General features: G+C 39.9%; 2 protein-coding genes across 3 annotated transcripts; both read left to right on the top strand.

Annotated features, from left to right (window-relative positions):
• Positions 1 to 19,865: 19,865 nt before the first annotated feature.
• LOC121403162 (natural cytotoxicity triggering receptor 3-like) lies at positions 19,866 to 31,953 on the top strand. Its single transcript, XM_041591063.1, has 5 exons — positions 19,866 to 19,921; positions 20,156 to 20,503; positions 21,702 to 21,815; positions 27,371 to 27,513; positions 31,909 to 31,953. The coding sequence occupies exons 1-5, from the start codon at positions 19,879 to 19,881 to the stop codon at positions 31,951 to 31,953; spliced, it is 693 nt and encodes a 230-aa protein (XP_041446997.1). The 5' UTR covers positions 19,866 to 19,878.
• Positions 31,954 to 52,133: 20,180 nt separating this feature from the next.
• On the top strand, positions 52,134 to 59,981 carry LOC108714582 (natural cytotoxicity triggering receptor 3). 2 transcript variants are annotated; one of them, XM_018258939.1, is made up of 2 exons: positions 52,134 to 52,651; positions 59,482 to 59,981. In XM_018258939.1, the coding sequence occupies exons 1-2, from the start codon at positions 52,285 to 52,287 to the stop codon at positions 59,523 to 59,525; spliced, it is 411 nt and encodes a 136-aa protein (XP_018114428.1). In that variant the 5' UTR covers positions 52,134 to 52,284; the 3' UTR covers positions 59,526 to 59,981. The 2 variants fall into 2 exon arrangements, 1 of the variants encoding a protein (XP_018114428.1); XR_001935382.1 differs by lacking the exon at positions 52,134 to 52,651 and adding an exon at positions 57,041 to 57,224.
• The last annotated feature ends 12,108 nt before the right edge of the window (positions 59,982 to 72,089 follow it).

Genomic DNA, 72,089 nt, shown 5'->3' with positions numbered 1-72,089 from the left:
TCATTTTGTAGGCAAAAATAATATATGGTGTTGCTTTTACATGGTGCCCAAAATGTATATTATCTATAAAAATCGCCACTTTATTGGAGCTCCCTGTAGACATTCACTGGTCCCTGTCCTTGTTTCAAATGAGGCATGGGCGTGTCCTAACGGTCCCTGCCAGAAGCACCGTAGGAGGGGGACAGCCAATCACAGCACTGCAGTCAAACAAGCACAGACAGGCTTCAGCTCCTTATTAGGTCCTGCTAGCTGCTGATTGGTTCCTGTCCTACAGTACAGTGATGTGAGAGCTGCCGGCTCCCCTGCACAGCCTGGGAATTCAGGGAGCAAGAAGTGGAAGAAAAGGGAGGGATTCAGGCCCGGACTGGCAATCTGGGGGTTCTGGCAAATGCCAGAGGGGCTGCTGTACGGCTCCATAGAAAGTTAACATATAGTGGGTGTCACGGACATGGTACTTCCAACCGCACGTGACTTTAGGTGTGGCTATCAGGGGTCACTCACTCAGGCTCTCACCCACCTTGCACACAGGTTAGACTAACACGAAAGCACCCCAAACACCAACCAACACCCACAAAACTCATTCGCTGCCACCATCTATCATTCACAGGCGATAGAAACCTAATGTGACTATTCCCCTGTTCTCTCTAACAATTAATAATAATTCACAATACACCAATGCATTAAACACTCTCTCTCACTATAGTCAGTTAGTTCCTACTGATTCAACAAGTACTTCAGTATGCAGAGGGTTAAGGCTCACAGTTACACTCTTTCAGGCTAGGTTCGTTTAGAGCACCAAAGACAATCTTATTAAATTCTCTTTAATATTATAAAAGGTATAACAGTGCAATATGCAAAAAGATGTTACAAAAAGAGACATACATTCAATAATACAATTACAAACAGTTGTAAAATAAAAGGGAAAACATGGAAAACCTATACTTAACTCCAAAGATATAGAATTCCTGGTCCTGGAGGCAAGGGGAAACAAACGGGATAACTTCCAATCGCAATTGGTCCTCCAAAGTAAATCCAAAGTTTAGTCTGACTATTTATTAGTGATTTCAGGGCATCAGGTAACTGCACACTCCCCCTCCCTCAGGAATGTAAGGGGGCGTGGCCTAGCAGGACACAGATTGAGTTTTTATGAGCTCCTGTGAGTAAGAACTGGACCAAGAATATAAAGACCATAACTCTCCATTGGAACATAGGAGAGAGATGATATTATATTCATTGGTTATTAATTCTCCCAGGGATTCCATAGATACTAAACATCAATACTGTGTGACCTGCCCCTGCCAAGTAATTCACATCTAATATACAGAGTACTAAACCTAGTCATGTTTGGACTCGTTGGAAAGATGAAATTGCTTTGAACCCATCACCAGTTTTTTATACTGTTGGGACAACAGGTATGGGTTCTGTAAGGATAAATATATTTATGTATACATTATATGTGACCTTCACTTCAGCTTTGAGGGTCTTGCTGGGAACTTCAAGTTCTCACTCCTTGGGTTTCCCCCTCCCCATGGAATGACTCTTATCAGCCAGGGCATGGAGGAGGCCATTACAGCTCTGACCATAGTAAAAAGAGGCCTGTTATGTGTCTGATTTAGATGTTGGCAGAAATATTTCTCATGATACCTTGGCTTGTTTTATTAACTATTACAGGCCTGTATCATGACAGTGGGCTGGTAGGGGGCTGTTTGGGCTTGTAGTAGGCTGTTTGGGCCTCTGTGTACTTGGAATGACAGGGCCTGTTTTAACTCCCAGTCCAGTCCCTGGAGTGATTATTATCAATGGTCGAGGTGAATTTTCGAATTCAAAAAATTCAAATTTCAAGCATTTTTTATGTACTTCGACTAGGGAATAGTCCGAAACTCGATTCGAATTTGCAAAAAATTAGAAAATTCGAATATCGAAATTTATCATGTACTGTCTCTTTAAAAATTCGACTTCGACCATTCACCATCTAAAACCTGCCGAATTACTGTTTTAGCCTATGGGGGACTTAGAAGCTATTTTGAGAAAATTGGTGGACTTTGAAAAAAAATTTTGGTGAAAAACTTTGAATTGAATTCGATTGAATGCGTTATTCCTTTGATTCGAACTATTCAAATTCGGGTGAAAACTGACCTATTCGACCAAAAGAAACCTTTGACTTAATTTCGGTTGGTCTTTTTGAATTCGAATTTCGACGTTATACACAATTCCAAATTCAACCTTTTGATAAATCTGCCCTATAATGTCTCCTTTAGAGACAAAAAGGAAACAATAAAAATAATTTACAAATGTGGATTATGTGGATAAATGGAGTCTATTGGAGACAACCTTTTTGTAATTTGGAGCTTTCTGGATAATGGGTTTCTGGATAACTGATCCCATAACTGTACCTGTAATGCTTCCCTTTACAATATTTTAGTATGATGACATATGGTGCAAGCACATGAAAAGACTACCCATGACAAAAATAACACTTTTATTAACAATTTTGGTGTTTTCTCTCTTAGCTGTTACAGAACAGATTGCTTCACAGATTCACTCAATGGCCTACATTGTAGTAGGGGCTCTGGCTGTGACTTCTGCAATCTTAGTTGGCGCTTGTCTGTGGTATTTGAGGGTCAATAAACATGGTAAGCATAGAATTTGCTTCATATGCCTTACTCAAATGCATGGCAATAAATGTTTAATAAAGCACAAAATGTATTACTATCATCCCCATTCCTCTATAAATCCTGATTGTGAGTAAGCCAAGCCCAAAAGACCTAAAAGTTGGGTTAATAATGAAATAACTACTTAAAACCACCACGATGTTGAGAGAACAGAAGATAATTCATAAAAATAGATGCCAAGGAATTGAGGAATCAATAATAAATAGTTGGTACCACCCCCCCCCCCCTTCAATATCACCTAGTGATGAAATACCCTAAATTACCCCTGTAAGTATCATGTTGTGGGTGAGAGAGCTACTGAAATTCTATCACAAAACAGTTTATGGTTTGTCATGCAAAATAACCTAAAAGCTTTGATTCTAATTCCCTCCCAAAAAGTTGAAATTGAGCACTGAAACTAAAATAATGAAAAATACCAAAATATTCTTTAATTATTACTGATATGATGATATCAGCCCTGCACCTGTTTATATAACTAGGACTGGAAAGTGCGAGGGACATGTGCATTTGGATCATACTGTATCTGCCTTTCTACTTAACCTGTGTGTTAGTTCAGTTCTTACAGAATTCTCCTGTCGTGTATCAAGAAGTTAACCACGCATACTGATATCCTTTGTGGTAAATGGCTGAATTAGCCCTTTAGGGAACACACCACCATTATGGAGAATGGTAGACTTAGAGAATAATAAAGGGAAAGTCCAGTTGATCTGATAGATGAATACAGTAACAGTTTTATTCACAGTACAATACTCTAGCACAGCTAGTTGGTCACACATGTTCCTATAATAATATTGTAATTAAAACAGTACCAGGTTGCTTGACCCCCTCCTGCTGTCTACCTTCCTACTATTCTTCCTTCAGGTCAGGTGCCCCTGTGGCTCCCTGGTATTAGTCACATGACATGACAGCTTGTTTTAGGGGTGCCCTGCATGTGACAAAAGGACCTATCTAGTACTCGCTCCCTATACACTGTACCCCTAACTGGCGAGGTACTACCAGGGTGCTGCCCCTTCTTTACTCCTCATTGGACCTCAGATGCTCAGCTAGCTCTCCTGTCAAGATCGTTCACCGCCTCCATTGAGCTCCACAAATCTGACGTAACACTAGCTTACCTAAGTACTTAGCGCTTGTCTTGGTACCTCCCTGAAGTGATAGACCTCAGGCTTCCTGGCATCATTCATTCTTATATTCTTTACAGTGAGGAAGTGCCCACTGCATTCTTCCTTATATAGGCTTGCTAGTGAAATCCCCTCTTAAAGAGGGGAACATGCGCTAGAACTCTTTCAAGGGGATTTTCTACCCTATAGTGCCATCTAGTGACAGCAAAGTCAAGTTTACATGTATGTAAGCAGTACCGGTATGGGACCTGTTATCCAGGAAGCTCGGGACCTGGGGTTTTCTGGATAATGAATCTTTCTGTAATTTGGATCTTCATACTTTAAGGCTACTAGAAAATCATGTAAACATTAAATAAACCCAACAGGCTGGTTTTGCTTGCAATAAGAATTAATTATATCTTAGTAGGGATCAGGAGTGGTGATGGGCGAATTTGTTCGCCAGGCGCGAATTTGCTGCGAATTGCCTTGATTCGCCACTGCGAAAATTCGCCAACATCAAAATAAATGGACGCCACCGCGAATGTGCGCCAGCGTGCAAAAAATGGACGCCGGCGTCAAAAACGCCAAAAAACGTCAAAAACGCCAAATTCGCCCATCACTGATCAAGAGAAAAAGGAAATCATTTTTAAAATTTGGATTATTTGGATAAAGGGAGTCTAAGGGAGATGGCCTTTCAGTAATTCGGAACTTTCTGAATAACGGAATCAATACCTATATATATATATATATATATATATATATATATATATATATATATATATATATATATATATATATATATATATATATATTATAGAGATATATAGCTCTACCACTTACAAGTGTAATAATATCAGTGGATACTGACCATGAAACCACAACTTGCCCCTACTACTTGTAACCTAAACTTAGTCGTGCTTACATGGGAAGGGAACTGTTTTTTAAATTGACGATAGAAATAACTGATTTTTTTTTTAGTTCATTCAAATTAATATTTTTTGTGCAAGTAATAAATCGTGTTATAATGTTGATTGAGTATAATGACTTATAATGCCATTTAAATGGTTTTTATGTCTTACCACATGCATTTGTTAACCTTTGAGCATTTTTGATTCAATGTTTATGTGCCTTTAATTATGAATGGCTATGGATTTGATATATATTAAAAAATATATACATTTTCCACTTTCTTTACAGGCTCCTCTACTAGGGATGTGTAAGTAAAATGACTTTACATACAACTTTATAATGTGTTATATTATCTGTGCATGGGATACATTAATGCTTCATTTCACTTTCTCCTGATTTTTGCAGGGGCCCTATTGTCTACTCAGATTTTACAACACAAGGTATTACTGACATATCCATTCAACAGATTATTCATTGATATAACTGTATATTGGTATGTGGTTGCTATAGTCAGCGGCACTAGTGCAATTTAGCCTACTAGAACAAAGCACTTTAGTTTTTTTTATCATGCTTTAATGACATTATGGGGCTGATTTATGAAAGGATTCGCAGCAGTTTGATATATTTTCTATATAGCTGCTTTCTGCAGTTAAACAAATTTCTTCTGTGGCAGCTTGCATCCTACTATTCAGTATACCACAAATGTTTGTATTCAAGAAAGTTTGATGTTGAAACAACAATTTTAACAAATTTTGCCTTCCTACTTTTATTTCTTTTATTTTAGCTTCAAGATCTGGTGGAGCACCCAATCAGCAATCACAACAGGTGACAAAAACAATTGTTAAAAAAAAGCTGATGCACTCACTGTAGCACTGAGTCAGTGCGGATTCTTAATGGAATACTGTCATTCGTGATAGGCGATTCTCTCCTGTTTCGGTTCGCCAAAAAAATTGCGAATTTTACAAAATTCACGAAACTGAGAAAAATTTGCGAAAAGTCATGAAATCAGTAAGTTCACGAAATTCGAACATTTTCACAAAATAATCGAGCAATTTGAACCTTTTCATGAAAAAATTGAGCAATTTGAAAGTTTTCACGAAAAAATAGTGAAAATCGGAAATTGACACCAGCGAATTTTCACCGGTGAATTTTTGTGGGAGATTTGCGAATTAATTTGCTGACAGCGAAATGCTGGAATTCGCCGCAAATCCGTGCGAGGTGAATTTATTCGCCCACCACTGTCATCACATAATCACATTTTGTATATTTACTTATTTTAAAAGTCAGTCTCAAATAACTTGTTTTCCAACTACTCCACATTTTATACAGTAATGCACAAATAACTTGAAGAATAAGCTGCTTTTTTTTTAAAAAAAAATTATGCTTTTTCCCAGATTTTACTCCATTTTTTTATTATGATGACTTCACTTTACAAAAAGCATTTCACAGATCAGAATTCTTTAAATCTGGAGTTGTGCAATCTCCTGTGCAATTACTATACTGTACCCTGTAATTAGTGTGTCCCCTGGCGATTAAAGAAAATGAGGAAAATACAATTCGATTGAGTTTTCCATTAGGAAAAGAGTGGTAGAATGTGCAGCCATCAATCTGGTACACTCTCTGACCAATCAGCACAAGGAAGATTCAATTAGAGGGGAAAAACGTTTCTCCTTATTCAGTTCCAGGTTTTTTACAATAGACTTCAATAGAGTTTTCATGCGATAAACTGTGAGATACGTTTTCCTAATTGAATTTAATCAGGCTCAGTGGGAAAATCTGGAATTGAATTTGGAAAGAATCATTTTTCATCAAATTTAAATTGGCCTAATATCTGGAATGAGTAATCTGGTAAATTCTTTGTGTTAGTAATTTGATTCCCTCCGTTTTCCTGGTAGAGGATCAGAAATGTGTACAAAGCTGTTTAAAAATTGTCGCGTGTCAAAATTATTCGGATGTCCATTGACTTTAAGGCATTTGTACAAAAGAGTTCCGTTTATAAAAATTTACGCCTTCGTCAAAATTGACTTCAATGCATTTCACTAATTTCTCACCACTTCGCAAATTTTTTCTGTGTTTCGCTGATTTTTTGGCAAAGCAAAATGGGACAGATTTACTCATTACTAGTTATATATATAGTTATATAGGGAATGCTGTGTTGTTAAAGTGCTGTAAATAAGGTACCTATGCCAGGTAGAGTAAACTTGTTTCTTTGTTTGGCACAGGGAAAGGCACCGTGTTTGACCTGTGCCATGCAATATTCCTAATATAAAGGATAGACATAACCTCAAGCAACCACACACTCTCCAAGCACTTTGTAGACAGGGTTAACAGCCATCATCACCAACAATGCCTTAATGTAGACACAAATCTCTAGCCTCTTATTCAAATCGGTGCATGGTTGCTAAGGTAATTTGGAGCCTAAACAAATTAAAATTGAATATTTACTGTCACCCTTTGAACCCTTAGCATAGGGTCGTTCATTTGCCATTTCTCCCTCCTTACGCATTTCATGCCATTGGGTGCTTCATCAGAGTTGGTCTGATGAAGCACTCAATGGTGGCAAAAGTGTCAGGAGGGAGTGGCTGACATGAGATATTCCGGACACAGGGATGACACAGCCTTTTGGTGTGTTTTAATGTAATATGATACAATTGGTTTGATGTGATTATGTTGCACTAATAAATGCTTGAATTGAGCCACCTTGTTTCATTTAAAATTTCTCATTACACTATTTGGAACCTTGCAACAAGATTGCTGATGCAAACTGGAGAGCTGCTGAATACAAAGCTAAATAACTCAAAACCCACAAATAATAAAAAATGCAATCTCAGAATATCACTCTCTCCATCATACTAAAAGTCAACTCAAAGGTGACCAACTCTTTAAATCATGTAATGAAATCAGCACTTGACGAAAACTTCTTAATGACACTTATTCCAAATAAATTCTATTTATTAAAGTGTATAAAACCTCTTCATTGCAGTTCACTGTACTTAAAGGAAAACTTTACCCCCAAAATGAACACTTAAGCAACAGATAGTTCATATCATATTAAGTGGCATATTATAGAATCTTACCAAATTGGAATATAAATTTAAGTAAATATTGCCATTTTACATCTCTTGCCTTGAGCCACCATTTTGTGATGGTCTGTATGCTGCCTCAGAGATCACCTGACCAGAAATACTACAACTCTAACTGTAACAGGAAGAAGTGTGGAAGCAAAAGACACAACTCTGTCTGTTAATTGGCTCATGTGACCTAACAAGTATGGTTTGTTTGGTATGTTTGTGAATCCTACGATCCCAGGGGGCGGCCCTTATTTTTTAAAATGGCAATTTTCTATTTATGATTACCCAATGGCACATACTACTAGAAATGTATATTATTATGGAAATGGTTTATTTACATGAAGCAGGATTTTACATATGATCTGTTTTATGCAATATCTTTTTATAGAGACCTACATTGTTTGGAGGGTATAGTTTTCCTTTAATGCAGGTAGCTGGATAGCCCACTAAGAACTGGCAACTTGATATGACCCTACAAAGTGTTTAATGAACCAGAGCAAACGTCTATAAAGTCTGTAAAGAGAATATTTTGTGTTTTTATTTCAGGTTTCACAGAACGTTGTGAATGACCTGTACCGCATGGACAATGACCAATACATTTATGCTGAACCTCGAGGCAATAAAAAATCCAAGATCCCCAAGGAGTGCCATGATGTTTCATTGTACAGTGAGATTCCCTAATTGGCAAATGAAAAAAACCAAATCACCACGTCACAGGAATATTGGATGCTCCCTTAGCTCTAAACAATCAAAAGAAGTGTTGGAAAACAAAAGACAGAGATTGTTCCAGTGGATGTTACTTAATGCAGGGAGGGTCTATTGTTGCTTAGCAATGTGATGTCATGTTTGACCTGTAACCCTTAGTGATGGGCGAATCTCTCCTGTTTCACTTTGCAGCAAAATTCGCAAAGTTCCCCCCAAATTCGCGAAATGGCGAAAAATTCTCAAAAATTCGTGAAATTAGAAAGTTCATTATAAAATTGCGCAATTTGAACCTTTTCACGATAAAAATCGTGCAATTCGAACGTTTTCACGAAAAATAGTGAAATTCAAAAGTTTACCAGAAAAAATCTAGCAATTCAAACGTTTTCACGAAAAAATCGAGCAATACGAACATTTTAACTATAAAATCGAGCAATTCGGACCTTTTCATTATAAAAATCAAGGAATTCGAACATTTTCACGAAAAAATTGTGAAATTCGAAAGTTTTCATGAAAAAATAGAGCAATTCGAACGTTTTCACTAGAAAATCGAGTAATTCGAACCTTTTCACTAAAAAATCGGAAATTGACGCTGACTAATTTTTACCGGCAAATTTTCACGGGAGATTCGCAAATTTATTAAAGTGGGAATTTACCGCAAATTCGTGCCAGGTGAATTTATTCGCCCATCACTAGTAACCCTGTGTGTTTTACTTCTTCCTCTTCCTGTATATGCTCTCTATGAAAAGTTCCTGTTGCACACATGTTATGCTGAGTTCTATAAATACAATCAAGTTACTGATCACACAGAAGTTGGTGTGTCTGTCCTCACTTACTAAGAAGCTGCACATGCAGTTCAGGTCAGTTCTCTGCTAACAAGAAGCTGTTAGTGTTTTGACTGTATTTTGAAAATGTAGGGGTTGACTTATCAAAGATTTAACTGGTCAATGCAGAAGGATTGCCTAAAATTTGATAGCTGTTAGGATTTTATTTGATTGTCATCAATGGACACATTTATTAAGGAGACAGATGAGTCTAAGTGACAGCAGAATGTGTTCTATTGCTTTCAGCTGTCATTCTGCCCTATGGAGTGTTCAGTGCTGCTCTAAAGTAATGCTGAGCTCTGTCACTTGTCTGAATGCTCATTGTATTCCGAGGAAATAAAGCTGAATACAATATTAACTTGCTTGAGTATTTCTTTGATTTTGCAACTTTTGGATTTTATGACTTTTTTTTGTGTTCCATTAAAGGGATCCTGTCATCGGAAAACATGTTTTTTTCAAAACGCATCAGTTAATAGTGCTACTCCAGCAGAATTCTGCACTGAAATCCATTTCTCAAAAGCGCAAACAGATTTTTTTATATTCAATTTTGAAATCTGACATGAGGCTAGACATTTTGTCAATTTCCCAGCTGCCCCTGGTCATGTGACTTGTGCCTGCACTTTAGGAGAGAAATGATTTCTGGCAGGCTGCTGTTTTTCCCTTCTCAATGTAACTGAATGTGTCTCAGTGGGACATGGGTTTTTACTATTGAGTGTTGTTCTTAGATCTACCAGGCAGCTGTTATCTTTTGTTAGGGAGCTGCTATCTGGTTACCTTCCCATTGTTCTTTCGTTTGGCTGCTGGGGGGAAAAGGGAGGGGGGTGATATCACTCCAACTTGTAGTACAGCAGTAAAGAGTGATTGAAGTTTATCAGAGCACATGTCACATGACTTGGGGCAGCTGGGAAATTGACAATATGTCTAGCCCCATGTCAGATTTCAAAATTGAATATAAAAAAATCTGTTTGCTCTTTTGAGAAATTGATTTCAGTGCAGAATTCTGCTGGAGCAGCACTATTAACTGATGCATTTTGGGAAAAGATTTTTTCCCATGACAGTATCCCTTTAAAGGGGTTGTTCGCCTTTGAGTTAACATTTAGTTTAAAAAATATATAATGAAGACCACTAGAAAAGTTGCTCAGAATTGGCCATTCTATATTATACCAAAATTTAATTTAAAGGAGAAGTAAAGTCGCGGGAAATTCGTGAATTTTTCGGCGAAGCAAAACGGCGCAAATTCAGCCATCACTATCGGCCAGGGGTTATACCAGTGAGCACCACTGAGCGATTCTCTTCCGTCTTCCCCTTTCTTCATGCGACTGCGCAGTATAGCGAAAAAACCGAACTTTAATTAAAAAGTCAGCTATTCCATTCTACTGTGCATATGTCTGCCCCAGGGAAATTGAAGAAAGAAGAAGCCGAAAGAGGATCGCTCCATCGTGCTCACTGGTATAACCCTGGGCCGGTGCTGTTTTCTGCCGATAGGAGCACCGGCCCAGGGCTTTAGGTAAGAAAATAAATTCACTTGGGGTGCCTGACATTTGGCACCCCCAAGTGCAAGGCGACTTTCCTTCTCCTTTAAGGTAAAAAGGTAGTTCTAATATATCTGTAAAGCTCTTGAAAGGTCAACAAGTTTTTCTAAACATAACTAAGTACGGACTACAAGCCATAATGACCCGACTCATTATAATAGTGCTCATATTGCTGTAAAAACACATTTGCACATTAACATAAAAGGGTTGATATGACTATAAGCAATATGCAGTGGTAATTTGAATAGAATTCACGTTCCCACTTTCTTACACTTTGACAAAAATGGTTTATTGAACAGCCAAAACATCTGATGTAAGTGCAAGTTATAACAATTTTCCCGCCTCTTTCTGCATGAGCCAAAAGAAGAACTAAAGAGTAGGGATGTCGCGGACTGTTCTGCGGCGAACTTGTTCGCGCGAACATCGGCTGTTCGCGTCCGCCGCAAGTTCGCGAACGTCGCGCGACGTTCGCCAATAGGCGTTCGCGTCAAAATCGTTCGACCATTCGACCATTCGGACGCTAAAATCGAACGATTTTCGTTCGATTCGAACGAAAATCGTTCGATCGAACGATTAAAATCCTTTGATCGTTCGAATCGAACGATTTTCGGATGTTCGAAGTTCGCGAACTGTTCGCATTTTTTGCCGGTGTTCGCGAACGGCGTTCGCAAACACATTATCGGCGGTTCGCTACATCCCTACTAAAGAGAAAGACAGTAATGATGTTTGGTTTAAGGCATGAATAGTGCAAAGGAGACGCCATAAAGGGTAGAAGAATTTAAAGAAAACCATATGCTCCAATATGTGGGGAAAAAATGACAGTAAATAAACAGAACACATCTTTGACCAGGGCAGCATCAAGACATCTGGATATTCCTTATACATGATCACAAATAACCTCCAGTAAGTTATGTTTCAAACATTCCAAATAATAAATTGTTTGTTGTGCTCTTTCATACACGTCAGGTTGAATGTCATCTGCAATTAAAGAATAAAATGTGTTACACTGTTTTTTTTTACATAATACACTGTTTTGCACTTGAAAAATGAAATCCTACTGTTCTGGAGGATTATACATTCGTATGCTTACAGCGTAACAAGGTTCATTAAGGGGCAAAGTTATCAAATTGTGAAATTAGGGCTTACCATAAAAAAAAACTCACCCACATTTTGGGGCAAATTTACTTAAAGTGGACCTGCCACCCAGACACAAAAAGCTGTATAATAAAAGTCCTTTTCAAATTAAACATGAAATCCAATTTCTATTTTTTATTAAAGCATTCATAGCTGTTATAATCTCATTTAAAAATCTCAGCTGTCAATCAAATATTGTCTGCCCCTCCTCTATGCCTAGGCATAGAGGCAGGGCAGACAATTACTTTTACTTTCCATTCAGCACTTCCTATATGTCACTGCTCTCCACACAGTTCCCCTGTTCTCTTCACTGTTTATGTGTAACTAGTGCATGGGGATGGACATCATGTCCCCCATTCTGGTGCACAAACAAGATTTTGAGATGATACAAGGCTTGTCTTAATAACAGTGTCCACAAAATGGCTCCTGCCTGCTTGCTATAATTATGAATTCACAGACTAATGGAAACAAGATTCAAATAATTTATATAGTGCAATTAAAGTTTATTTTGCTTGATTAATGTGATAAAATAGGATTTTAAATTTTTTTATTTGGGTGACGAGTCCCCTTTAAGGTCGAATATCGAGGGTTAATTAACCCTCGATATTCGACTGTTGAAGTTAAATCTTTCGACTTCGAACATTGAAGTCGAAGGATTTAGTGCTATTCGTTTGATGGAACGATTAAATCCTTCGAATCGTTCGATGCGGGGCCCCCAGAGGTGCGGGGCCCTATTGGGCCCAATTGGTCCAATAGGCCTAAGGCCGGCCCTGGTTCAACCTGTAAATACTGAATGAAGACCAATCTTTATTATTCAAGATGTTACTATCGAGCATCACTTTTGAAAAAGTGAATAGTGAAATACACTTAGAGGGGCAGATTTATCAAAGGTCGAAGTGAATCCGAGGGAATTTTCGAAGTAAAAAAATTTGAAATTCGAACTAATTTTTTGGATACTTCGACCATTGAATAGGATACTACGACTTAGAATTTACTTCGACTTCGATTCGAAGTAAAAATCCTTTGAATATTCGACCATTCGATAATCAAAGTACTGTCTCTTTAAAAAAACTTTGACTTCAATACTTCTCCAAATTAAACTTGCCGAAGTGCTATGTTAGAATATGGGGACCTTTTAGAGCAGTTTTCTAGGTCTATTCGTTCGATCGTTCGATTGCCAAATTCGGTAAAAAATCGTCGACTTAAGATATTTGAAGTATTTTAATTCGATGGTCGAATATCGAAGTATTTTTTACTCCGAAATTTGACCTTTGATAAATCTGCCCCTTAGCTGCATTGAGATCAAGGCTTAAACTGGGCTGTTGCAGAACAGTGGGGACTATCAGTTAAAATATAGGGCTTTAGTTCCACTTTAATAGCAAAGGATCTGGCTCTTTTTAAGATGAGACTACATGGATTCTCGAAGTAGTATGTGAGAAATACAAATGAGAAATACAAATGAATGGTGGGTCCCAAATCAGGTAAAAACTCACCATGATCAGTAGAGGCCCAGGTGTTCTGCCCTGAGCCTTCAGCAAGGGGAGCGCTCAAATGTATATCCATTGACAGCACTTTAATTTCTTTTAAAACCGCCTTTAATGATTGCAGTTATTTGCATAGCAGCCCAGCAATACGATGCAACGTTTCGAGTGGCACTCCACTCTTTGTCAAGCATAAAAACCACATGAGCACATGACCTTAAATAGCCAGAGGTATCATGCCCCCTGGTGTTATAACATATTATTACAAAGTATAACAATGTATCATTACAAACATACATTTCAGGTACAAATGTGTTAACAGACATCCAGAATAATTACTTTTCGATTCATTTGGTTTAGTTATCCACAAAGTATATCCATCAAAAAATATTAACTTATCTGGACTTTGAGCAATGTCCCATCCAGATATTAACCTGCTCCCGGGCAAGACAACAACATGTTTGAATGATAACTGTAAAAGATAAAATACTATTTCTAAAAAAATACTTATTATTTCAATAAAAACGGATGCACATGTATAAAAGCCTCTTATTGGAATATGAAAACCTTTTAGTGGATGGTATATCCATTCACCTTTTAGTACATTGCTGCAATGATTACATCCGCAGCATGTTTCGTGTTTTTAAAAAAGTTTGTCTATAACCCGCAGAGGGACCCAGATCTGCATTGACCAATTTAGCCCCAATTGTCTCTGCTCTAGTATATGAGGTGGAGATTTAAACACATCGTTGGTTGGAAAGTTGTTTGTTAGTAAACTCCAATCTTTTTTTTTATTATTTTAGAAATGTCACCACTCAATAAGTTAAACTGATTGACAAAAGGGATTCTCTTAGTTTTCTGTTGTTTGTCACTATCCCTAGTTTGTCTGACTTCCCCTTCCTTATTCTCCGAACTATTTAATATTCTCTCAGGATACCCTCTTACTTTGAATTTTTCTCTCATTTCAGACACCCTTTTGTTCATTTTTAACAATACGTATAACCTGCATTATTTGTGATTAGTGATGGGCGAATTTGTCCCGTTTCGCCGAAAAATTTGTGAATTTCCCGCAATATCCATGAAATGGTGTAAAATTTGTGAAAAATCGTGAAATCGGAAAGTTCCTGAAAAAATGGTGAAATTTGAAGGATTTCACTCAAAAATGGTGAAATTTGAAGGATTTCACTCAAAAATCGTAAAATTTGAAGGATTTTACTCAAAAATCATGAAATTTGAAGGTTTTCACTAAAAAATCATGAAATTTGAAGGATGTCACTCAAAAATCTTGACATTTTAAGGTTTTCACAAAAAAATTGTGAAAATCGGACATTTTCACGAATTTTCACCGGCGAATTTTCGCGGGAGATTCACAAATTTATTCGGAATTTGCCACAAATTTGTGCCAGGCGAATTTATTCGCCCATCACTATTTGTGATTTCGGTAGTGCTTTCTTAACGTGCGGAGGATGAAAAGAGTCATAACAGAGCAACGTATTTCTATCTGTATGTTTGACATACAGATCTGTATCCAAACCACCCTCTGTAGTTTTTTTCACCATTACATCCATAAATGGAATACTAACTGTATCACAGTGTACGGTAAATTTAATACATGTGGTATATCCATTTAATCTTTCAACAAAATTCATAAGATCTGAATGCCGCCCCATCCAAATCACAAAGATATCATCTATGTAGCGATACCAGCACATACAGTGCTGTTGAAAACCATGATCAGTATAGACAAATTTATTTTCAAATATGTCCATAAAAAGATTTGTGTAGGATGGGGTGACATTCGATCCCATAGCTGTTCCCCTAATACTCATCTTGAAAAAGGAAGTAATTTTTACACAAAACAATTTGTCGTTTTTTGGGCTCCGTCAAGAATAATATCTTTATCCAAATTATGTGTGACAGCCTCCACACGCCCATCATGTGGGATGGAGGTGTAGAGTCTCTCAACATCCAAGGTCACTAAGATGGCATCTGTTGGTAAATCTTTTATCACATTTATTTTATCAATAAAGTTACTTGTATCCATGATATATGATCTAATATGTAATACATAATCCCGAAGAACTCTGTCCCAGAATCTGGCCAACGGACAAAACACTGAATTTACCCCAGCCACAAGTGGCCTCCCTGGGGGTTTGTCCAAATTCTTATGGATCTTCGGGAGTATGTATAAAACCGGAGTAATGGGGTTAGACTGTATTAGATAGGTTGCCAATTTATTGTCAATAACTTCCAGCCGCAGTGCTTGATCAACACACTCCTTAATGTTTTTTTGTACAGAGAAGCGGGGATTGGTATTTAGCTTCTGATAAGTACTTGTATCATTTAACATTTCCTTAATAGTCTCAATATAACATTTCTTATCCATAACCACCACCGCTCCCCCCTTGTCTGCTGATTTAATAATTAAATCCTTATGATTTTGCAGGGATAAAAGAGCTTGTCTTTCTGCTTTGGAGATATTTTCCCTCTGTAATCTGATCTAATTTTTCTTGAATCTGTCTTCCAATTTTATCACTTCAGTTTGAACCCCTTGTATATAGGTTTCTACTACATGATTCGTTTTCAATGGCATATATGTGCTTAAATTGTAAAGGCGCCAATCCTGTAGGAAAAAGGTATTACAATAGCCACATGTTACATCATTGATCGTATCCCCAAAGTCATTGAATTCAGCTGATAACCGTATTCTCCAAATCTATCTCTAATTGGAAAAAGTCAGGAAATGTTGTTATGCCAAAAACCCCACCCTTTAGAAAGTACCTTGTGTCCATTATCCATTAGTTGGCAAGTAGAGATGTTTACCACAGCATTTTCTTTCTGCGGCGAGGTTGTCTCCTTGTGGCGGTGTTTCTTGCCGCCCCTTCTCCCTTTGTTTGTTCGAAGCCAATGCTGTCCTTTGAGCCATGGAGAAAAGAAGAGGGAGAAGACGAAGCGGTGCTGTGTAACTCTCTCTCTCCCTCTACACTAGATGATCTCGAGACGCTCCGTCTCCATATGTCGTTGGTCCACAGTCCAACCTCCGTTGGTTCCTACTCTGGTAGCCTTCCGGGGGGGTCCATTGGTAAACCCGACCTTCCATGTAGTCTAGTTCGTCGCGTAGAAATTTACCACGTTTCCGGGATTCCAGTTTAAGGTGGAAGTGCCGCAGGCTTTCCTCAAGCTTAGAATGTGCAGACTGAAATTGGTCCACTGAAACAGTAGCTTGCACCTTGCGTTCCACTTCATCCGCCTTGTTGTGAGACAAAGCATTTCTTGCTGCAGCCGCTCCATGATTAACAGCATGATGTCCAAAGAGCACTTGTTCATAGTGATGGGCGAATTCGCAGCGAATTTGCGCGATTCGCCGCTGGCAAATAAATTCGCAAAACGGCCATGAAAAATGTACGCCAGCGTCAAAAAAAATTGTCCCTGGCGTCCAAAAAACATGGACGCCGGCGTTAAAAACAGGCGTCGGCGTCAAAAAACGGACGCTGTTTCCCGAATTTTTCGCCGTTTTGCGAATTTCGCAAATTTTTCGGCGAATCGAAACAGCACAAATTCGCCCATCACTACTTGTTCAGGATCGCTTCCCATCTTATTTTAAAGTTAGCATCGTCCATAAACATAATCGGTCTTAGATGTGATCTCAGACCTCTGGGGATACGATGGAGCTTGTAATATTCAGCCAATGTACGTAAGTGTAAATCATAAGCAATTTTCTGCATATTGAATTTTTCCATTTGTCGAAATAAGCCAGCATTATCTTGTTCTATTAAAAACTCTCTGTTGCCAGTAATCGAATTTACAATACGTGTTGCTTCTGCTTCAGAATATGTAAAAGTCATTTTTAGATAATTATATAGGGCACGTAGTGGTGCAGGGGAGCAGCTCAAACCAGGAAACAGCAGAGAAGGAACTCAAATAAAGGCAATCTTCCACCATGCGAATAAGTAAAAATAGTATAAATTTATTATGTCAAGAAATGCAGCCTTACGTGTTTTGTATTACAAACACGGGGGGCGTTATTTATCCTTCCTCAGGTGCTCACATGTAATTATATGGGCACCTGAGGAAGTATCACCCCATCCGAAACATGTCGTGTATGTCTAAATAAAGTTATTACGGATTAAAGAGATTGGTTCTCCAGAGTGACATCGACAATTTGTGAAAGTTTGGAAGGTTTTATGGTACCTTAATCTGAAAGTGAACCTCGTATACCTGATCTAAAGATCATCTACAAGAAGTGTATATCTAGGGACCTCTCCCATTGACTTATATACAACCCCGGCTGGTCAGATGAGGTTTTTTTCCACAAAAAAAAATCAGATTTTATAGTAAAAAAACCTTGAATTTTAAGTGTTCTTTACATTCAGACTTTAATAAATAACCCCCTTTGTCATAGGCAGCCTGTGTTTGTGGCACGAAATGCGTAAGGCTGTATTTCTTGACATAATAAATGTATAATATTTGTTCTTATTCACCTAGTAGAAGATTGCCTTTATTTCAGTGTTTGCTCTACTATTTCCTGGTAGTATGTAAGAAAGTCTATGTGGGGAGGAGAAGGGAGACTGGAAACCCATTTGTAGTTGACAGTAGTATTAATATTTTTACAGCAGAAAAAGGAAGAGCCATTGCTTAAAGGTAGTCGTATGCTGGCCCACCTGCAAGGTACCCAACCAATCAGTTTGCAGGACAAAATAGTATGTGTCTTGGCCATACATGTCTATAGCTAAAAATGGCTAATGGCCTGAATGAGCAGATTAGAAAGAAAGTGAGAAAGAGCTGTGGGTCCTCTCACTTCCTCATCTGACAATGCACCATTCACTTGTCAATAAGTGAAATCAACATCAGATTAGTTATTGAGTATGGAAATACTTATTGCTCCCCTCAAGTGCCGTATATATGCCCAAAAAGTCAATCACAATAGCTGAAGTCAGCCAAACCGTTTTACCATCTCAAACCATATATTACCAACTTAAAGGGGCAGATTTACTAAGCTCGAGTGAATAATTTGATGGAAAAATATTAGAATTTCAAAGTATTTTTTTGGGTACTTCGACCATTGAATTGGTCAAATTCGATCGAATCGAATGATTCGAACGTTTCGAAGTAAAAATTGTTCGACTATTCGACCATTCGATAATCAAAGTACTGTCTCTTTAAAAAATACTTCGACTTCATACTTTGCCACTTTAAACCTACTGAGGTGCAATGTTAGCCTATGGAGACCTTCCCCAGCACTTTTCTAAGTTTTGTTTGATCGAATAAAAATCCTTCAATCGATTAAAATCGTTCGAACCAAACGATTATTATTTGATTGTTTGATCGAAGATTTTGCGCTAAATCCTTCGAATTCGATATTCGAATTCAAAGGATTTTTACTTCGAGGGTCGAATTCGAGGGTTTTTTAACCCTCGAAATTCGACCCTTGATAAATCTGCCCCAAGGAGTCAATCACAAATGAATTTGAGGTCAGCATTGTAAATACTATTTCTGTTTTCGCCAGTGATACCGTTACTACATTGTGCAAAACCATAAGTTATGTGCATTATGGAGGAGAAATTTGACTAAATTGGAGAACTTAGGGGATTCAGTATTCATAAATTTAAAGTTATGCTCTTTGGGTGGAATTGTGGTGGGGACTTCCTTCATTGAAATAGATATGGCGGATATTGTGTCTAACAGATTTTGCAATTATAGTCAGTGTGTGCTAAAGCTAATAAAATCATTTTTTGTATTAAAGAAGGGCATCACTGAAGGAATGAAAACATAATTCTGTCTCCTTATATACGACTGGTAAGGTGTCATCTTTACTATGTACTGTATAGTGCAGCTTTTGGTGTTAGGCCTTAGGAATGATGGCTGGAAAAAGTCATGTCACTAAACAGGCAAAATGAATTAAACAAACTAAAGTATCGTAAAGACCACACAAAATAATATTATTTTCTCTGGAACAGAGGCACTTGCAGTGGGACATGATTACTTGTACTGGGAAAAGACTTTCTTTTGCAAAAAACGTAGACATCGATTTTCTGCACTCCTTCTGCTTTCTTGCAGAGACAGGCAAGACTCCCAGAAAAAATCTACTTCCCAAAAACTCACTCACAAAATATGTTTCCTAGTGAATACCTCCCATGATGTTCACTTATTATATAGAAAGGACCAAATTGAACCGAGTACTCATTACTTTAAGAACTCTCCAACTTCAGGTCCTAATATCAGGATTACCAAAATAGACAAGGATGGTCCATGCATAACAGAAACACTTTAGGGGGAATACATATATTTTTTTAAATTAAATAAAAGGAAAAAAAAAGCTAATTTTTATACAATGATCTGTTTCATCTTTTGTACTGACCAAATATTTATCAGCGAGTTGCTTTAATTTCCTCAGGAAGCTGAAACCTGGGGTCAAGAACAAGCAAACAACTGTATTTTGTTAATTCACAAGAGAAGATGAAATGGTCGGAGCTCTTGCTGATACTGGCAGCACTGCAAGGTGAGGGGGAAGAAGCAGCACAATAGGGTGAATATGGGAGAATTATCTCAGGCATTTTTTACATGTATCATTGTTTTAGGATAGCTTAGATCTTGTTTATTTGATTAAGCTAAAATTGTTGCCTTCTTTTGTATATGTTTATTTATGAATACAATCCTGACATCCCCTGCTGTGTTCTGAATGATCTACTAAGTATTGATATAAATAAATGCCTGACTTGTATGTGCACTTCAGCTTCTCTCTCACAGAACATAGAAGTATCCCAGATCCCTGAAGTGAATGTCATAGAGGGCAGCACAGCCAACCTAGAGTGTAGCTACAACATGAGCAACTTGTATCTATCCATTGGCTGGTACAGATGGTACAGACATGTACTGCATGGGGTTGATATCTTTCTGAGTGATGAATTTAAGGACAGAATTAGCATAGAAAGTAAAGAAGATTTCTTGAACAAGACATCAGCCAGCATACAGCTGCACAATGTAGGACTCACAGACACTGGAATGTATATCTGTGAAGTGGAGTTTTCTGGCCAGAAGCAAATTAAAGGACACGGTAAAGGAACTTTCCTCAATGTGACAGGTGCAGTTGCTTTATTTACATTCATTCATATTTACTATTTATAACAGTCTATTGTTTAAATTAGATTGCATGATGCAAAAACTGTCCAGTTCCAAATGTAGTATCCTTGTTCTCTCTGATTCTGATTATTTCAATTTCTTTCGCATTTAAAATAATAGTGTTTGTTAGAGGAAACAGCTAGTAAGAATATGAGAAGCAGAAATGTACAAATGCTGAGTAAACATGGTTTATCATCAGAAGTGTTATCTCTATATGGATGTAACTTTTCCTTTAGTATACTATCTAATATACATCTCTCACTGTAGGGCAGTGCAACTGTACAGTAGTAAGTAGCCGTAACTTTCAGCCTCAAATCTTGTATAAAGCAAAGAAAGATACTAATTTGTAATATCAGTGTTCTTACTACACAGGCTTACAGGATATATTGCCACAGCATTTCACTAAATGAAATGTGTATATATATCAGCTACCTAGTCATCTAATGTTGGTAGTAAAAGGCAAAGGGCAGGCTGTGTGACGTGTAGTTTCAGACATTTGCTCTTTGGAGAAAACAACCTGCCTGCCATCATCCTGAAGGTCCTTCATGAACTTCTTGACCCCACAACAATATTACCTGGTCACAGATTCTCAGTTCTTAGCCTTTATTGGATAAGAAATTCACCTTTTTATTTTTAATCTGCATAATAGCGATGGGCGAATTTGTGCCGATTTACTTTGGTGAAAAAATTGTGAATTTCCCGCAAAACGGCGAAAAATTTGCAAGGTACATTGAAGTCACTGGGCGTCAAAATTATTTTGACGCACGACAATGTTTATGCGCACAACTTTTCTGATGCCCCGCCAAATTTTTTGGATGTGGTGGATTTTTTGGCGGAGAATTTTCGCACCAGTTTTGTAAATTTATTCGCTGCCAGCGAAATGCAGAAATTCCCCACAAATTTGCGCCAGCCAGCACTACTGCATAACAATCATGGACATTGTGAGCCAACTGCATTAACTACAGGTCCACTAGTTACTCTGAACGCATATTACACATGCTACTCTTAATCCATGTGTATGTAGCCTTGTGCAACTTTATATTTGTATTGTATGCAATATTTCAGTATAATGTAACAATAAGATACAGTATGGTGCGTGTACATGGACAGACAACCTACCACAAAAAGAACCTTTCTTTAATATGTATGTGTTTTTACAGAACAGATTGCTTCACAGAATCACTTTACTGCCTACATTGTAGTTGGAGCTCTGGCCGTGATTTCTGCAATCTTAGTTGCTGCTTATCGGTGGTATCTGAGTGTCACTAAACATGGTAAGCAGAATTTGCTTGATTCAAGTGCATGTCAATACGTGTTTAATAAAGCACAACCATGTATTACAGGTATGGGATCCATTATCCAGGAACCCATTATCCAGAAAGCTCTGAATTATGGAAAAGCTATCTTCTACAGACTCCATCTAAAAAACATTTTTAAAAATGTTTTCTTTTTTTCTCTGTAATAATAAAACAGTATCTTGCACTGGTATGGGATATGTTATCCAGAACCCCGTTATCCAGTAAAGTTCTGAATTACAGAAAAGCCCCATCCCATAGACTCCATTTTATCCAAATAATCCAATTTTTTTTAAATTATTTCCTTTGTTTCTGTAGTAATAAAATAATACCTTGTATTTGATCCCAACTAAGATACAATTAATCCTTATTGGAAGCAAAACCAGCCTGTTTAATGTTTAACCATTTTTTAGTAGACTTAAGGTATGAAGATCCAAATTACAGAAAGATCTGTTATCCAGAAAACTCAATGCCCCAAGCATTCTGGATAACAGGTCCTATACATGTACTTAATCCACATTAAAATACAATTAATACTTTAAATCTAATACAAAACCAGCCTATTTGGTTTATTTAATGTTTACCTGATTGTCTAGTCGATTTAAGGTATGAAGATCCAAATTATGGAAAGATCCCTTATTCCAAAAACCCCAAGGTCCAGCATTCTGGATAACAGGTCCCATACCCGTACTATCATCTCAATTCCTTTTATAAATCTGTTTGTCTAGAAAAGGTCTAGAATTTGCAATAATAATGAAAAAAAAATAAAACTGACGTTTTTACATGTTATGGTTCATCTCACATAATCAGATAAGCCTTGCATCCTCTCTCAGTTCTAGCCTCTCCTCCATCAGTATTTCCTTTGACCCTAATTCACTGGTGAATACCTACAACTCAGTTCTGTCTGCTGCTATCAATGCCCCTCTGCAGCCACAATGCAGTCGAGTCAGCAATCCCTGTCCCTGGTTGAATGGGCAGACGCAATTTCTGTGGTCCTGTAATCGAGTGGCAGAGCACATGTGGAGGAAATCCCGTACAAAATCTGATTTCCTCCACTATAAATTTCTCATGGCCTGCCTTGGTACTGCCCTATCCCAGGCTAAACAACAACACTACAATACACTAATAAATAACAAGAAATCCAACCCACAACACTTGTGTAAGAAACTTACCCAGGGGACAGCAGGGACGCCTGCCGCCCCCTCGACGGGGACGCCCGTCTCGCACCGCCGATGCGGCTAGGCCCCAGGCGCTGGCTCCTATGGAGCGCGTGGCGCGCATGCGCGAGAATTAAAGGTGCAGGCACGCTGGCGCAATTGCGTTGGCGTGTTTGCACAGGCGCTGGCGCTGATTCGCCAGCGTCCAATGGCGCCAAATTCAAGTGTTTAAAGGGCCATCAGTCCTTTTGTGCCTTGCCCAACGTAGGTTCTGTATATGGTTCCTGGGTGCGATTATTTCTGTGATTCTTGTTGTGACCTTGGCTATCCCTGATTCCTGTTTGATTTCCGCCTGCCCTGACCCTTTGGCTTGTTCCTGACTACTCTTTGGATTCCGTTCTGTACTTCGACCCTGTTAGTTGCTGACCCGGCCTGTGACCTCGATTACTCTGCTGCTTACCGATTTTGTACTGCATTCCCGATTGGTTTTGACTCGGCCCGTTCCTGGACTTTGATAAACTTTACGTTACGTTCCCTTGCTCGCCCAGAGTTCTTCCCTCAGTCTCCTCACTATTAAGTCCTGGCGGCAACCGAGTAGCGGAGGGCTCCTCCCGACGTGAAAGGCGGCGGTTATAGGCCGAAGCGCGAGCCGAGCCCGGGACATTGGGGTTTACTCTGGGTTGTGGGATACTGTACGTTACATTACGTTGGGCCCAAAAAACTAAGAAGATGGAGCCAGCTGAAGCTACTGCTTCCACCACTCCTTCGGAAGCGATTTTGGCGTATCTTCTACAGAGGCTTGGTGAACAAGAGGACAAGCAAGACTATATTGTGCAATGTCTTCACAGTCTTTCTTCCAGACTTGACATGATGCAGCAACAGCCTGTTCCTGGTCCGAGTAATCCTACTACTCAGGCAAGCACTTCTCTACCTCCACCTACTGGTAGTACCTTCCATGAGCCCAAGGTTCCTTTCCCCGAAAAGTTTGCTGGGGATCGAAGTAAGTTTTTTACTTTTCAAGAGGCCTGTAAGCTACATTTCAGTTTTTTACCCTATTCTTTCCCTACTGAAGAATCTAGGGTGAATTTTGTAGTTACGCTCTTACAGGGTGATGCCCAGCTCTGGGCATTTAGTTTGTCTCGTAGGGATCCAGCCCGGCACTCTTTAGAGGCTTTCTTTAATGCTATGGCTATAATTTACGATGATCCTGATCGTGCCGCTTCTGCCGACGCAGCCATACGTGCCCTTAAACAAGGCAAACGGCGGGCAGAGGATTATTGTACTGAATTCCGCCGTTGGGCGGTAGAGACGGGCTGGAATGATACGGCTCTTATGAGTCAATTCAGGGTTGGTTTGGCTCCGGCTATTAAAGATAGTCTTGTAAATTTTCCTACACAGTCTTCTCTGGATTCTCTCATGCATCTGGCTATCCAGATTGATCGAAGGCATAGAGAGAGACTCCAGGAAGAGCAGGTTACCTATGTTACACCTCCTTCTGTAAATGTCTTTAACACCCCACAAGTCTTTCCTAGATCTTTAGAAGAACCTATGCAGATTGGTTCTACTCGTCTCTCTTCCGAGGAGAGGGTTCGTAGGAGGAATAATGGGTTATGTCTGTATTGTGGGGATAAGGGGCACTTTCGCAACACCTGTCCCAAAAGACCGGGAAACGACAGAACCTAAGCGGGTCTGGGGAGTCTTGCTTAGGTGAAGTCGTTTCTACTCCCCAATCTTCTCAAATTTTAATTCCGGTTCTTTTGAGTTGGGACAGTGGTTGTGTGCAGAGCTCTGCCTTTTTGGATTCTGGGGCAGCGGGTAATTTTTTGGATTCTGGGTTTATTCAAAAACATGGTATTCCCTGGGAACCGCAGGTTCCATCTTTCAGATTATCCGCCATTGATGGTAGATCTTTGGGTTCCGGACTAGTATCTACTCGATCTAAGGTTATTCACATGTCCATTTCCGTTCATTTTGAATCCCTTTCATTTTTCATTACCGAGTGCCCACAGACTCCAGTCATTTTAGGCCTTCCCTGGTTACAAGGTCATAATCCCCAGGTTGATTGGCCCTCTGGTAAAATTTTGAATTGGAGTCCTGCATGTATGTATTCTTGTGTTAAGTCTGTCCAGACCCTGGCCGCTACTTCTTTAAAAGGTCTCTCTCCTTGTTATGCCGCTTTTTCCGATGTTTTCTGTAAAAAAGCAGCCGAATCCTTACCCCCCATAGACCCTATGACTGTGCTATTGAATTATTGTCTGGGTCTTCTCCTCCCAAGGGTAGGACATATCCTCTTTCTCTCCCCGAGTCTTTAGCCATGGAAGAATATATTAAAGAGAATTTTGAGCGGGGGTTCATTAGACCTTCTTCTTCCCCTGCGGGGGCTGGGTTTTTTTTTGTCAAGAAGAAGGATGGGACTCTTAGACCCTGTATCGATTATAGAGGGTTAAATAAGATCACGGTCAAGAATCGTTACCCTCTCCCTTTAATCTCTGAACTCTTTGATAGAGTGAAGGGGGCTGTTATTTTTTCCAAATTGGATCTAAGGGGTGCCTATAATCTAATCAGGATAAGGGAGGGGGACGAGTGGAAAACCGCTTTTAATACCCAAGATGGGCATTATGAATACTTGGTAATGCCATTTGGTCTGTGTAATGCCCCCACTGTTTTTCAAGAACTGGTTAACGATATCTTCCGTGATCTTTTGGGTCGGTTTGTCGTTGTGTATTTAGACGACATTCTAATTTTTTCTTCGAATTTGTTTTCTCATCGTGCTCATGTTCGGGAGGTTCTTTCCAGGTTAAGGCAGAATCATTTGTATGCTAAGCTTGAGAAATGTCTCTTCGAAGTCTCTGCTGTACCTTTCCTTGGATATATTATTTCCCAAACTGGTCTTGAGATGGAGCCCACTAAAGTCCAAGCAATTCAGCAGTGGGCACAACCTCTTTCTTTGAAAGCGATCCAGAGATTTCTAGGATTCGCTAATTATTATAGGCAATTCATTCAGAATTTTTCCAAATTGGTGGCCCCAATTACTGCCTTAACGAAGAAAGGGGTTGACCCTAGTATTTGGTCTGCTGAGGCTGTTGAGGCCTTTGGTCTCTTAAAAGAGGCCTTCATTTCTGCTCCAGTTCTCCGGCATCCAGACTCATCTTTGCCTTTTATTGTTGAGGTTGATGCGTCTGAGATCGGTGCCGGAGCAGTATTATCTCAACGACATCCTGTCTCCGGTAAAATTCACCCATGTGCCTTTTTCTCAAAAAAATTTTCCTCTGCTGAGGTCAACTACGATATTGGCAATAGGGAATTATTGGCCATTAAATTGGCATTTGAGGAATGGAGACATCTCCTTGAGGGTGCCAAGCATACGGTTTCTGTGTTCACAGATCATAAAAATCTGTTGTACATAGAATCTGCTAAACGGTTAAATCCTCGTCAAGCCAGGTGGTCATTGTTTTTCTCACGTTTTAATTTTCTCATCACCTACAGGCCTGCAGAAAGGAATCTGAAAGCAGATGCCCTTTCTAGAAGTTTTGTCTCCAAGCCTAGGGAGGATTTGGAACCAGTCCCTATTGTTCCTAAAGAGGTGATTGTGGCAGCCTTGAGTCCGGATCTCTCTACCTCCTTGTCGAATGCCCAGGTAGATTCCCCTCCTGATATTCCAGTGGGCAAGTTATTTGTTCCTAGTAATTTACGTGAAGCAGTCTTTCACGAGACTCATGATTCTAAAGTGGCTGGTCATCCGGGTTGTGCGAAGACTTGCGATTTGTTGTCTCGTACTCTCTGGTGGCCGACTTTAAGACAAGACGTTGCCAAATATATTGAGTCATGCCCAGTCTGCCAACGATCTAAGCCATCTAGATCTTTACCTCAAGGGTTGCTGCAGTCACTTCCTATTCCTGAGAAACCTTGGACTCTCATCCATGGATTTCATTGTAGAATTACCTCCATCGAATGGGCATACTGTTATCTGGGTAGTGGTGGACCGTTTTAGTAAAATGTCTCATTTTATTCCTCTTTCTACCCTTCCCTCTGCCAAGACTCTAGCTGAACTTTTCATTGTCCATATATTTAAGTTTCACGGGGCTCCTCTCAATATTGTGTCTGATAGGGGGGTTCAATTTGTGTCCAGATTCTGGCGGGCTTTTTGTTCATTAATGGGTACTGATTTGTCTTTCTCTTCCGCATATCATCCCCAGACCAATGGTCAGACTGAGAGGACAAATCAGACTCTGGAACAATATCTTAGATGTTATGTCTCCTACAATCAGGCACTTCCGTGGGCCGAATTTGCCTATAACAATGCCATTCATTCCTCCACTGGCAAGTCTCCTTTTTTCACGGTGTTTGGTCTTCATCCAAGAGTTTTTTCATTCTCAGGTTCATGTGATCTTCCTGCTGTTAATTCCTTTGTGGAAGAATTTTCTAAGACCTGGCAGGAGGTTCAGAAGTCATTATCTTCTGCAGTAGCTGCTCAGAAGAAGGCTTCAGACAAACATCGGAGAGATTCTCCGGTGTATCAGGTTGGTGACAAGGTTTGGCTCTCCTCCAAAAACATTTCTCTGAAAGTCCCTTCAGCCAAACTGGGTCCCAAATTTATTGGTCCTTTCTCTATATCTGATGTTATCAACCCATGTACTTTTAGGTTAAATCTTCCTCCCGAGTGGTACGTCAGAATTCTCCTCCTCCTCCTATTTCTGTTGAGGGTCAATCTGAATTCTTGGTTCACAGATTGATTGACTCTCGTATCTCTAGGGGTAAACTCCAATATCTGGTTCATTGGAAGGGTTATGGTCCTGAGGAGAGATCCTGGGTTTTCGCCTCTGATGTTAAGGCGGATAGGTTGGTGAGACAGTTTCATTCAAAATTTCCCAACAAACCTAAGGGTCCAGTGGCCCCCTCTGGAGGGGGGGGTAATGTAAGAAACGTACCCAGGGGACAGCAGGGACGCCTGCCGCCCCCTCGAAGGGGACGCCCGTCTCGCACCGCCGATGCGGCTAGGCCCCAGGGGCCGGCTCCTATGGAGCGCGCGGCGCGCATGCGCGAGAATTAAAGGCGCAGGCACGCTGGCGCAATTGCGTTGGCGTGTTTGCACAGGCGCTGGCGCTGATTCGCCAGCGTCCAATGGCGCCAAATTCAAGTGTTTAAAGGGCCATCAGTCCTTTTGTGCCTTGCCCAACGTAGGTTCTGTATATGGTTCCTGGGTGCGATTATTTCTGTGATTCTTGTTGTGACCTTGGCTATCCCTGATTCCTGTTTGATTTCCGCCTGCCCTGACCCTTTGGCTTGTTCCTGACTACTCTTTGGATTCCGTTCTGTACTTCGACCCTGTTAGTTGCTGACCCGGCCTGTGACCTCGATTACTCTGCTGCTTACCGATTTTGTACTGCATTCCCGATTGGTTTTGACTCGGCCCGTTCCTGGACTTTGATAAACTTTACGTTACGTTCCCTTGCTCGCCCAGAGTTCTTCCCTCAGTCTCCTCACTATTAAGTCCTGGCGGCATCCGAGTAGCGGAGGGCTCCTCCCGACGTGAAAGGCGGCGGTTATAGGCCGAAGCGTGAGCCGAGCCCGGGATATTGGGGTTTACTCTGGGTTGTGGGATACTGTACGTTACAACTTGTTTTCAATATTCAACTCGATACTTCATCCCTCTACTAATGAAACACTAACAACAGAACATACCCCTCAAGGCTTTGCCGACTTCTTTGAAAGCAAAGTTGAATCTATCCACAAACAATTTTCTCACCCCTTAGATACTAATATTCTCACTCCCCCTAAATGTCATATTTCGCTTTTCAACTCTTTTGATCGTATATATCTGAGCCTGAAGTCTCTAAACTTCTCCTATCCTCTCCATCAACAACTTGCTCACTTGATCCTATATCATCACCTCTACTAAAACAGTATGCCCCTGCCCTTACTCCAGTACTTATATATTCAATTTCTCACTAACTCTGCTACTTTCCCTTCATCATTCAAACGGCCTGTGTCAAGCCTATACTGAAGGCAACACTGGACCCTTCCTGTTTGTCTAACTACTGCCCTGTCTCTTTCTTACCTCTAGCCTCTAAACTTCTGGAAAGTCTTGTCTTCTCTTGTATTACTAACTTTCTCTGCACCAATAATCTGCTTGACTCTATGCTGTCTGGCTTTTGACCTGCACACTCCACTGAGACTGCCTTATGTACAGTTGCAAATGATCTCCAGACTGCTATGGTCAAAGGACATTACTCTATTCTCATTCTCCTTGACTTATCTTCTGCTTTTGATACTGTTAACCATTCTGTTCTAATGCAAGTTCTCCATTTAATTGGTATCTGTGATCAAGCTGCACCCTGGTTATATTCCTACCTTTCTGAGCGCTCCTTCTCTGTTACTTTTGCAAACAAATTCTCTCCCCCTGTCCATCTTTATATGGGGGTGCCTCAGGGTTTTGTACTTGGTCCTTTGTTTTTCTCTTTGTATACTCTCTCTTTAGGAGACCTTATAGCTTCATTTGGCCTTAAATACCACCTGTATGCCAATGATATTCAGATAAATTTAGACACCCCTCACAAACCGCTGACGTTCAAACTCAGATCGCAGACTGGTTAGTAGCTATCTCTTCGTGAATTAACTAATGCCATCTCAAGCTCAACTTGGTCAAGACTGAGCTCATGGTCTTTCCACCCAAACCGAGCCCTTCTCTTCCTTTCACCATTTCTATTGATGGCATGACTATTAACATGATTAACTCAGTGAGCTGCTTGGGGTCATCTTTGACCAGTCCCTCTCCTGCTCTAATCATATTAATAATACTGCCACAACCTGTCACTTCTTACTCCGCAATATAGCCAAGATACACCCTTTTCTTTCACAAACAACAGCCAAAACACTAATCCATGCCCTTATCTTATCCCATTTAGACTATTGCAATGTCCTACTACCCAATCTTCCTGACTCCCATTTCTTTCCCCTCCAAACAATCTTAAACTCTGCTACCAGGATCCTTCTGCTCTCTCCTAAAAGGGAACCTGCTCAACCCCAACTAAAAGCCTTAGCATGGCTGCCTGTTAAGCAAAGGATAGCATATAAACTCCTTCTGATAACATTCAAAGCCCTTCACTCCTCTGCTCCTCACTACATTTCTTCTCGTCTGACTGTACATTCCTGGTCGTCTTCTCACCTTGTGCACTTTTCATCTCCAATTTGTGCCTGTATGTTAGCCTCCCATCCACTTAGACCTTAACAGAGCTTTACAACTAAAGTTATACATACATACATACATTGTATCCCCAAAAATGTGTATGTTTTCAAAACATTAATGGGGGCTATTTATTACATTTCAAATTTATTTGGCCAGGCTTTTAGGGGTAAAATCTCACATTTTGTTGTGGGAAAAAAGCTTACATTTTTCAAGATTTATTATACCCCGATGCTGCAAATATCCAGAACCCGAAAACCTGCCTATCAGACCTGTCGAGGTCCTGTATAAATCAATGGGAGAGCCACCTATCCCAATTTGACGTTTTCCTGGTCTGCGTTGGGTTTAGCCTGAAAATTTCGAGTGATTTTGGAAAAAGCTTTGGATTTTTGCTGAATTTTTTAAGTTTTTTTAAATTTTTTACATTTTATCCATGATCCGATTAAACAAAGTTTTTTTTATTAATAAATAAGATAAAATAGGGCATGGGAGTTTGGACGAGCTATTTTTATTGATATTAGGTGATAAATTTGGATTTTTGTAAATAACCTGTGAGTGTGAGTATTTTTGAATAAATGTTTGTGTATCTTCAAACATGAATGAATATGGACTTGTTATAAATTAGAATATACCCCCCCTTTAATAGGCTGTTATGTGGGCACTTATAGTCTGAGACTGAGGTGTGAACAGTACAGGACTTTAGGGATGTGAACAATAAAGGTGTGAAAATGTGTGAACAATGCAGGGCGGATTAAATGGGCGAACAATGCAGGAGTTTACTCTCTTAATTTAAAGTGTAAATAATGCAGGGGCCAGTTAATCTCGGTACTGATATCTATTAAAATTTACACAAGGTAAGCAGTCACAGCAGGCAGAATTTTATTTGGGGGGGCCCTGGGCCACATTCGGCAGGCCGCCAGTTGGACAGCATTGGTAAATAATGATTATTTTGCCTGACAAACACATTAGAATTGGAATTATTTTTTAGGGAGACAGTTCCCCTTTAATGACATTAATAACACTGATGGGCCAATTTATGAAAGTTCATAGACCGTTCTTTTCTCCGAATCATACTTTTTTTTAGAGCAAACTAACACATTTTTCGTACAGTCACATAATCCACCATTTTTTCGGAATTTCTAAAGTATAGCAGGTAAAAGCTGTCACAGTTACATAGAAGTCAATGGAAGTTCCTTTTTTTCTTGCAAAAATCAACCTTTCATTCGTGGCTTTTGAAGATCAAAATGTTAATTGTATACAATTTTTATGTTCGTTCACCAAAAATTTGGGGTTTACAAATTTTTTCAACAGCTATTTTTATTCGTAATTGTTTTTACTTAGATCTTTTAATAACCTTCATGGTTTCGTGATTTTCGAAAAAATAGAGTTTGTAGTTTCAAAAACTTCTAATACCACTAAAATTTTGACCTTTAGTAAACAGGCCTCTATGGGGGCTGATTTATTGATTAAACTATTCCGCTGAAGAATTCCCAGCATTTCAATGTTTTTCCTATTTACTAACACTTTCCTGACACTGGCAACCAATTCATTTATCAAGTGTGATACCAGTGTAAATTTATCCAAATCAATTTTGCTGCTTCGGCAGTTTGTTCCCTGCTATGCACTATAACACAAATGTAAGAAATATGAGAAGGTTTGATAATGGAATAACAATGTACATCTAAATTTTAACTTGTTAACATTTCCTAACTCTTATTTCTTTTTTTTCTAGCAACAAGATCTGGTGGGGAGCTCAATCAGCTCTCAGAACAGGTGACAAAAATAGATTTTCTCCAGGAACTCACTGGAGAATCTTAATGGAATGCTGTCATCAAATAACCACATTTTGTATATTTATTTTAAAAGTGTGTCCACGGCCGGAACTAGGGGTAGGCAGAGTAGGCACGTGCCTAGGGCGCAAAGGTGGGAGGGTGCCAGGCACGTACCTACTCTGTCGCCTACCCCAAGTCCGGTTCCCTTCTCTGCCCGACTGTCTGGTTATTATCGCGTCTCTTTCGCTTCTGCGCATGCGCGCAAAGTCCATTTCGCGCATGCGTACGCAAGCGCAGATTCACGCATGCTCCCGCTAGCATAGTTTCGCGCATGTGCCGCTACTGCGCGGTTCGCCTAGGGCGCCTGGCCAGCGTGGCCCGGCTCTGAGTATGTCTCACACTTATCAACAAGTTTTACAACATATATATAATATCTGGAGTGAGTAGTCTGGTCAGATCCTCGTGATATTAATGGGTTCCCTTAGTAATACAAATTATTTGGGGGTGTTATATTCACTCTCTTGGATTTCCCGGTAGAAGAGCTGTATTAATAACAGTTTTTTCAACAATGGCTCATGGTAATAATCTGATTAAACCCAATAGCTCATTGCAATACTTTGATAAAGAACTGTATAAAAATATAACACAAAGAACTGTTCTAATGACTTATGTTGAGCCAAATATAGTGTAAAAAGACAGCTTTATAACGTATAATTGTGTATAACAAAGCTTTGTATACAAGGCGGCCTTATAATACATAATCCTGTATAATGAAGCATTGTGCAAGAGAAATCATGGGAAGTAATAAACTCGAGGTCCTAATACTGATTATTCTCATATATATTATGTTTTATGATTTCTGCAGCCCTTATCAGACTTTCCTTTATTGTAGCTAGGGGCATACCCGTATATACTTGAGTATAAGCCGAGTTTTTCAGCACCCGAAATGTGCTAAAAAAGTGTAACTCGGCTTATACTCAAGTCAATGACCTAAATGCTGTGATGATGCCAGTAGTACAGTACCGGATGTGTGTCAGCTGCAGCGCCGGATATAGGTTAGCACTCCCTGCCCTTGCTGTGATGATGTCGATAGTACAGCGGATGTGTCAGCTGCAGCGCCGGATATATAATGAGCGCGTGTGAGCTGCAACGGATCTGCATGTGAGGTGGAACGAATATGTGAGCTGTAGCGCTGGATACAGGTCAGTTCGGGCCGATCCCGATAGTATAGCGGATGTGTCAGCGCCCGATATATGATGAGCGCATGTCTCTCTCTCTCCCTCCCTCCTATTCTGTACCGTGTGTGTCTGTACTTTAGAGACTGCTTCCCGATGTCAGAATTCACTGTTTGTTCCTTTATTGTCTCGATGCTGTCCTTGGGAAAAGTACTTGGTTGTCGGTTATAGACTCACACTGGGCGAATTAGCTTGCTGCTATCAAATCAATTTTCCACACTATTATCATTGCCTTGCCATTTAAAACATACAACTTTTGTATGTTCAGTCCCTGACACACAGGGAGATAAATGACTTGGCCATCAGGTATTTATCTGTAATCACAGCAGATGACAAACAGCACATATGCAGCAGTGTGCTTCACAAAAACACAGCTTTCTCTCTCCTACAACACCCAGCAGCCACTTTCACTTCACAGCTACCTAACACTGCTGCAAAAATTAAAACATTACAGCTTGCCCCAACTGCAGGCAATCAGCTCTCTCTCTCCCCTCTGCCTTTACATAGATATCTTCATTATAAAATGTCCTGTCACTAACATTATTTCAAAATCATACCATATTAAAATGCAGACCCCATAGTACATGGTATACAACTTACAGTTATCTTAACTAGCCACATTTGCTCCCCACTAAACAGCTGATTTCTTACATACTGTATTTGCATTATCAATATCACTGAATACACTGCTACTTTTTTTCTATTGAGGGCATTTGGTGGACAAACTGGAATGCACCCTAGGCTTATACTCCAGTCACTAAGGTTTCCCAGTTTTTGTAGGTAAAATTAGGTACCTCGGCTTATACTCGGATCGGCTTATACTCGAGTATATACAGTAATATGCTATTCAGCTACCAGTTAGCTAAGATAAGATCTCTGCTTCGGATGTGCTTGTTTGGAGTCTGGGCAGATCCTGATGAGCACATGGGAAGCAAGATCTGTTATTAACCAAATCATTGTATCTTCTTACTTAATTACTATATGAGCTCATTGTTTGCTAAGCCTATATAAACTGGGGGTGACCATTCGGTCAGTTGAGATTCGCCTGTGGGGTTTACGCATGCCGGTGCAGGACCTTCTGAGAACCGTTTGAGCCTCGATCTGCGGACTGTTTAGGGATCTCCCAGTCGTACAGGCAGAGAGGGGGCCTTGCATACTGTGCTCACTCAGTAATGTATATCTTCTTCATTCTATGTATGTAATAAACCTTTGCTTATACGTAGCTGGTGTGTTTGAATTACTTCCGAGAGACTCATAGAACCACAATTAAAACAAGAGCAGAAATGTGTACAAAGCCTGAATGAGTGAGGCCCTGAAGAGAAAATTATTGGGCAGATTTCTATTACTCCTTTCTATTCACTCCTATGCAATTTTTAGAAGTGTATATATCAATGGGTGAAAGATAAAGTTCAACATTTGATAAATATGCTATTGAAAATCCCACAGAAATGAATAGAGAGTGGCAGCATTTTAGTATGGAGTGCACTAATCTCACACTTTAATAAATGTGCCTCTAAATCTTAGTAGGTGGCAAAATCAATGAGGAATTGAGCATGGCTGACAAACCATGTTGTTCACAATGGAGATGGTGTTAATTGCTTAGTGGAAGATCCACAGAATAGAGAACCCAGTAAGATTATGGTGATCCAAGTGGAGCTCAACTAATTAATTAATGTGGCTACCTCTGTCTACTATAGTACTCTCACCACTACCCTCAATGAGCTTGCTCCTATAAAAACTAAACGTGCTAGACCCAAACCACTTTAACCTTGGCATACTGCTCATACAAAAGCGCTCCAAAGACACTCACATGCACTTGAGCGTCACTGGCGCAAATCCCGCTCAGAATCAGACTTTTGTAGCTACAAATCTGCCCTGCGCTCCTATAACACCGGCCTCTTCCAAGCCAAACAAACATACCTTACTTCACTCATTAACTCCCTTTCTAAAAAACCAGCACAACTTTTCTCCACCTTTAACACTCTCCTTTCCCCTTCTTCACCCCCTCCATTCACATCTGTCTGTGATATTGCTGAGCACTTCAAAAACAAAATTGACACTATCAGAAGGGACATTGCACTACTACACCCCCCTAGACTTCCACCACCCTCCCTCCACACTCCCCAATCTCTCCTGTGCTCCTTCACCTCTGTCACTGATGAGGAAGTCGCAAAGCTTTTGGCCTCTTCTCACCCTACCACCTGCCCACTGGATCCAATTCCCTCAAAACTTCTAGGCAATACCAATCCTTGTCTAATCAAAGCCTTAACTCACCTATTTAATCTTTGCTCTCAACTGGACTGTTTCCTTCTCAACTAAAACATGCTCTTGACACCCCCATTCTGAACAAACCCTCTCTTGATTCCTCCAATCTTGAAAACCTCTGACATATCTCTCTGCTACCTTTCATCTCTAAACTACTTGAGCGCCTAGTCTACAACCGACTAACCTCATTCCTCTCTGACAATAACCTGATGTACCCCTACAATCTGGTTTTAAGCCACAACACTCCACTGAAACTACCCTGATTCGACTAACTAATGACCTTTTAACCGCTAAAGCCAACAATCATTCCTCACTACTAATACTGCTTGATCAGCTGCATTTGACACTGTAGATCACCCTCTCCTCCTCCATTCCCTCCATTCACTTGGTCTTCGTGACACAGCCATGTCCTGGTTCTCTTCTTACATCTCCAATCATTCCTTCAGTGTCTTCTACAATCGGAGTAGCATCTTTCTACCTCTTTCTGTTGGGGTTCCTCAAGGCTCTGACCTGGGACCATTACTATTCTCCCTCTATACTTCCTCCCTCGGCAAATTAATCAACTCATATGGTTTCCACTACCACCTCTATGCTGACGATACTCAGATCGATCTCTTATCTCCTGATCTCAACCCAGAACTCCTAACTCGCGTCTCCTCCTGCCTGTCCACTATCTCTACCTGAATGTCACAACGCTACCTTAAATTAAACCTCTCTAAAACTGAAATGGTTCTCTTTCCTCCAACTAACACCAGCAACATCCCGGAAGTATCAATCATAGCTAACAATTCCACTATCACCCCCTCTCCCCAGGCCCGGTGCCTTGGTGTTATCCTAGATTCTGCCCTGTCATTCACTCCTCATATCCAGTCACTTATTAAATCATGTCACTTCCACCTAAGGAACATATCCAAAATACGATCATTTATCACCCAAGATGCTGCCAAAATTCTTATTCACTCTCTCATCATATCATGTCTAGACTACTGTAACTCTCTTTTAATTGGCCTTCCCCTCCAGAGACTGTCACCGCTCCAGTCCATAATGAACACTGCTGTGAGGCTCATACACCTCAGCAACTGCTCCACCTCTGCCACGCCATTCTGTCAATCCCTGCACTGGCTTCCGCTAACCTTCAGAATAAAATTCAAATTAATGACCCTGACATTCAAAGCACTTCATAACTCTGCCCCACCCTACATCTCTGAACTCATCTCTATATACTCACCCAACCGCTTACTACGCTCCTCTACTGACCTGCTACTCAATTCTTCCCTCATTACCTCCTCACATGCTCGCATTCAAGACTTTGCAAGGGCTGCACCCTTCCTCTGGAACTCTCTCCCAAGGTCTGTCCGACTTTCTCCCACCTTTCTGCTTTCAAGAAATCTCTTAAAACACACTTCTTTCGAGTAGCCTACCCTCACTCTGCTTAACTACCAAATGCAACACCACATACAGTACCACATTTCTCACCCACTTAAATTCAATCTTGCCCACTCCCACACCTTGTGTATTACTCACTTCCCTTTAGAGTGTATGCTCTTTTGCATAGGGCCTTCCTCACCTTTTGTACCAGTATTGATTGTGATGTATGTAACTCCATAGGTTCTATGCATATAATTCATGTGATTTAGTTGTATATTCACATTTACTTTACAGTGCTACGCAATATGTTGGAGCTATATAAATACATGTTAATAATAATAATAATAATAACTATAGAAATTACTTTACTACTTAGGTTTACTGATATAGTCAACTGCCTTCTGGTTCAATAAACAATTATTAGGGTCTCCAGTACAGGATTAAAGGAGGAGGAAAGGCATCTTGCACTTGGGGGTGCCAAATGTTAGGCACCTCCAAGTGATTGTATTGAATTATTGAAAACCTGGGCAAGTGCTCCTATCAGCAGATAACTGCCCCAGCCCGGGTTATTCCAGTGATTCTCTTCCGGCTTCTTCTTGCTTCAAATTTCCAGGGGCAAATGCATGTAAACGCAAGTTAAAGTTTAGATTTTCATTCTACTGCGCATGCGCAGCTACGCAAAGAAAGCAGAAGACGGAAGAGTATCGATCCGTGATGCTCATTGGTATAATCCTGGGCCGATGCAGTTTTCTGCTGATAGGAGCACCGCCCAGGGTTTTTTCAGGTACAATACAAGTCAATACAATCACTTGGGGTGCCTAACAAGTGCAGGATGCCTTTCCTTCTCCTTTAAATTATGCAGTTTTAAAAATCATGTTGGACAGAATCCAGGTAGCTGGATAGCCCATTAACTTGATATAATCCTACAAGGTGTTTATGGAACAAGAGCAAATATCTACTGTATAAGCATACTGTTTTGTACAGAAATAATACTGTGTTTTTATTTTAGGAGACACAGAATGTTGTGAATTCCTTGTACAGCACGGACAATGATCAATACATTTGATGAACCTTGAGGCAAGAACAAATCCCAGATCCCCAGAGAACACCATCATTTTTCTTTGCACAATGAGAAGTGATGGGTGAATTTATTCACCAGGCATGAATTTTCGCATTTCGCCGCCGTTGAATACATTTGCGAAATTGCCGTGAAAAGTCGCAGGTGAATTTTCCGATGCTAGCTACGAATTGCGACCGGCGTCAAAATTTGGGATTCGTGCATTTCCCAAGAAACTTTTCGCTGAAACTATACGGGAGAAATTCAACCATCACTAACAATGAGATTCCCTAAGGGGAAAATCAACATTCTGACATTAAAACAATTGGATGAACTGGTGCAGGGCTGCTATCAGAAATCATGGGGCCCCATGCAACAATAGTATCACCCCCCAGGCACTCTAGTGGTTAAAAATCAAAACAGGGGCTAATTTAATTGGATTTTCTGCCCCCCCCTGCAGTCAGTGAGATGCAGACTTGAAGGGAGGGCATGAGGTTGGGTACCTGCATGTGTTTCCCCCTACACAGCTTTCTGTGCACTGGTTGCTTTTGGCTCCGGCCACGCTGCACTAATTTGAATTAGCCAGCCTCCCCCCACTGCTGGGGGTAGAAACGCCCCACAGGTATGTATTTTTTCACTCTATGGAGATACCCCAATCATTGGTAAAAAAAAAGTGTTTTATAAGAGAAGTGGCTTTTTCTCATTGACCTAATATTATATATATATATATATATATATATATATATATATATATATATATATATATATATATATATATATATATATATATATATATATATATATATATATATATAAATATATATATATATTTTTGAAAGTTATAAAAAGACCTTTACTGCTTTATGACTCCAATATAAACAATGTTCCTAAATATTATTTGAGCATGTTTTATATCCTGACTGATACAAGGGCATAGAGCATTTCAATTAATTAAAAAATTATATTCACTGTGCTGCAAAGGGAACATTGTACAGGCATGGGACCTGTTATATAGAATTTTCGGCACCTGGGGTTGCTGGTTAAGGTATCTTTCTATAATTTGGTTCTCCATACATTATCCAGGGACCTACCAAAAATTACAGTCCTGTCGTATATTGTGGTGTACCACTGGTAGTTGGACTCTGTAATCAGTGCTGCAGCAGGTTATGTGAGAGCAGTAGCAGCAGCCGCCACTTGTGGAAAGAACAGCTGATATAGTGCTGGGTAACAAACTTTTTATAATAGTCCCTCATGCCATGCATGCTGTATTACAGAGTCTCACAACTAAACATCTCTCAGCAGCCAGGCTTACAAAATATGAAGTTAGTCTACTGGTCCCACTCTCCTCAGGTGCAATGTATTGAACCCAGCAACAGTGTTGCCTACAGAGCTCCAGGAGGACAGTGAAATTAGCCTGGAACATGACAGGTATTAGATCAATTCTACACACCTGCAAACTCAGTACTAGATGAACCTATACCAAATGCTGATCTTAACCTGTTTGTAGTTGGTTCCAGGTAACAACATCTAGAAGCGGGATTTGGTGCAGAGTTTCCTGTTGTCACTAACTCAGAGATCTTACACTCAGTCTATTAACCCTAAAGAACACTCTGCTTAAAGTGCTGAATTACTTGCCCTTATTAAGGCCTGTGAATTGGCAGAAGGTAAGATTAACTGTAATGACCACTGACTGCCCACCAGCACCAGTCAATCTGGATGTTCTTAATGCCCTTCAACAACAGGCTGGCACACAAATACATGCCAAATGGAAAGCCAAAGGGTGTAAGATGAAAAATAGTGTTTGGAAACATGGGGATGGTCGATTGTGTGCTCCTCCCATTTTATTTCCTTTGTTAGTAGATACCACGCACCTCCCATCCCATGTTTCCAAAGGGGGAATGATAGCTATGATAAACAAGCTTTGGTTTGCTCCTGGATTTGCGGTACACGCTATAGAATTTTGAAAGAAATGTGTTATCTGTGCCAAATATAACTCAGGTAAGGGAGAAAAACCACCTCAAAAACATTTGGTAAAACCACTGTACCATTCCAGAGGTTACAGATAGATTATATCCAGTTACCCAAATGTAATACGTACGAATATGTGTTTGTCTGTGTAGACATGTTTTCAGGGTGGATTGAAGCATGGCCAGTAACGAAAGCCACAGCATCATTCACAGCTAAGAAACTGATAACAGAGATTGTCTGCCGCTATGGACTGCCTGAAACAATTGAGTCCGATAGGTAGCCACTTTACACGGAAAATATTTGTAGAAGTGTTAAAGGGGTTACAGATACAACAACATCTACACACCCCTTACCACCCACAATCTTCAGCCAAGGTTGAAAGCGCCAATGGCACATTGAAAGCTAAGTTAGGCAAACTATGTGAACAGATACACCTGACCTGGGTACAAGCACTGCCACTTGCATTATCATCCATGAGGCACACCCCCAGGGGTCCGCTCCAGTTATCCCCTTTTGAGGTACTGTTTGGTAGATCCCCATGGACAGGACTGTTTTTTTCCACAGGAGTTAGCCCAAGTCAGGAAGGTAGCCTTACAAAATAGAATGGCCCTAGATTACTAACTAGCAGTAGAAGGTGGGGTTTGCGCCATTATAGGTAAGGAGTGTTTCACCTGGATCGAAGATTTGCATGACCCAATTGAGGCCCACATGAACAAGGTAAAGGAGCTACAGCAGAGAGCTAGAGATATCGCTAAGGAGGGGTGGAATCCGTTCTCATGGATGGGGAGTGTAGGAACTTGGTTACTTAGTTTCTTTAAGTCTTTTATGGCACCTGTAGTCTGTGTTATTATAATATGCCTTGTATTGTATGTAGCCGTAAGATCGATTCTGTGTTGCAGCAAATAAAGCAACAGGAGCTAAATGGACAGACTGTCAATGGGAGAATGTCTGTCTATTGGGCCCCTGGCTAAAATGAACACATCCTTCTGCTAATCAGCAATCCTCTGTGCTATGGCCAACTTTATCCACAGAAGGATCCCATTCCCTGTTTGAGTAGGATAAGGAAGAGCTTGCTGATTTGGATGGGAGCCCAGATAGGCAACTCTGTACTGCCACTGAACCTGCTATTAAGAAATAAGTGAGCGGAGGAGAGGCCTGGAAAAGAAGAGTGTGTAAATATGTTCAGGTATGAACAACAGGGAGGAAATGTGGAAGAGAAACAGGATCCATTTTGTTTCTCTACTCCATTTTGTTCATACCGTTTGATATTATAGAGTTTTGCAAGATGCTTAAGTTGTTTTTCTGTTAAAAGACCATTATTGACGAGTCATGCTGAACTATTCTTATAGAGGGGCCACGGTGTACTTGCTGCCTTAGCATATTGCGTTATGTAACAGAGAAGTTGCTTTTTCACTTGCTGTGTGGACCCCTCCACCCTTTGTATGCCTTTTCAGATAACGAAGCCTACGTGACTTTGAGCCTTTGTTAACCATATATATGTGTGTGCCTGTGTGCTGAATTTTTAGAGTATCGCTGTTACACTGCTTTGTCACAGCTGTGTGTATATACTCTTTTCACATGAATAAACTTATCTTCAATCAAACTTGGCCTATCCAACAGTTTCTCCTTAACAGCTACTGCTAAATGCTTGTACATGCTAGAAGAACTTGCTGAAAAATAGAATACAAAAATTGGTGGTAAATGGAACATTTTCTATTTGGAACAGTGTTGTAAGTGGTGTGCCACAGGGGTCTTTCTTTGGTCCTTTGCTTTTTTTTAATTTGTTCATAAATTACTACTATTAGTACTTACTCATGTTGGCATTGTAAATAATGTCTCTGTTTTTGCTGGTGATTGAGGGAGATCCTCACCACATGGAATCGTGACAGGGACCTATTTTGGGAATATTTTGGGTAACAGATTTTGCAACAGTAGGCAGTGTCAGTGATTGTCTACTACAGCTAATAATTTACTTTTGTTTATTTAAAAAAGTGCATCATTCATGGGATCAAAATCATTTTGCCTCATTATATACCAATAGTAGGATCTCCCCTTAACTATATACTGTAGTACAATTTTGGGTGGTAGGCCTTAGGAATGATTAGTGAGCTGGAAACAGATAGGCAAAATTAATTAAACAAACAACGAGTAAAGACTTTACAAAATGAGATTATTTTCTCTAAAACAGAAGCACTTGGAATGGGACATGATTACTGTCGATGGGAAAGTCTTTCTTTTGAAAAAAAAGTTTTATCACTTTGATAACATTTTAAAACGGTGGACATCCTGTTTAAGCACTCTTCTTTCTTGTAGTGACAAAAATATACAAACGGGGGGTTGTGGAAGCCCTCCAAAGCTAAGTAAAATACACAGAAAGGGGGGCGTGTGGGAGCTTGTGGCCTGGCAAGTTTATGATCATAACTTCATAACTAAAAAATTCCGCTTGTGAAATATGTGTACTTACATAAATAAACTAAATTACTAGTGAAACAGGGGACCAGGGAATGTGCATTGATCAAGCCATTATCTTTTGTACTGTATGTTTCTTGCAGTGGCAGACAGGACTATAACCAGTAATCAGGATTTTTTCTCCTGATCATCTTCTGCAAGTCTCCTGTCTGTATATAATATCCCACAATGCAAAAAAAGAACAGCCATTATGGCAACAGAGAAATCAGGAGCTCATATAGTGTAGTATTTTCAATCATTTCAATCAACATCCAGTGTTATGGAAAATGTTTAGTGTTTACATAGTTACATAGTTAAAATGGGTTGAAAAAAGACCATCAAGTTCAACCCCTCCAAATGAAAACCCAGCATCCATGCACACACCCCTCCATACTGTCACATAAATTATATATACCCAAATCTATACTAACTATAGAATTTAGTATCACAATACTTGCAAATAAAGGTACTTCCGCATTTGTCGGTGCTGTCCACGACTCCAAAAGAGGACAACATGACTATGAAGATTTTCATTCATCCAGGTCATAGTATATCTAGTATAGGTCAATCTAAAAACAACTGGACTTGCTGAGTAATCAATGAAGACGTTTCACTACTCATCCGAGCAGTTTCTTCAGTTCAACTGACTGGTGTGGAAAGTTCTCGGCATATAAACTCTTCCACTAATCCATTTACAATGGCACATTGTAACTCTTCAAAGAGGTGACATCTGAAGAAACTGTCACGATCGCCGCCCGGAGCAGGACCAGGAGCTCCGGGCGGCGCAACTACCCCTTCCGACGCCGCTCCCAAAATGGCGGCGCCCATGGCCGCCACGTGGGTAGCGGCGCCGGCGCAGAGACGCCTGCGCGCAAGTGCGCAGGCGCGAAGACGTCACAGCGGCGCGACGGACGCAGGCGCAGCGCGTCGGTCGCAGACGTGCTGACGCCGACGCAAGGGCGCCAAAAATCCCCTTTAAAAGGACGCCTGAGGCGCCAAGATGGCGCCCGAAAATAGGATCTCGTTCCTGTAAAGATTCCTGGGTTTTCCTGCTGCTATTCTTGATTGATCTCTTGTTATTGACCCCCTGCCTGGACTTTGGACTTTGATTATATTCTGCCAGCCTTTTGACCTGTTGCCTGAACTCTATTACCCCTTTTGCTGAATCCCTGGATACCACGATCCTGATCCCTCCTGAGGGGCTTCCTCCTATATCCGGACTACTCCCCAGAGGGAACTCCCGGTTCCCTGACATTATTTTCGGGCCATGGATTCCACTGAGGAAGCTCAGCCAGAAGCTCAGCCAGATTTCGGCAGGGCCTTTCGGGGTCTGCATTCCCGCATGGAGGCGTATGAAGCCCGGCAGAATTACGTGGGACTCACGCTGGAGGCGATCTTGGAAAAGCTCTCCTTGTTGACACCAGCGACCCCCCTGCCGGCACCTCCTCCGCAAGCGGCTGCTGCCATGGCTACCCAGCCCTCCACTTCTGGTCCTCATATTCCTGCTCCGCCTCTCTACGATGGCGATCCTCAAGCCTGTCGAGGATTCGTGAATCAGTGCCAGATTCGATTTGCCCTACACCCCACTGAATTTGACTCTGAACGTGCTAAGGTGGGGTTCGTGATTACTCGTCTGGCAGGGAAAGCTCTCGAGTGGGCATCTCCACACTGGGAGAAGCAGTCCCCACTGATGGATGACGCAGAAGCATTTCTCAAAGAATTTAAGATCGTCTTCGATGCTCCCGGCCGGGTGACATCCGCTGCTTCCCGTCTGTTCCAAATCCGCCAAGGGAGTCGCAGTGTAGCGGAGTATGCTATTGAATTCCGTACACTTGCTGCTGAGACTCGTTGGAACAACGACGCATACCATACTGCATTTTATAATGGTCTCTCCCTTCGCATCAAAGATGACCTGGTCTCTCGTGAATTACCCACGCAAGTTGAAGACCTCATCGCCTTGGCTGTCAAGGTGGACACTCTTCTGAGAGAGCATCAAGCCCTGAGAGATCGCGTCAGGAAGTTTCAACCCTTGTTGGCACCCCGCTTCCAGAGGCCTCTCCTGCAGGCTCCTGTCACTCCGCCTGCCCAAGCATCCATTTCTCTCCAGGAGGAACCCATGCAAGTGGGAAGAATTCGCCTCACTGAACAAGAAAGACTCCGCAGACGGATGTCAGGCCTGTGTCTGTATTGTGGCGGACATTCCCACTTTGCCAATGCCTGTCCTGCAAAGGCTAAGAGTTTTGTACCCCGAGGTATGTCTATGGTAACTCATGTAGGGGGCACTACTCAAAAGTCTCGTGATTGGTTTCAGGAGAAGACCCAAGAAAACTCACACAGGTTTCTCCTTCCCTTTCAGATTCGTCTGACTGATAAAATCATCTTCGGGAATGCTTTCATCGATTCCGGAGCCGGGGGTAACTTCATGGACGCTCTCTTTGCTAAGTACATGGGAATTCCCTTATTTCCTTTGCATTCTCCTATGCGGATCGTTGCCATAGATGATAAACCCCTGGACTCTGTACTCACGATGACCACTGGCGAACTACCTGTGCAGGTTGGGGCCCTGCATAAAGAGAGACTTTCGTTTCTTATCATCTCTTGTCCCGCTGTTCCTCTTGTTTTGGGTCTCCCCTGGCTGCGCCTGCACAATCCCACCATAGACTGGTCAACAGGGCAGGTTTCTCGTTGGAGCCCATTCTGCTTACAGCATTGCCTTCCTGCTAAACCCCTCAAGAAGGTAACTATCTCCTCTACCGAGTTAAAGTCTCTTCCCTCCTGTTATAAGGAATTCTCCGATGTGTTCTGTAAGAAGTCTGCGGAATTCCTTCCTCCACATCGCTCCTACGACTGTCCTGTCGAACTCCTGCCAGGAGCCATGCCCCCCAGAGGCCGCACTTATCCTCTCTCTCCTGCTGAGACTACCGCAATGAAGGAATACATCCAAGAAAATCTCCAGCGGGGGTTTATCCGCCCTTCTACCTCTCCTGCTGGGGCTGGGTTCTTCTTCGTGGAGAAGAAGGACGGAGGTCTTCGGCCATGTATAGATTACCGGGGCCTGAATAAAATCACTGTAAAAAACAGGTACCCTCTGCCCTTGATCGTAGAGCTCTTCGACCAGCTGAAGGGGGCGAAGATATTCTCTAAGTTGGATCTCCGGGGGGCATACAACCTCATTCGCATCCGTGAGGGTGATGAATGGAAGACGGCTTTCAACACTCGTGACGGGCACTATGAATATCTCGTTATGCCCTTCGGCCTTTGCAATGCCCCTGCCGTCTTCCAGGAGTTTGTTAACGATGTGTTCCGGGATCTCCTAGGAAGGTTCGTAGTCGTGTACCTGGACGACATCCTGATCTTTTCTAAAGACCTAGAAAGCCATCGCTCCCAGGTGAAGGAGGTACTCTCTCGTCTGAGGAAGAACTCTCTCTTCGCCAAGTTGGAGAAGTGCGTCTTCGAAGTGTCCAAGATTCCCTTCCTAGGATACATAATCTCTCCTGAGGGATTTGAGATGGATCCCGTGAAAGTGTCTGCCATCCAGGAGTGGCCTATCCCGCTGAGTACCAAGGCAATCCAGAGATTTATCGGATTTGCTAACTATTATCGGCAGTTCATCCGGGGGTTCTCTTCCCGCATTGCACCTATCCTGGCCCTCATCCGGAAAGGGGGTAAACCCAGCTTGTGGCCTCCATCTGCCATTGAAGCCTTTCAGTCCTTGAAAGAGGCCTTCACGTCCGCTTCTGTCCTCCGACACCCCAATCCTGAACTACCCTTCTGCATCGAAGTTGATGCTTCTGAAGTCGGAGCCGGAGCTATCCTGTCCCAGAGACACCCCGCTGATGGGAAGTTGCATCCCTGTGCTTATTTCTCCAAGAAGTTCTCGTCCGCAGAGCAGAACTACGATGTCGGGAACCGAGAACTCTTGGCTGTCAAACTTGCCCTTGAAGAGTGGCGTCACCTCCTGGAGGGTTCTCTGGTTCCTGTTCAGATCTACACCGATCATAAGAATCTCGAGTTCATCCAGTCCCTCAAGAGGCTAAACCCCAGACAAGCAAGGTGGGCTCTCTTCTTCTCTCGATTTAATTTTATCTTGTCTTATCGCCCAGGCTCCAAGAATCTGAAGGCCAATGCCTTGTCTCGTAGCTTCACTCCGGTGGATCGCTCTCCTGAGAGACAAGAGCCAATCATTCCTCCAATCAAGATTATTGCCTCCCTGTATCCACAGTTTGCCGACCAAATCCTGGCTGGTCAGTCTTCTGCTCCTTCTGATACACCCATTGGAATGGCATTTGTTCCTCCTGAGCTGCGTCTGCCTATCCTGCAACAGACCCATTGCTCCAGGCAAGCCGGACATCCTGGTCCAGCTAAGACTCTTGAACTCTTACGACGCCTGGTTTGGTGGCCTGATATCCGCAAAGATGTGAAGGACTTTGTTGCTGCTTGTAATGTTTGTGCCACATCTAAGTCAAGCCACTCTCGCCCCAGTGGGTTACTACAGCCTTTGCCGGTTCCTTCTCGTCCCTGGACCCACTTGTCCATGGACTTCATTGTCGAACTTCCTCCCTCTGGTGGGAACACTGTGATCTGGGTTGTCATTGATCGATTCTCCAAAATGGCCCACTTCATCCCCCTGAAGAAGTTGCCCTCTGCGGTGGAGTTGTCCCAGCTATTTATCCAGTACATCTTCCGCCTGCATGGTTTCCCGGTGGAGATCGTCTCCGATAGAGGCACCCAGTTTACTGCCAAATTCTGGCGTTCACTATGCAAAGACTTGGGAATTGTTCTTCAGTTTTCGTCTGCATACCATCCGCAGACGAATGGGGCAGCTGAACGTGTCAACCAAGCCCTGGAACAGTTCCTGAGGAACCACGTATCCCTCTGCCAGGATGACTGGTCTGATCTCCTCCCATGGGCGGAATTCGCTCATAATAATGCTTGTCATTCCTCTACAGGAAGGTCTCCGTTCATGTCGGTGTATGGTCAGCATCCTCAAGCTTTTCCCCAAGACTTTGTGTTATCTGACGTCCCGGCTGCTGACGATTCCGCAGCCCATATGTCTGCTATTTGGGCTGCTACCAAGTTGAACCTAGAGAAGAGCGCTCTTGTTCATAAGACTTTCGCGGATCGTCGTCGAAGATCCTCTCCTCCCTACAAGGTGGGTGACAATGTCTGGCTCTCTTCCAGGAATATCCGGTTGAAGATACCATCTCCCAAGTTGGGTCCAAAATTCGTGGGTCCATTTCCCATCTTGGAGATAATCAACCCTGTGGCTGTCAGACTCCAGCTTCCACCAGAGATGAGAATCCCCAACGTGTTCCACGTGTCTCTGGTGAAACCCGCCATCACTAACCGGTTCTCTGGCGGTCAATCTCCTCCTCCTGCCATCTCTGTGGAGGGTCAACTCGAGTACGAGGTGGAGAAAATCCTAGACTCCAGGATCTCCAGAGGGTCCCTTCAGTATCTCATTCAGTGGAGGGGCTTTGGCCCTGAAGAATGCTCCTGGGAAGGACACCGTGATGTTCACGCTCCTCGTCTGGTGAGGGATTTTCACGCCAAGTTTCCCCAGAAGCCTTGTCCCGGTGGTCCTGAGGCCCCCCGTGAGGGGGGGGTACTGTCACGATCGCCGCCCGGAGCAGGACCAGGAGCTCCGGGCGGCGCAACTACCCCTTCCGACGCCGCTCCCAAAATGGCGGTGCCCATGGCCGCCACGTGGGTAGCGGCGCCGGCGCAGAGACGCCTGCGCGCAAGTGCGCAGGCGCGAAGACGTCACAGCGGCGCGACGGACGCAGGCGCAGCGCGTCGGTCGCAGACGTGCTGACGCCGACGCAAGGGCGCCAAAAATCCCCTTTAAAAGGACGCCTGAGGCGCCAAGATGGCGCCCGAAAATAGGATCTCGTTCCTGTAAAGATTCCTGGGTTTTCCTGCTGCTATTCTTGATTGATCTCTTGTTATTGACCCCCTGCCTGGACTTTGGACTTTGATTATATTCTGCCAGCCTTTTGACCTGTTGCCTGAACTCTATTACCCCTTTTGCTGAATCCCTGGATACCACGATCCTGATCCCTCCTGAGGGGCTTCCTCCTATATCCGGACTACTCCCCAGAGGGAACTCCCGGTTCCCTGACAGAAACTCACAGAGGTGTTGATTCTGTGTAGTTGTGATAGGATTATCCAATGTGTCATGCAACTCCTAGATACAGGTGTTACTTGTGAGAGTTGCATGAATGGATGTGTGAAGTGTTCTGAATCCGCCGGGGTACAGATGTTAGAACAGCATTGTATGTAGCAGACAGGTGGTGTTGAAGGCCCCCACCTCTGTTCAGAGATGGTCTCTCCACCTTGACATGAATCGCCTCTTTCACGCCTCGTTCAAACCAGCGGTCTTCTTTATCCAAGATTTGGACCTTGCTGTCTTCAAAGGAGTGTCCCTTGTCTAGATATCCAAAAGAGGACAATTGTAATTTTCAAAAATCGGCTTTATTTCAACACACTGTGTGGGACGAACATTGTGCAGTGGGTGCGCTTAGACTTACGAGTTTCTTGGCCGAACACTCGGCACTTCCTCAGAGTCAATTTAAAAATCCCGTGTCTCAAGATTTAAAACGTGTGCAAATTAATCCATTATATAATCTTTAAGGTAAAGTGAATATGTCTATACTTTTGATGTATATTCATTTTAAAAGACTTATTATTGGTTACAATAAATATACTAATCCGAATCCCAATAATGACTCAAGATTATATTAATACTTAAAATCTACTGTTTAATATTTAATATATTATGACAGAAATGGGAAAATAAGAGATACACATAGGTAGGACCCAGAGAGAATGATAAAGATAGTATATTTATTGTAACAATAATAGTTCTTTTAAAATAATTATACATCAAAAGTATAGAAATGTACAATTTTATCTCACAATTTATTACGGGTAGTTATACGTTTAGTATTTATAGATGTTGAATCTTTTATATTTCATAAGCCATTTATAACACTGACCTCTGAAGGTAATAGCGCATGATTTAACATATTTTAGCATATTTTAATTCACATATTTGCACAATGGATGTATATTGTATTAAGCATATTGATGTTTGATGTCTGCACTACAAATATGCACTTTACCTTTAAGATTATATAATGGGTTAATTTGCACAGTTTTTAAATCTTGAGACACGTGATTTTTAAATTGACTCTGAGGAAGTGCCGAGTTTTCTGGCAAGAAAGTCTAAGCGCACCCACTGCACAATGTTTGTTCCACACAGTTTGTTGAAATAAAGCTGATTTTTGATAATTAATATTGTCCTCTTTTGGACTCGTGGACAGCGCTGACGAATGCGGAAGTATCGGTGTGGAGTGGCAGACTTTCCACGAGAGCAGTGTACGGACGAGAGGACACGTTTTTCTGGGTAAGCTCAGATGCGAACTGCATCTGTTTCAATAAATTTAGTATCACAATAGCCTTTAATATTATGTCTGTCCAAGAAATCATCCAAGCCCCTCTTAAAGGCATTAACTGAATCAGCCATCACAACATCACCCGGCAGTGCATTCCACAACCTCACTGTCCTGACTGTGAAGAACCCCCTACGTTGCTTCAAATGAAAGTTCTTTTCTTCTAGTCTAAAGGGGTGGCCTCTGGTACGGTGATCCACTTTATGGGTAAAAAGGTCCCCTGCTATTTGTCTATAATGTCCTCTAATGTACTTGTAAAGTGTAATCATGTCCCTTCGCAAGCGCCTTTTTTCCAGAGAAAACAACCCCAACCTTGACAGTCTACCCTCATAATTTAAGTCTTCCATCCCTCTAACCAGTTTAGTTGCACTTAGTCTCTGCACTCTCTCCAGCTCATTTATATCCCTCTTAAGGACTGGAGTCCATATTTTAATTCACATATTTGCACAATGGATGTATATTGTATTAAGCATATTGATGTTTGATGTCTGCACTACAAATATGCACTTTACCTTTAAGATTATATAATGGGTTAATTTGCACAGTTTTTAAATCTTGAGACACGTGATTTTTAAATTGACTCTGAGGAAGTGCTGAGTTTTCTGGCAAGAAAGTCTAAGCGCACCCACTGCACAATGTTTGTTCCACACAGTTTGTTGAAATAAAGCTGATTTTTGATAATTAATATTGTCCTCTTTTGGACTCGTGGACAGCGCTGACGAATTCTGCCCAGAATTAGACAACTTGTTATCTACAAAAACCCTTAGATCCTTCTCATTTAAGGAAACTCCCAACACACTGCCATTTAGTGTATAATTTACATTTATATTATTTTTGCCAAAGTGCATAACCTGCATTTATCAACATCGAACCTCATTTTCCAGTTTGCTACCTAGTTTTCCAACTTAGACAAATCACTCTGCAAAGTGGCAGCATCCTGCATGGAACCTATAGTTCTGCACAATTTAGTATCATCTGCAAAAATAGAAACAGCACTTTCAATGCCCACCTCCAGGTCATTAACAAACAAGTTGAAAAGCAAGGGACCTAGTACAGAGCCCTGCGGTACTCCACTAACAACACTGGTCCAATTAGAAAATGTTCCAATTACCACCACTCTTTGTAGTCTATCTTTTAGCCAGTTCTCTATCCAGGTACAAATACTATGTTCCAGGCTAACATTCCTTAATTTAACCAGTAACCTTTTGTGTGGCACTGTATCAAATGCTTTAGCAAAGTCTAAGTAAATCACATCCACTGCCATCCCAGAATCGAGGTCCCTGCTTACCTTCTCATAAAAAGAAACTAAGTTAGGCTGGCAACCATGCTGGCACACACTCATAGTAATGATCACTATTCTAAAAACCTTACTTCTTTCTGTGTAAATCAAGGATTGTTGGAATTGGAGTTACTTCCTAATACTTAAATGGTCTTTTGCCACTTTCTATGTCTGGATTTCTGGACTTCTATGCATAGGGGGTTGTAATTCATTAACATTATCCAACAATATGGAGTTGTAATGCAACAAAACCATCCTGATAACAATCAATGGTTAACAAGGGTCAGATTTAACAAGGATCGAATTAAAAATTTGAATTTTGAGTTTATGGGAGTTCTTAAAAACTCCCATGAACTCTAAATTCGACCCTTGATAAATCTGCCCCCATGTGTTGAGTACATAAACAATAAGAATAACAGTATTTAAACTGATATAATAATATGAATAAAACTATATACAGTAAATAAAGTTCATTGCAGTTCTCAAATATAAAATGCTTGTGTATACTCAGATTCCATTTATAGTTATAAAAGTAAATCAAAACACCTAAAATACTGTATTTATAAAAATGCTATTGAGTTAATGTCAATATTTAATCCCAGTGGAGTGAACATTTGCATATTATAAATCCACTTGCTTTCCTGTAATGTAATGTCCTCCTGTAATGTCCTAACACAGGACTCCCAGAAAGAAATACTGTAATAATAAACTGACGCAGAAATATATATTGAACCACTGGACTGAATGCAGTGTCTTGTCTACTCATCACATTGAGAACAATCCAACTCCAGGTCCCAATACCGTATCAGGATTACTTAAATAAGCAAATAACGTTCCTTGTTTAACATAAATACTTGCAGGAGAGTAAACATTTTTGCTTGAAGAAAATACATTGAGAAAAAGCTAATTTTAACGCATAGGTCTTTAGCTCTGACCAGATATTTATAAGAGACCTACTGTAATTTCCTCAGGAAGCTAATACCTGGGGTCATGAATAAGGCAACAACTCCGTGTTGTTAATTCACAAGAGAAGATGAAAGGGTCGGAGCTCTTACTGATACTGGCAGCACTGCAAGGTGAAGCAACACAATAAGATGGATATGGGGGGGAATTATGTTAGGTGTTTTTGAATTGATTACGTTTGTTGATTGATTAAGCTTAAATTTCTGCCTTGTTTTCATGTGTATTTATGGATACAAATCTGACATTCACTGCTTTGTTCTAACCTGCTGAGGATTGATATAAATAAAAGCCTGACTTGTATGTACACTTCAGCTTCTCTCTCACAGAACATAGAAGTATCCCAGATCCCTGAAGTGAATGTCATAGAGGGCAGCACAGCCAACCTACAGTGTAGCTACAACATGATCAACTTGGATCTACCCATTGGCTGGTACAAATGGTACAGACATGTGCTGCACGGGGCTGATATATTTCGGAGTGATGATTTTAAGGACAGACTGACCAAAGAAAGTACAGAAGATTTCCTGAACAATAGATCAGCCAGCATACAGCTGCACAATGTAGGACTCACAGACACCGGAATGTATTTCTGTGAAGTTGTGTTTTTTGGTCAGATGCAAATTACAGGACACGGTAATGGAACTTTCCTCAATGTGACTGTGACAGGTGAGGAGGGTTTTATTCATAGTCATTTGTGTGTATTATTTATTAGGATTCACTTTTTAAACATACATGCTCTAGATTGGCCGAGTCCCCCCTGGGCATGAACCATACATGTTATTCTTGTGTACTGAGCATAAATTTCCATATACTTGTACTGTGCCTGGCAGCAGAGCTGCTTCTCAGGGTGCCCTCATACAGTGGTGCCCTTTAGAATAGCATCATACAAGTAGAGGGATAGCAAATAAGATAGTTACAATATGATTGTAGCAAAGCTTTTTGTGTTGTACAACCAAAGATTTGGGGGTTGCTGGAAGTTATAGTTCACAGTGGAAGGACCATACATTAATCAGTCCTGCTGCAATAGAAATAGATACAAGAGCTCTGCAAAATCATTCTTATCCTAAAACTAACACCCTCTTGCAAGGCATAACTTGTGGGTCAGGTGCATGATATAAAAGATTTAAAAGGAAAAACCTAAACTGTATATATCGGAACACATTTTTGCAATTTGTCATCTTTAGAAATTACTTTATAGGGCATGTAAAGGCAAAAAATAAAATCCCATTTTTACTTTCTTTAATGAAAAAGAAACCTATCTCCAATATACTTTAATTAAAAAACGTGTGCTGTTTTTATAAGAAACCTGACTGTATTCAGTGAAATTCTCCCTTCATTTACTGCTGTGGATAGGAATTGTCAGACAGTCCCTAACTGCTGAACGGGGAAACAATCATACTTATGAACAGCAGGGGACCGCACATCTTACTTTCCAGCCATGCAGAACTCAAGCAGCTTTGTTTATGATGATCCCTAAGCAGCCCAGACCACACTGAGCATGTGCACAGTCTTAGTCTTGCAAAGATGTTTAACAAAGTTACAAGATGGTGACCCCCTGTAGCCAACTTTGAAAGCATAACTTATTTGTTCGATTAGACTTGTGGTGCAGTAAGTTCATGTTTATATTTAGTATACAAAATACAGCATTTCTAGCCTTATTCTATTTTAGACTTTACATGCCCTTTAAATGTGCTTGGAGGTGATATATTTTGCAGGCCACAGATAGGACTGTGACATTGACAATGAATAAGTCCCACACTGCGCAAGATATGGTGTATGGGTCATGTTCACTTTATGCCTTCTTTCAATCCAGAGTATCCAGCCTAGTTACCATGGAGGATCCTTGTGCTCTCTGAATTTGAGGATTATTTGATTTCTTTGGTATTTAAACTAATAGTGGCTGTTACTGCAAACATCTAGTATTCTTCTCAAACCAATTGAGCACTGCACTGACAGCATTTCACAATGAGTGATTTATTATCTAATTTTTCCAGGATTCATTGTTTTGGGGAGATTATTTTTTTAGCATGATATAAACATTGTTATTCTGAAACCGGTTGTAATTTCTCTCTTTTTTTATGTTTTTTTTTTTTTTTCAAATATTTATATCTCTGTTCTGCTTTTCTTTCTTATATTGGAGGCCCTAATCCATTGGGACCTTTCTCCTGGACTTGTAATACCAATATAGATTAAACCATAAACAATGAATCAATACAGGAAGTGACCTCACATGTGGTCTAATGATCATTGCAGATAATAATATTATGAAATCCATATATTATTATTATTATTATTATTATTTATTATTATTATTATTATAACATGATTTAAATGGCCCTAGGCCAGTGTATATTATAAAAATGTTACACCCTATCCTGTAATAACCATATGCACCAAAGTAAAGTATATTTAAGGCTTCTTACACACAAGTGTTTTTTAAGTGCACAAAGATGTTTTATTGACAGTTCCAAAGGCAACCCTCTATAGCACTTTTGTGCTACAGAGGGCCAGACTTTTTTATAAAACATTTTTATACCACGCTCACTTTAAACCAACCCCATGTTACCACAAGAACTTTTAAGACCATATCCCTATTAATAGTGGTAGCAGAACAAATAAGCCAAACGGTTGTTACTCACTGTAGGGATATCACTCATCATTCACATGGGGCTCTGACCGTGATTTCTGCAGTCTCATAGGGGAATGTAATAAAAGTCAGTAATGGAAAAACTGTTCGCAATGCAAAAAGTTAAGCCTTTCTGCGAGCAAATTTTGCTTTGCGCGAATTTAATATAGCTTTTGCAAACCCGGAAACTGTTTAAAGACCACTTCCGACTGCTTGCGAATTTTATAGTTTGCGCCAATGCGCAGTAAATGTAATAAAACATCTTACTGAAAAAGTCGTTATGTTTGCTCCAAAAGATTACGACACCTTCAAGCACTTAAAATTCGCAATGCAATAACAGTTTAAAGAACAATATTCCATAGCGAGATGTGGATTTTTATTTCTTATTGGTGCCAATTGTTTTTCTCTTCGCAATTTTAATTACATTCTCCCTTAGTCTTAGGCCTTTATTGGATAACTGTAATAAATTCACCATTTTATGTTTAATCTGCATAACACTCATGGACATTACAAGATGTAGCCAAATACATTAAGTACAGATCCACTAGTTACCCTGAATGCACGTGCTATTCATTGTCCATATGTATGTAGCCTTATGCAACTTTTTATTTGTCTTGTCTACCTAATGCAATATTTCAGTATAATGTAACAATAATAAATAGTGCAAGTTCATGGACAGACAGCCCACCAGAAAAAGAACATTTATTTAATATATTGTTGTTTCCTCTTAACTTTTACAGGAAACATTGCTTCATCAAATAATTTTATTGCGTATATTGTAGTTGGGGCTCTGGCCTTGATTTCTACAATCTTAATTGGTGCTTGTCTCGGATATCTGCTTGTCACTAAACATGGTAAGCACAGAATTTGCTTCATATGCCTTATCCAAGTACATTAAAAAGTGTGTTTAATAAAGCACAAAAATATATCACTATCATCTCAATTCCTCTCAAAAACCTGAATGTGATTTAGCCAGGCCACCTTGATGCCGAGAGAATATAGATAACCCACCCAGGTAGTGGGTTCAACAATAAATTGTCAGTATCACCTCCTCACTATAATCATCTCCTACTAATCAGAAGACAGAGAGACCCCCAAGACTTCCAGTAAGTAACAGGCTGCGGATTGAGAGCATTATTCAGATTCAATTTAAAAAAAAAAAGTCAAGGTTTTTAGATTTTATGATCTGTTCTGTATAATCAGGTTACCGTAAGTCTTCAATCCAAATTGCCTCCTAAATAATGGAAAATGATAATTCAAAATAAGTATATTTAAAAAACACCAAAATGTCATCAAGATAAAATGCTAAAAAAAATATAATAATAATAAGGCAATATTCTCTATGTATAACAGGACTGATATATCAGTTATGTGCTGTTTATATGACCAGGACTGTAAAGCTTTAGTGATCTATGCATCCAGATAGTACTTTGATATTACAGCAGCTGAATCTCCCTTTTCTTTTACTTTTGTGTCAGTTCAGTTCTTCCATAATTCTCATATAGTGCAATAATATCAGTGCTGATCAAGTAATTACACCTTGCTACTAATACTGTACTTATAACCTGCACTTAGTAGTGCCTACCAGGAAAAGAAAATAATTTCTATTTTTCCGGAATAGAAATCACTGATGAGTTCATTGAAATTAATATTTTTTATTTTATCGGGCGAGTAATCAATTATTCCTTTGACAGGTAGATATTACTAGATTTAAATATTCTATGTCTGTATACATATTATGCACAAAATTAACCTGTAAATTGGGCCCTGTTTAATTGGTAATTGTTGGGTTATGTGTGTTATCCTAATTTTAATGTATTGAGTTTTATAAATACATGTTAATAATAATAATACCTATTTTTGAGTCAATGTTTGTGTACAGTATCTTTAAACATGAAAAGATATGGACTTGTATATTAAAATGGATACATTTTCCCCATCTTCATAGGTTCCTCCACCAGGGATATGTAAGTCAAATTTTGTTTATATGCAACTTTAGAATTTGTTATAGTATCTGTGCATGGGATACATAAATGCAAATTTCCACTTTCTCCTAATATTTGCAGGAGTCCTGTTGTCTACACAGATTTTACAACACAAGGTATAATTGATGCACAAATATGACAGATAGTTGGTAAATGTAACTGTAACACGGTGCACTGTATTGTCCTCTGTTAATACTCACAGTATGTGTTGGGACAAATGTTAAGTAGATCTACCTTGTAATGACGGTAGAGGGGTTATGTGATATAGGAGGATTAGAAGTGACTCAGTTGTTCCAAAGTTTTGGGAAATGTATACTTGTCATTTATTTGCTTTAGGCAAATCCATAATTCATAATTCAAAAGGATCTGGGGGTAGCTGAGGAGCAGCTGCAAGGGCAAACAAGGGTTTGAGTTGTATTAAAAGGGATATAGATTTGTGGGAGGTGGGGTTTATTCTTCATTATTCAAAGACCCCATCTAGAATAGAGTCTCTTGGTTTCAAACTGGATATTAATGAATAAGTGTAACAATTCACATCTAAAACTGTGCCTATTAACTATTTTCCTCTCTTATTTCTTTTATTCTAGCCTTGAGATCTGGTGGGGAGCCCAATCACTCATTACAACAGGTGATAAAGTTTTCCTATGTTTTTCACCCTTATCAAAAAGTTACCCCTGACAGTGAAAGGATTGTTGCTATTAAGAAGCATGGATTTTTTTTTGGGATGTAGCCAGTATTTTTGAAGGGTTTGGATTCAGAATACTTAGGGGTATGTTTACTAACATTGGAGATAAATATATCTGATTATGTTGTCCATAGCAACCAATCAGATTTTTGCTTTTGTTTCCTAACTTGTAGAGGACTGTTTAAATCTAACTGTAGATTGGTTGCCATGGGCAACATCCCCAGACATATTTATCTCCAATTTTAGTAAACATGCCCCTTAGATTGTAGTCAGACCATATACAAACCCCTAATGGCATGTAACTTCAAAGTTCTGATTAACTGAAGGCAACATTTTTTCCCAGATGATGTAGTTGTGTTGTTTGAGCTCAAATTGAAGTATTTTAAATGTGTACATACATTTATTGCACAGCACTGAGGAATATGTTTGCACGTCTTAAAATAGTGTAAAATTGTATGAAACTCTAATTTGGCTGTCCTGGGAAGCCTAAGCTCCTAAAAGACTGAGAGCATCCTATTTACTCCTTGGCGCTCTCCTATATAAATTACATCAGTTTTACTTATATACTCAAATGCCTTCTAGTTCAATAACCTATTATTAGGTCCCACAACATCTTTAAATTTCCAGAGGTTCATGGTTGGTCCAGTATGTATTTAACTGTTATTATAAGTGCAGGGCTATTAAAATCACCAGAAATCCTGTCTCTCTACATGCAGAATTTGTAAAAAGTAATTTTTTTAGATTTTGTTTGTACTGGAATTAGTTATTTGAGTGAGCTCTAATTCATCTGCTAGGAAAGGAGCCCCCCCCATAAGATGTATTAGATCTAACTGTCAATGAATATCTGACACCCAACTGCTGCAAGATTACAGAATGAAGAAAAACAGATGCTGAGAGAGGAATAGTGAACATAAATTTGATTATTTCAAAAAGGATGCAGACCTTTTCATTGATTGTATTTAGAAAGGTTCTTAATTCAGTATGATGAAGCTTATATGAATCATTTTCGCGAAAGTTTCCCTTTAAGAAAATCTATGTTTTTTGTTATATCTTGAGCAAACAGTGAAACTGAAGCTACTTTGTGTTTGGAACTTCTGAGACAGATCATTTTACAACACTCTGTTTACCCTATTTTGTATATATATGCAATGGGTATCTAATTACATTGCAAAGGCCTAAACATGGAGTAGCTATTAAACTTCTTCACTGTAGTTAATGCAGGTAGTTGGATAGAGTTAATATGGCCCTACAATGGGGCGATTCACTAAAGGTTGTTACTCCTTGTGGGTTATTTAAGACGCGTTATTTAAGGAACGATTCATCAAAGTATTTTCCTATGCGCTAATGGAACATCGCAAGCGTTAATTCTACATTTCTGCACAAGGGTATTCTAATCGCATTGCGATACTTATAGAATAGAATTAACTCTAACGCATTATTCACTAACATCTTTTAAGCATTAAAAGCATAAAACAGTGCGATAATTACTGTGAAATATAACACCTCCTAGGAGTAGGCGTTACTAAACAACATCAGATGGATTAATAGAGGAGCTGTAGTGAGGAGCTGTAGGGCAGCAATTAAAAAAATTTTTTATGAGGAATTGGAGCCTTACGTACCGCCACTAACACATTTTCATGATACTTTACCTTGGGCAGGTCTAGAATGCACTACATTCTGTGTCATGGAATTATATTAAGTTTCCCAGGGAAAGGAATGGCTAGAAATACTGTAAAAAGAGACTTCTACTCTGCCAGTGGTATCCCAAATGTCTTAGGTGCTATAGATTGCACTAATAACATGTAATTATATCAAATGGCTTAAAATATCGCACAAAATAACTCATGCTATTAAATACCGCACACAGTTCAGCTAAAATGAACGTAAAAATATCACTTCTTAAGTTAGACAAGTAAACTTTTAGGGAATCGATCGTTAATTCTAAAAATTTAAGAAGTGATAAATGTTTTCTGGCATACTATAAATAACACTCACTTTATCAACCTTTAGTGAATCGACCCCAAGGTGTTTATTGAACTATCCCGTAAACCAATGTTTGTTAAAGTGTTGTGAATATTGTAAGACATTGTTTGTTACACATTAATGTACATTTCTGAGTAACTTTCTGGTACTATATAAATAAATTATGATGAGGAGGCATACTGTCTTATAAAGAGGTGTTCTTGTGCTTATATTTCAGGGGTCACAGAATGCTGGGGATACCCTGTACAACATGAACAATGATCAATACATTTATGCTGTACCTAAAGGCCAGAAAAAATCCCAGTTCCCCAAGGAGTGCCTTGAAGTTTCTTTGTACAGTGAGATTCCATAAATGGCAAATTACCAGCCAGGCATTAAAACACCGGAACATATTTTGGACTCCTTCTCATACAGTATCTCACTCTTAGATCTAAGACATTAAAAGAAAGTGTCAGTCTATGTGGAAGTAATTTGAAAATACAGGGGCTGATTTATCAAAGATCAAACCGTGGGATCCCAACAGTCTGATCACTTTTTGAATCAATTGTGTGTAATTGACATATTTACATTTGTTAAAAAAAGACTGATGTGTCCATGTGTTCTATTGCTTTGTGTTCTATTGCTTTGAGCTGTCATTGCTATTCTACCCATAGGGGCAGATTTATCAAGGGTCGAATTTCAAAGTACAAAAAACTTCTAAATTTGACCATCGAATTAAAAAAACTTCTAATTCGAAAATTGAATTTGAAGTTTTTTCAGCAAATTTGGCAATCCTGTGGTCGAATAAAAATCATTCGATCGATCTCTGAAATCCTTTGAATCTTTCGATTCAAAGGATTTAATCGTTCGAATCAAACAATTCGAAGGATTTCAGGGATCGATGGAACGATTTTTATTCGATATGTAAAGGCTTAGAAAATGGTTGTAGAAGGTCTAACATAGCACTTCGGCAGGTTTAACTTGGTGAAGTATTGAAGTCGAAGTTTTTTTAAAGAGACAGTACGTCGAATGATTTTTACTTCGAGTCGAAGTAAATTCGAAGTCGTAGTATCCTATTCGATGGTCGAAGTATCCAAAAAATTTCTTTGAATTTCAAATTTTTTTACTTCGAAAATTCCCTCAAATTCACTTCGACCCTTAGTAAATGTGCCCCATAATGTTCAGTACCTAGTTAATGTTCAGTGCTGCTTCAAAGTAGTCCTGAGACTAAATCCTTGTTGGTTTCTGGGAATATAATGTGGGAATAAAGAGATCTAGCATTGGGCTTTCTGTAAATAGTGACTTGCAGTTAGTTTTTACCTCCCCCCATGCCCATTTAAGAATTGCTCATTGTGCTGGGCTGAGAATCTCATGTACAACAGAATTAGGTGGTTTATTCCAAATAAAAAGTGATCCCTTTGCTTATATTTGTGCTTATATTTTTGAAGGGCTTTAAGTAAAAAATGTCTTAAAACTTTTTTGATTTTACAAGCTCTTGGTCTTGGATGTTACACCATTTTCTTTTTGTTTATTGAAAAGTAAAAAAGGGACTTCTACTGGGCAACCAAATGTTGATGTAAAAAATTAAATTGAAGTATGAAGTAAATAAATACCATTATTGAATTGATAGAAATGTGCTTTTAAAGGACCCTCCCTCTTTAAAGATCCCAGCCAAAAATGACTAGCGATGGGCGAATAAATTTGCCAGAAACAAATTTGCAGCAAATTGCCGCTGCAAGCAAATTCATTCGTGAAACTGCAGCGACAATATGATGGCGAAAAATTCACTAGGTCAAAAAAAAAAATTGGCGATCGCATAAAAATTGCAGCACATAAAAAATTATTCAGACGCCTATTGACTTTAATGCATTTTGACCAAATAGTCGCGCGTATGAAAATTGAAGTGCGTCAAAATTATTTTTACGCCCATTGAATTCAATGCGTTTCAGCACTGCATTGATCTGTTAGATTTTCTCTGTTTTCTTCTAAATCTTGTTGCTGGTCATTTGTTGATTCAGCAGCTTGACTTCTGAAACTAGGATTATAAAAAATTCTTATATTGTGCGCTCACATTTTAAAAAACGATAAATTATTCCCTTAAATATAACAGACCCACTAAGAATTACTGATGGCACCTGTAATCGTAAACAAATGTTCCACAATATCTCTGCCATTCAGGCATGGAAGGAGATATACCAAATAGAGCTAACTAGAACTTAAACAAAGGAAGTCTATTTACTTCTTAGATGAACATGACATGCTATCCTAACGTTATATTACTCTAGTAAATACAATTCAAAGATAAAGAGCCACACTCACACCAATCACTGTTTGAAGTCACAGCTGCACGCTGTCTCCTCTCTGCAAAAGGTTCTCACACATGGATTGAAGTAACTGCAGCAGCACTCTGTTCTGTGATAAATTATATTTATTCGTGCATCGGCGTTATATTACTCTAGTGTCACCCTAGTTACACTGCCCCATAAGAAATATCTATACACACACACATATACGTATAGGTTTAACATTTCTAATATTAAGAGGGTTATTTATTTGTATATTAAGGGGCAGATTTACCAAGGGTCGAAGTGAATTCGAGGGAATCTTCGAAGTAAAAAAATTCGAAATTCAAAGTAATTTTTTTGGATACTTCGACCATCGAATAGGCTACTACGACTTCGAATTCATTTCGAAGTAAAAATACTTCGAATATTCAACCATTCGATAATCGAAGTACTGTCTTTTTAGAAAACTTCGACTTCAATACTTCGCCAAATTAAACCTGCCGAAGTGCTATGTTAGCCTATGGGGACCTTCTAGAGCATTTTTGAAGTCGAAGAAAAATCGTTCGATCGATGGATGAAATCCTTCGAATCGTTTAATTCGAAGGGTTTCATTGTTCAATTGAACGACCGCAAATGGTCAAATTCGATGTAAAAAAACTTCGACTTCGATATTCGAAGTCAAGTATTCCAATTTGATGGTCGAATTTCGAAGCTTTTTTTACTTCGAAATTCGACCCTTGATAAATCTGCCCCTAAATGTATATTATTTATTTTGTAGGGCCATATCTCATTTTTATTAAACCAAGCTCGACCAAGCTCCCATCTGCCTGCGATTTTAAAATCAAGCGACTATTTAGTTATTCTTATAGCATTGCAAAGTATGATATTGATGTAGTTTATTGATGTATTTTAGAAATGCCTATGATGTTTCAGTGGGTTTCTGCCTTACAGCGCTGATGTCTGGCCTGGGCATAGTGTGTGTGTGAATATTATAGGAACCTTAGAGTGTAAGCTCCTCTAAGTCAGGAACTGTAAATGTGTTGGCGCCATATAAATAACATAGAAATCTGTTCCTCATATGTAAATCAGCTATAAATACTGTATGTTGGGGACATCTATGAAAGCGCCTCATTCCCCCCTAGGTGTTCTGCAGTGTTTGAGAAACAAATATGTTTCTCTGTATTCTTCCTTGCTATAAACAACCAAGCTTTCTAAATTGAGCTTATAGAAGGTTTTTTTAAGTGTCACTGGTGTGCAGGCCTGGATTTGTGGCAAGCCCACAAAGGCCCGAGACTAAGGTGGCAACATTTTGTAAGAAGAACTGGGGACTCCCCAGTGCTTCTGTGCTTCGTTGCGCACAAAAACCATCCGACGCGTGTGTGAGCGTACAGCTAGTACCGGAACTACTGGCCTCGGGGCGTCGCACTATGAAATCCAGCCCTGCTGGTGTGTAGTGAAGTGGGACATTTGCACACAACAACATTAACCATATCAAATATATATAAACAATATCTACCAAATAAAAGAGAAAAAAAGAGCCAGCTTGAATATATTGCAATATATGGACAAAGCATTTTAGTAGCTTAAGGCACAGAAAGATTAACTGTTCTTAAAGGGCATGTAAAGGCAAAAAAATAAAATTCCATTTTTACTTTCTGTAATGAAAAAGAAACCTATCTCCAATATAATTTATTTAAAAAATGTGTACCGTTTTTATAAGAAACCTGACTGTATGCAGTAAAATCCCCATTCATTTACTGCTGTGGATAGGAATTGTCAGACAGTCCCTAACTGCTGAGCAGGGAAACAGTTGGTGACTGTGAAGAGATTTGTATTGGATTTTATTTTTGCCTTAACATCCCCTTTACTGTTTCCAACTCCAGCTGCAGGGACAAAGATCATGGAGCCAGATTTAAACAGATTAATGGGATTCTATTTGGAGGATTATTTTGCTGCAGCCACTGGTTCTGCAGAGTTGGAGAAAGTTTGTATTAAACAATACAAAAACTATAAAATCCACATTCGATTACATGACAACACAGGACCCAGTGCAGTCTGTATATTCTGATTATTAATCAGTCTTGCTGAATAGGCTTCTGGCAGATATTATTTGACTTGTGCTGTGGTGACCCCTGTGGCCAACTTTGAAAGCATAAATCATTTGTTTGATTAGGCTTCTGGTGCAGTAAGTTCATGTTTATGTTTAGTATACAAAATATAGCATTTATAGCCTTATTCTATTTTAGACTCTACTTCCCTTTTAAAGGGACTGTTAAACTTTAAATTAACTTTAGTATGATGGAGAGAGTGATAGTCAAATTATAATTGGTTTTCATATTTTATCATTTGTGGTTCTGGGGTTATTTAGCTTTTTATTCAACAGCTCTCCAGTTTGCAATTTCAGCAATCCAGATGCTAGGGTACAAATTACCCTAGCAACCATGCAATCATATGAATAAGAGACTGGAATATGAACAGGAGAGGACCTGAATAGAAAGATGAGTAATAAAAAATACATTTGAAGCCTTACAGAGTTTTTGTTTTTAGATGGAGTAAGTGACCCCAAATTGAAAGCTGGAAAGAGTCACAAGAAGAAGGCAGTTAATTCAAAACTATAAAAAAGACAAAATGAAGGCCAATAGAGAAGTTGCTTAGAACTAGCCATTCTATAACATGCTAAACATTAACTTAAAAGTGAACCATCCCTTTAATATACTGATAATGGATGAGTGCAGAGAGGACCTCTTGACTTTGTCTGTAAGATCTACCAAATGCATAGTGAATGTGATGAAGCTCACTCTTACGGTAAGGCCACACGAGGAGATTCGGGGAGAGGCAATTTTGGGCGACTATTGAAAACGCATCGCTGTGTGTGCATTAGCGCAGGCGACTGTACATTCTAGCCTATGGAGAAAACTGCTGAGGCAGTTCGGGGGGATAGTCGCTCAAAAGACGAGGCGATTAGTCGCTAGGCAACAAAATCTCCCTGAATCTCCTCGTGTGGACTAGCCCTTATGAATGGTACAGAGAAATTGCCCGAAAAGGAATATGTGGAGGAACCATGATCACAGCAGGTCTTCATAGCTAACTCATATTTCCAATAATGGAGTAATTTGTAAAGTATTTGAAGGAAAATGCAAATTTGCCAACAAAAGAGACAGATTCTCAATAAGAAGCAAATACAAGATTTTGTTAGAGGCAAACTAAACATCATAAAGAAAAGAGGAGACCACTGTTCACTGTACAGGAAACCAGACTTATTAAACCTGCATCATATCTAGAGCAATGTAAGAACCCAAGTATAAAGAAGCTACAGTACAAGAGAATGGGGTGCTTTGCAGGAAGAAAGTGCAGTTTTAATAAAAGCAGAAGTGGTTTATTTGAGTATGGCTACAAGTTCTGTGTATTGAGAAAGTGACTTCTAAACTAGGTATATTGAAGCTTATGCTTAGCACATCACAGCAGGCCAGAAACCACAGAAACCATTGAACTATTGTAAATGACTGAGTTGGAAAATATCATAGATACAAAGTGCTAAGATAAGATTCTCAAGCACCAGTGCAGTTATATTTAGCAACCAATCAGATTTGTGCTTTCCTTTTCTAAATTCTGATAGACTGATCATAACTAATTACTGATTGTTAACTGATCATCATCATTTATTTATATAGCGCTGTCAAGATATGCAGTGCTTTGATACAATTAACAACTACATTCGTTTATGAGAACCTACAATGTTGATGTATTGGTGATGTGAGTGAATAAAAGCTAAGCTCCAGTTTTACATACTGGTCGTATGCAGTTTTATTAGATGCTTTATGGTGCTCATAGCCTCCAGCCTAAAGAGGCATTTATAAGTGTTTGACACACAAGGACCAGTCTATAAGTTATTTTTGGTACCGTGATACATTGATGATAATTTGCTGGGGATTGAGTTATTCATTTGGGGTATGCCATAAGTGATTGAGTGTTGTGTGGTCAATGGCCAGAATGTCTTCTGGCTCATGGGTCTCTAGCAATGTTATGAGTGATTATATTACAGGCTATGTCAGGTCTTAGCCCTCTGTGCTTATACAGATGTGCTGCAACACTCTAGATATCTCTAAAAGGACAACTGCTCCTCTTCATTCTGTCTTTATGCAGCAGTTGGGTGTCAGATATTTATTGACAGTTAGATCCAATATATCTATAGGGGGGCTTCCTTTGCTAGCAAATGTATTAGGGTTCATTCAAATAACAAATTCTGCCTGTAGAGAGACAAGATGTCTGGTGGTTTTAATAGACTGAGCTCTAATACATCTTCTAGGCAAAAGGAGCCCCCTATAAGATATATTGGATCTAACTGTCAATGATTATCTGACATCCAACTTCTGCATGAAGACAGAATAAAGAGAGAAACAGATGCTGAGAGAGGGACAGTGAACATATTCGATTATTTCAGAAACAATGCTGAATATTTAATTGATTGTATTTAGAAAGTTTCTTATTTCAGTATGCTGAAGCTTATATTAAATTTTCATTTTTGCGATAGTTCCCCTTTAATCATATTTGCCCCAAATGTAATTGACTTAATCCAGATACATAGTTACATAGTTACATAGTTAAATTGGGTTGAAAAAAGACAAAGTCCATCTAGTTCATGAATTTGAGGTGAATTTCTGAGTTTTGGCGCAAGCAAATTAATTTGAGAAACTGCGTCGACAATTCACAGGCGAAAAATCTGGTGCGTCAAAAAAATTCGATGCCCATTGACTTCAATGCATTTCACTGATTTCTTCCTCTATAAACATCTCATCGAAGTTTAATCCTTAATAGGCATTTTAATCCTTCCTACTGATATCAGGAGATCTTTTACATTTTCTCGAAAAAAACAAAAATGTCATCAAATATTATTTGTGGCTGTCAGAAGGTCAATATTCAAATATTGGATTAATCTTCTTTCACCAAAGGAATAAGACATTCTTATATACCTTTATGATCTCTGCTCATTTTAGAGTACAAAATTTAGATTTTGTATGAAAAAATATAGAAGAGAATATATGATGATTCAGTGGTTACCCGTCGCGCGCATAAAAATTGACGTGTATCAAAATTATTCAGACAACCATTGACTTTAATGCATTGGGACAAAATAGGCATGCGTATAAAAATTGATGCGCGTCTAAATAATTTTGAAGCCCATTCACTTCAATGCGTTTCATACTATTCTTCACTGATACTCTTTGGTGCCCCAGAACTTTCTGCTGTGGCAGTAACAGAAAACCCACTACAAATTTATAGATCAGACATAGTGTTAGTGTAAAGTAGGAGGCAAAAATCAATAGAGAAGGTTAGGCCAGTGGTCCGGACAGGCAGCAAAAACCATAATGGTCAATAACCAGAAAGAAAAAAAATTAGTAACAGACATGAGCAGGTTCTGCCAAAGGAAAATGCTGTTTGACACTAGAGCATAAAACAACCAATAGCATGCCCACCGACATCATTACACCAATCATCAACAATATTGGGTAATTGCATGTGCTGTGATGTTGAATCAAGGTAAATCCCCGTGCCTACTTCCTGAAGTTGTTTGTGTCCTTTGGACTGTGACCAAAAAGTTAAAGATGGCTCTGCATTGGCAGATGTGCCCTTAAGTGTTTGGTGGGCCCCTGGTGTGAGATTCTGTGGTTGGACCTTGTACCCCAGTCTGATATTGCACCTAACATAGGAGCATATATTTTGCCTGAAGAGTATAAATATATATATAACGATTTGTAAGTGAGGATCCGCACACCAAAGTTTTCATTTAACCAAAGTGTTTTATTTCGTACATAGCTCCGACGTTTCGGCCCACATTAGGGCATTTCTCATCCTTGAGAGAAAATGTTGTAAAATATTGAGGATATTATAAGTTACCTCGGAGTTCCATGACCTTTGGCCTCGTGTTTTTATATGGTCATGAAACTCCTCGGTAACTTATAATATCCTTATATTTTACAAGAGGGGGTACTTTATTCACTATATATATATATATATGTGTGTGTGTGTGTAACCCCTGTGCCAAAGGTTATATATCACATATTTCTTACTGATGCAGGTCCTGAGTCCCCTTTGCTAAGTGAAAGGTACTGGGAAACTCCTCTCTGGCATTGCCTCCACCTAATGGGATCTGGGAAACATTCAAATACACAAAGTAATGTATAACAAATAACTTTATGTAACATTAAAGGCAAAGTAAAATACATTTACATTTCAATGACCCATTCCCCTGGGAATATATGCAGTCCAAGATCCTGGGCCTCCATGCCAGGCAAAGTCCCATAACTCCTTTGGTAGACAAGAGTCTTAATTCCCTTTCCCCAAAGAGTACATTGTTCCCAGGTAGTGTTACCTGCCCCAGTACTTTCCCCAACTGGACATAGTGCTGCTCCCGCGTGGCAGGCTCACAAAAAGGCTGGGTCACAAACGGAAGACATCCTGGATCCTCTCTTTCCCTCTATCCTCCCCAGGCAGACTCACCTGGGGGCTAACACAGAGCTGGCAGGCTCACACAGAGTGGGAGCAGGCATCCACAGCGATTGCATCCTTTATCCAAGCACCTTGTAGCTTGCTTCACTTTCTGAACTGTAGCTCCCAGCAGCACTGTATATAGCATGAGCATTCCAAGTCCAGATTCTGGAATCGGGAGCTTTAGACCCTCCTGGTATAGCTCCCAGGCATGGGGCTGCCGGACCCCAGCCTCAGAGGCCACTTGCCCCTACATCTTTGCAGCTGAAATCACTATCTCCTCCATGAAGTAGTATCCAGCTAACTTTTCAATTGGCCTTCCTTTTTCTTTTTTTATAGTTTTTTAATTATTTGCCGTCTCCTTTTGATTATTTCCTGCTTTCAAATGGGGGTCACTGACCCTATCTAAAAAAAGCTCTGTAAGGCTACTCATGTATTGTTATTGTTACTTTTTATTACTCATCTTTCTAATCGGACCCTCTCCTATTCATATTCCAGTCTCTTATTCAAATCAATGCATGGTTGATGGTTGATAGGGTACTTTGGAAAATTCAAACTGGGGATCTACTGAATAAGAAAAAACACAAATAATAAGAAATGAAAACCAATTAAAAATTGTCTCAGAATATCACTCTGTACAGCATACTAAGTAAAAGTTAATTCAAAGATGAACAACACCTTTAAGTAAAGTTCTGCTATCATTAATGGTTACGTTCCGCAGTTAACTTTATTTTAGTATAATAAATTATAATAAAGTAATTGTATTTCTCCATAATTAATATGGAATTAAATCTGTTTTTCCATGATTACTCTGTCCCATTTAAAGGGGACCCGTCACCCAAACAAAATTATTCCAAATCCTATTTTATCATGTTAGTCAAGCAAAATTTACTTTAATTACACTGTATAAATTATTTGAATATTGTTTCCACCAGTCTGGGAACTCATAATTATAGCAACCAGGAAGGAGCCATTTTGTGGACACTGTTATTAAGGCAAGCCTTGTATCATCTCAGAATCTTGTTTGTGCACTAGGGGACAGCGACCCAATGTCCATCCCCATGCCCTGGTTACACAATTAAATCGTTAAGAGAGCTGGGGGAATGTAAGGAGAGCAGTGACATATAGGAAGTGCTGAATGGAAAGTGAAAGTAATTGCTTGCCCCGCCTCTATGCCTAGGCATAGAGGCGGGGTAGGCAATATTTGATTGACAGCTGATATTTTAAAATGAGTTTACAACCGCTATGAATGCTTTAATTAAAAAAAAAAAAAAAATTGGATTTCATATTTAATTTAAAAAGGACTTTTATTATACAGATTTTTATGTCTGGGTGACGGGTCCACTTTAAATTACATCCAGTACTTCACGCAGATATTTTACCATTTATCATTGTGTTGGAGCAGTCGCCCTGGGTTTACTAAAGTCATTTGCACTTTATCTGAACTGCAAAAAACATAATCAGGTCAGTACTTATAACTGTCTGTCTGTGTAAAGAAACATCTCAACTCAGCTTCAGTTGATTTCAGCTATGGATTTATGTCTAAGTTAGTCAGTTTTCATCCAAAATATATTATCTTTGGTTGTGTGACAGTTTATTGACCACAATGGAAAACCATGATAATTGACTGTCACACTGTCACACTGTCCTTGATCATATAATACAGACCATAAAGGCAGCTGAACTAATTATGTACAGTTTAATCTGGCAAATACATGTTCATTCCTCTTATTCTGTATTGTTACCGTTATTAACAGGCAGAATGAGCTATTGTTAAACTTCATAGAGATTATCTTTACGCACTGTTTTATGTTGTTAAATAATGCTTTAATTAATGTTTTCTTTTTTGTGTGAACCCTCTCAACTTTCCAAGAATTGAATATTGCTATAGCCTTTTATTATAAAACGGTAACTTTAACATTTCATTCTGAAAAGATAATGCCAGTGATACACAAATGCATTTTTATAAACCAATTTTTTTAATAGAAAATATACTTTTTTATAAGTAGGGAATCTATTAACTATTTTATACTTTAAACCTATTCTTTCCATGGTGTTTCATTTATGTTAAGCTATGTGTCCTCAGGCTGTTAATAATTTATGTTCAGGACCCTGGAATCCAGAGACTTTGTAGAGCTTTGGGTGGGATGAAGTTTCCATTCCCAGATCCACTACCAGGGGCAGGACTTCAGAGGAAGCAGACCCTGTGGTTTCAACTGGTCCAGGAGCATAGAACACCCAGTAAGGCTGTAATTAGGGAGCAGTTTCGATATAATATGGTAGTACTGGTCAACCTAGCAATGTTTTGGGGGGTCTAACTTGGATTTGCTGTTGCACCGAGTAAAATCTAGTTACACCACAGTCCACTACAATTCTCATGATTGGCCTTGCACTTTCTTTAAACTGGTTTTCATTGTGTGTGTGGAACACAGAGAACTGAAAGCCATTAAAGGACCAGTAACATCAAAAAAAAATATTTAAAAATTCGTTAGAGCACAACGAAAAATAAACATCAAGACAAATGAAATTTTTAAATAGCAAAGCTTTTATTAAGAAATAACTTACAGAATGTCCACTTCCTTTCCTTTTCAGAAACGGCGAATAGGCGACCATCCAGTGTGTAGTGATTGATTTCTCCTGCCTGGCTATTCACTGACAGACGTCGGCTTCCCTTCCACTGGCCTGACTGTGTAGTCTCCCGACGCACACTTGCTTCCTTATACTGCCTCGCAGCTTTTCACTGTGCTTCCCTCCACCGCTCACCTCCCTCTCAGCATGCACAATCCAGTCTCGGCATTCCTCTGCATTCCAATAGCGCACATATCCTACACATGGAAGACACAGACCGGCTTATGCAGTCTGTGTCTCAATCGCACTCTGTTCAGCAATTTAGTCGGATCAAGTGTTTGTATCCAGATGGTGTGTACTGAGTCAGGCGTCTCTCGTCCAGCCAGCTCGCCTCCCCCAAACCCAGGCATGCACATTGTGCTTTTTGCTTTGCCATTACTTTGCTACAGGCAGAAATACATATGAAATACATTCCCCCTGCACAGTGAAAAGCTGAACAGAGTGCAATTGAGACACAAACGGCATAAGCCGGTCTGTGTCTTCCATGTGTAGGATATGTGCGCTATTGGAATGCAGAGGAATGCCGAGACTGGATTGTGCATGCTGAGAGGGAGGTGAGCGGTGGAGGGAAGCACAGTGAAAAGCTGCGAGGCAGTATAAGGAAGCAAGTGTGCGTCGGGAGACTACACAGTCAGGCCAGTGGAAGGGAATCAAGAGGACACGCTGCTGTTAGTTGATAGGAGGATGAAGCCGACGTCTGTCAGTGAATAGCCAGGCAGGAGAAATCAATCACTACACACTGGATGGTCGCCTATTCGCCGTTTCTGAAAAGGAAAGGAAGTGGACATTCTGTAAGTTATTTCTTAATAAAAGCTTTGCTATTTAAAAATTTCATTTGTCTTGATGTTTATTTTTCGTTGTGCTCTAACGAATTTTTAAATATTTTTTTTTGATGTTACTGGTCCTTTAAGGCAGTGGTCCCCAACCAGTGGATCACAAGCAACATGTTGTTCTCCAAACCCTTGGATGTTGCTCCCAGTGGCCTCAAAGCAGGAGCTTATTTTTGAATTCCAGGCTTGGAGGCAAGTTTTGGTTGCATAAAATCCAGATGTACTGCCAAACAGAGCCTCTGCCAGACCACATAGGGGCTACAAAATAGCAAATGACAGCTCTTATTTAGCACCCCCAGGGATTTTTCATGTTTTACATTAGAAAGTTACTCAGAGGTTAAAAAAAAAAAAAGGGTTGGGGACACATTTGCCATATTTTGTTTGGGATGGAGTAAAGTTTTTAAACCTCATCGGAGTCAGGATCCATCTCGTTTTTAATTGGAGACTCTGGAAAAACTGATTTTTGTTTATTATATTTTCTAGAACAAGGTAACTTGCACTGCTGACTAGTGAGGGGCAAATTTATTAGCCAGGCGCGAATTCGCTGTGAATTCCCGTGATACGAAAACAGTCGTGACAAATTTGCGAATTATTCGGTGAAGCGAAACGCCACAGAT

This window comes from Xenopus laevis, chromosome 4L, assembly GCF_017654675.1.
Source record: "Xenopus laevis strain J_2021 chromosome 4L, Xenopus_laevis_v10.1, whole genome shotgun sequence".
In the NCBI taxonomy this organism is placed as follows: domain Eukaryota; kingdom Metazoa; phylum Chordata; class Amphibia; order Anura; family Pipidae; genus Xenopus; species Xenopus laevis.
Note: the sequence above shows the minus strand (reverse complement) of the source record. Positions and strands in the feature narration are given on the sequence as shown.

Excerpts from the sequence above, each read along its gene's own strand:
- LOC108714582 (XM_018258939.1), top strand. The coding sequence starts at position 52,285 with ATGTACACTTCAGCTTCTCTCTCACAGAACATAGAAGTATCCCAGATC. Across the intron at positions 52,652-59,481 it reads CCTCAATGTGACTGTGACAG|GGGTCACAGAATGCTGGGGA; the intron begins GTGAGGAGGGTT and ends CTTATATTTCAG.
- LOC121403162 (XM_041591063.1), top strand. The coding sequence starts at position 19,879 with ATGAAATGGTCGGAGCTCTTGCTGATACTGGCAGCACTGCAAG. Across the intron at positions 19,922-20,155 it reads GATACTGGCAGCACTGCAAG|CTTCTCTCTCACAGAACATA; the intron begins GTGAGGGGGAAG and ends TGTGCACTTCAG. Across the intron at positions 21,816-27,370 it reads TCTGAGTGTCACTAAACATG|GTTCATGTGATCTTCCTGCT; the intron begins GTAAGCAGAATT and ends TTTCATTCTCAG.